This window comes from Megascapheus bottae, chromosome 20, assembly GCF_031878675.1.
Source record: "Megascapheus bottae isolate mThoBot1 chromosome 20, mThoBot2.hap1, whole genome shotgun sequence".
In the NCBI taxonomy this organism is placed as follows: Eukaryota; Metazoa; Chordata; class Mammalia; order Rodentia; family Geomyidae; genus Megascapheus; species Megascapheus bottae.
The window spans coordinates 28894952-28967040 of record NC_143528.1 but is presented as its reverse complement, the minus strand read 5'-3'; positions in this window follow the sequence as shown (position 1 = coordinate 28967040).

Below are 72089 nucleotides of genomic sequence, written 5' to 3'. Positions count from 1 at the left end.
CTATCCATTGGGTTTACTTATAGATTGATCGACCCAGTCTAATCATTACAAATAATAGAAACCATGCAGCCTATATTTCTTTGGATCTGGCTTACTTTGCTTAGTATAACTTTTTCCAAGTCTTTCTATTAGTGGGGTAATGTTTGTTCTGATGGAAGCATAGAATTCCATCGTGTTTACTATATTTTATTGACCCATTTGTTCACTGAGGCACATCTAGATTGGTTCCATATCTTAGCTATGGTAGATAATGCTTCAATGAATGTGGTTGTGCTGGTAGGTTTAGTATAGCCTTATTTCTGGACATTTGGGTAAATGCCCAGGAGTGAGATTGCTGGGTCATGGGGGAACTCTGTTTAGTCTCTTGAGGAACTGCTATACCTCTTTCCAGAGTAGTTGAAGAAGTTAACACTCCCACCAACAGTGTAATGTTAGGGTTTAAACTCAGCATCATACTTGCTAGTCAGGTACTCTGCTACATGAGCCATACCTCCAATCCTCTTTGCTCTGGTTATATTTGAGATAGATTCATGTGTTTTGGTTGATTGTCCTGGACTATAATCTTCCAGTTTATACTTCTTGCCACAACTGATGTTCCAGGTGTGAACCAGCATTCAATGCTATGGTGAAAATGGGACTTCACGAATGTTTTCTCCAGCTAACCTTAACTCTTGATTCTCCCCTGTTTGACTCCCATGTAGCTAAGGTTACATGCATAGATCCCTGTGCCCAGTTGCTTTCATTTTACTGTATTTCAGAATACACATGGTAAGAAAAACAAGAGTTGTGGGTATTACTTTGGGGGGGGGTGTCCATGAAGTTTGAACTCAGCCTGGGCACTGTCCCTGAGCTCTTTAGCTCAAGACTACCATCCTACCCTTGAGCCAAGCCCCACCTCCAGTTTTCTAGAGGTTAATTGGAGATATCAGTCTTGGGTCCTTTTGTGCCTGGGCTGGCTTTGAACCTTGATCGTCAGATCTCAGCCTCCTACGTAGCTAGGATTACAAGCGAGAGCCACTGCTCCAGGCTAAATTGTAGCATTACTTTCTAATGATTTAATCTATATTCCTGGCTGTTTCAGCAAGTGCTTTCTTATCTCCTTTAGTCTAGCTGTTCTCTTAAAATATTACATGTCAGGGCTAGAAGTTTGACCTAGTGGTACAGTGCTTGCATAGCATGCACGAAGACCTGGTTAGATTCCTCCATACCACATACATAGAAAAAGGTAGAAGTGGTGCTGTAGCTCAAGTGGTAGAGATCTAGCCTTGAGAAAGCCGAAAGACAGGGCTGAGGCCCTGAGTTCAAGGTCCCGGACTGGCAAAAAAAATAACATATTAATCACTTACTATGTGCTCAGCACTATTGGAAACATCAAAAGAACCCTATTCTTCCTTCACTCTGATATCTACTTAGACAAATTCTTACTCAGTATAGTTTTAAGAAAGAGGCCAGGTTTTTGTTTTTCTTTTTTTTTCACTTCACTTTCACAGTTTACATTTTTAGTTGAAAATTTTGGTTCCCTTAAAAATACAGTGAGGCAGGCCATGAGTTTGGCCTAGTGGTAGAGTGCTTGCCCAGCATGGGTGAAGATTCGGGTTCGATTCCTCTGTACCACATACATAGAAACAAGCTGAAAGTTGTGCTGAGGCTCAAGTAGTAGAGCTCTAGCCTTGAGAAAGTCCAAGGACAGTGCTCAGGCCCTGAGCTCAAGCCCAGGACTGGCAAAAAAAAAAAATACTGTGGGGCTAGTAGGGTGGCAGCTCATGTCTGTAATTCTAGCTAAGATCTGAGGATTATGATTCAAAGCCAGCAGGGGAACGAAAGTGTGTGAGATACTTTTTTTTTCTTCTTCAGGATGTTAACATTTTATTGAACAGGGAAGGAGCTGACAGGCCAGGTCTACCCCCTAAGGCCCGGATCTCAGAGTGCAGCCCCGAAGTGTAAAAGCAGGCAGGTTTTAAAGCCTTAAACTGCAAGCCCTTTGGTCTTAGACATTATTGTGTAACCTAGCAAACCGGCTTGGGGGTTTTACACTGATAAATTTCGTATTTTTTTATCTGTGGGTTACAGGGTTAGTATAATCAGTCTATTTAACATATAACAGGATGTAGCTGATTGTGGTCCACAGATTGTTCTGAGTGACAGTTGTCTCAAGATACAGACTTAAGTGTGGGGAAACAGAGGTGGGGAAGAGTATTAAGTCTGGGTAAGCAGAGTTGGGGGAAGGGTAGCTCTGGGTAAACAAGGGGGGTCAGTTTCTTATTTCTACAATTCCATTACAACAGTACATTCCCCACATTACAACAATGAGTTTTCCACTTTCCACATTACAATTTCTCCAGTCAATAAAACTCTAGTGGAGGCCTTACCTAGGCACTGACAAAATTGTTCAGGCTGAATCACTGGAAGATCACACAAGATGCTGAATATGAAGACATAGAAGCTGCACCTGCAAATCTTTGTGAGATACTTTTTTTGCCATTTAACCACCAGAAAACCAGAAGTGGCTCTGTGGCTTAAAGTGGTAGAACACTAGCTTTGAGCCAAAACGCTCAGGGGCAGCGCTTAGGTCCTGAGATCAAACCTTAGCATGAACCCTCATTCCTTCCCCCCCAAATACAATGGGACCATCAAAATTACGCAGATTTATATGGAATAATAAACAAAGGAAATGTAAGGAACATAGAATTTCAGAGAAGATCAACTGTGGAATCGATAGCCTGCAGCTCAATCAAGTAAGCAGTGGAAGTTCCCAGTTGGACAATGAAACTCTTAGTGTGTTGAGGTGTATGGCTAATTAATGCAAAGGCCATATCTTCCATATTCCTCTTCCATCTGTAGTCATGGATTTATTCTAACCTTAAGCACTACATATATTTAGCAACTGAGATCATATTGTTAATGTTAGGGTCATAACTTTGATAAAGTTACTGTACTTTTAAATAATTGAATATTGGAAGCTCCTTTTAGAACACAATTACTAAGCAAGTGAGACTTTCTTCATCCTAAAACTCTTTTCTATTATTTTTCATCATATATCTTTAGGAATGGAGAAGTGTGAAATAGCCCCCTATGAGAATGAACATTAATACTTTGTGTAAATGAGATACACTGTCAATGACCTTTATAAAGAGTCCCATATAATGTACCCAAATTATAAATTCAAATCATACACAAATCTTGCTTTGTGGTCCAGTAAAGCCACATTATTTATTCATTACAAGATTTATTTAATCTTTGGAGAGAAAAGTTGAAACAAAAAACATGTAAGGGACAATCAGGTTTTAAAAAAATTGTTATATCTTGTTTAGTGCTATTTAGGTGCTTGTACTCAGTAGATAATTCTTAGATGACATGTAAATGCATGCCTAGAAAACCCTAAGAAAGTTTCTGAAATTTTAACATAGTTAAGAAGTATGTGAACAGTCTGGTTGAAAATTATTAAAATACAATAACTTTGATGTCTGAGCAATAATTGCTTAGGAAATGTAATAAAATCTAGTAATATAAACATAGGGCAAAATTTTAAAATCTCTGAATATGCTTAACAAGAAACTGTGTAAAATTCATATCAAGAAAATTATAAAGTATCACTGAAAGACATAGAAACAATTTAGCAAGAAGCAAAAAGTCTTCCTAAAAAGCAAACTAAATATTTTATTCTCTTTACAATTAAGTACAAATACAAATATAATATGATTGTAACAAAAATTCTACCTTCACTATCCCAAAATTATACTGGAAAATGAAAATAAATGCATTTTTTAAGGAGAGACATGCATTTTTTAATAGGAGAAGCATCATATGAGATTTGTATTGGTAGATAACAAATATCTTTTTTTCATATTTTTTGTAATTATTAGAAGGGTTACATTATATTCACCAGATAGAAGGTGCATTACTTCACAAATATTGATACTCTTTCTCATGTCTTGGTCCCCATTTCCCTCCCCTCACCCCACCCCTCATCTTGTTTTCCCCCCTTCCCTATCCTATTTCAAATAACCAAATAAGCATATATACAACATATCAGATAACAAGGTAAAATACTGTAGCAATATGAGATAACCAAGGGACAGCAAAAGAGATGAGAGATGACATAGTACATTAAGGACAACAATCATTCATTATATGGCTTTTGTAGATAGCAAATATCTTAATAGCATTATTCAATTAAGCCATATAGAGAAAAATAGGAAGTATGGATAAAAGTCAATGTTCTAGTAATAACATATGGTTTAATGTACATTAACTGATTATATATAAGGAAAAAGGATATTGAATGAGAATGTATAAATGATGCAAGTTAATTCCTGATGTTACCATGATGCATTGTATTTAGAAAATAAAAACAGTCTAGTCATCAAAAAGTATGAGGAGCACTTTCAGAATCTTTTCTGATAGGAATCACCTCAGTTTTGTTATCAACAGAAGTACTACATGCATGTATGAAAATACCCCAGTGGAACTCCCTCACAGTACAAATGTATGCTAACTAAGAAATAAAGTAAATTTAGAGTGGAGGGGAGATAAGGAAGAGTTATGGGGTTGAATAGGGGTACATTGTATATATGTGTGGAAATTTTGCAGTGAAACTCTCCTTGTATACCTAGATGTTAATTAAAATAAGAAAAACAGCCAAGTCTTAAATTATTGTTACTTTTGTTATTGTTGTTTTATCGTTTTGTAGGTGTGCCAGTCCTGTGTCTTGAACTCAAGGCCTTGAATTTGTCTCCGAGCTTTTTGCTCAAGGATATTGCTCTACCACATGAGCCATAGCTTGCTTTTTGGTGTTTAATTGGAGATAAGTCTCATGAACGTTTCTGCCTGGGCTGGCTTCAAACTGCTATCCTCAAATCTTCAAATTCTCATATTTAAATAAGTTAGTCAATCCATTGGATGAGAATTATATACACATATAAAATGAATAGTAAAGCACATTGGCACATTATTGGACTTATCATCTTTTTCTTCTGTTGCAAGTAATTGTGGAGTTATCTCTCAATGTTTATTGGCAATTAGTACCTTTGATTTTCTTATTTGTATCCCTGAAACACTTTTTATTTGTCAGTCACAGGGTTTGAATTCTGGGCCTGGGTGTTGTCCCTGAGTTCTTCAGATCAAGGCTACCGCCCTACCCCTTGAGCCACAGCAGCACTTATGGTTTTCCAGTGGTTAGTTGGAAATAAGTAATCCACTGCACCCAGCTGAACTCTCCCTTTTTTTGGCTTTTCTGTATACATATTTACAATGTTTATAGTGAGGAGAGGTTATATTCAGAATAAAAGAACATATCTTTATGTTAGCATTCTTGTTAAGTCTACAAAATATCAAGAGCAGTTGGTTGGTTGTGGAAATGTTCTCCATTATTAAATAATGGGACTCAAGTTTACAAATATAATTGGAGACAAATTTATAGTGTGCCTTGAATCCCAGGCACAGCAAGCAGAGTTTTATTCTAGGAACAACAGTAGGAGCAATTTAGAGTTTAAATATTGTTAGACTAGGCTCGTTTCTGTTTCCTATTCTCTGTTACCATATGGTGACTCAGTTTTCTCCAAAAGAAAAAGGGAAATAGCTAAAGATGTATAAATAAGAACAATGGCCTGACACCAGGCAAAAGAAAATATAAGATCTAGATTAGCAATGTTTCTGGAGGTGAAGCTCTTAAAATGAGAAGAATTTCTTAAAAACATAAGGTAATGTGCCTGAATATTATAAAATGAGACTGGTCAAATCTTGCTAATAATGAAGTTTGAAGAGTAATTACTTTAGGCAGCTGTAATTATATTTTGGGGGTTTTTCAAATTTCGGTGATTAATCTGCCATTAGAAAAAGAAACATGTCATTTCTTTTGAAATGGTACCAACTTGAAATAGCCAGAAAAAAAACTTTACTCTCTGATCTCATCTTTTTTTATTTTTGGACGCAAGAATAAACAGAGCCAAGGACAAAGACTTTGTAGAATGTTATGCATTTTGTACTCGGAGGTGTGAAACATTTCAACCCGTGGATCCAATAACCTTTTATTTATTAAATCCCTTAAGCGAGAATATTGTGTGCAACGCCCCAGTTCCTCCTCTCTGCTTCCAGATCGTGGCACTTTTGCTGTTCCTGATAGAGCAGCCACCTTTAAGCAAGTTTTTGCACACCATCCTAAACACATTAAGGGGCGTGGTGTTGTACTGACCTGGGACAGGAGAATACCCAGAACAATGGTGAAATAAATTGGTCCCCAGTATTGTTAAGAAAAGATGTGCAGGAAGTATTGTTTTCATTTGCTTCTCCTAAAATAGAAAATATCTCCAAATTTAGAGAAGATAATCATTCAGAATTAACTAGAAGCATACCAGGTCAAACATGAAGAATATTAAAGGGCCGGTGGCAGTGAGCAGTAGCTGAGTAGCTGAGTGGTTCTAGCTATTCAGGAGGCTGAGATCTGAGCATCAGGCCTCAAAAGCATCCTGAGAAGTAGAGTCCTTGAAATTCTTGTCTTTAATTAATCATCAAAAGACTGAAAGTAGAGCTGTGTGGCTCAAGTGGCAGAGACTCACTCTTGAACATAAAAGCTAGGGAGCAAGTACCCAGGCCATGAGTTTGAGACTCAGTGCTGACACACACATGAATAAATATTAAAGGGGCCATGGCCACAGTTGGAAGGAGTTGGAGTTTTGCATGTTTGGAGTAGTGGTGGAGAATTTTCTTTGCTTTAATACTGGTGAAGGAATATATGGCTTCCATCTTTTAGGAAGAAAAGAACAGGTATTTAATACCTTGCTGTAACTTCTGTGGCTTGGAAAACACAGACAGTGATCTGAGTTTAAGATTAGATCATGTGTATTGCTCAGATGAGGTCTAGGGTTGGGTTTTTGGTATTTCTAGATAGCAGGTTGCAGGAAAGGGAGGCAGGGGTGGGCTGTGAGTGAGGTAAGAAGCTCCAGCCTCTTCCTCCATTCATTTCTTCATGACATGGAATGGCTTGATTAATAAGGTGATATTGATTGCTAAAACCAATCAGAAAATATGGGGCATAGCATTTAAGCCTTCAAGATGGTTAAATACTAGAGTTCAAAGCTCTAAATGTTATACTTTTAATATTTTAGAAAAACGTCTCCAGAAATGATGTTGCACTCACTGAATTCTCAGGCGTGTAAAACTAGAGTGCTCAATCAAAACAGTGTGTCTTCAGCAGAGTGATTAGAAAACATCAGCTGGGCCTTGGTTGCCACTGTTTTCTGCTGGACACCAATATATCTCCTCTTGCTGTAACCCCTATCCTTGAAAGGGTAATAATTTAATTTTATAGAAAAGGACCTGAAAGGAAGCTCATTGAGTTCAAGTACCATTTAAGATGCACTGGATGTGTAATTCCAAACACAGCTGACAATTACCCAGTGTGTTTCTACTGCACCGGAAAAGTCAGGCTGAATTATTAGAATTATATAGGAGTCCAGTGAGTGATGTTCAACTTCACGTTGAATTCTGGTGGGGTCAGAAAAGTCAAAGTATCCTTTCACGTTAGACCATACCCTAGGGGTCAAATTTATTTTTACCTATTTTACTTCAGGTATGTAACATTTTATAAAAATGTTCAAATTCTTATATCAAAAAGGAGGAGTTTTAAAGATGATGAATAACTGAATAGCATTAATCCTGTGTTACAGTTAAGCATTGAGTGAGAATTTTGATATGTTTACTTGGGGACATTGCACATTTGGATATGAATTACATTTTACTCAATAACCATATAATGTGATAACTTCCAGTATGGCCAGTCATAGTGGAAGATCTGATTATTATCATTTCACATAAATAAAAGGAATGAAACATACAACAGTGAAGTGACTCGACTCTCTGGGTAGTAGCAGTTCAAGCTGATTTGTCATAAATCATCCACGATTGTCCTCAAGCTTCCCAATTGTGACTCTATACCGTGCTTTAATAACAAAGCAAAGTGGCTTAAATTCTTCTCCCATGCTTTATGGGAGTCTTTATTCTCTTTCAACAATCCAGGAGTTCTTTGGGCATTTATGTTTCCATGGTTACAACTTGCTTTGAATTTCTGCTAACTGCAATTTCTTATTCCAATCACCAGCCCGAATCTCTCAGAACAGTGCTCCAAAGTATGAAATATCTCTGTCTAAATATTCCCTACCTTCCCTAGGATTGTCAGGTAGCAGAGCAGATGGCAGTGTGTATTGGTAGGCAGCCTGGAGCCTTAGACAGTCTATCTGGATGGTAGTACAAGATCGAGGCCTCAGGGTTGAGCCTAACAGCCAGGAAGCAACACCCTTTCGCTGTTCTAAAGTCAGCTGCAGCTGGAGGGAGTCTCTCCATCATCAGGACACTAAGTACTACTGCTTCTAGATTGTGAGGTGTCTTTCTGCTAGTCCACCCTGACCAGCCAGCCATCATGTTGTTTCCTCCATCCAATATTCTCTGTGGTCAGCCTGTCCTGACCCTGACACTGTGCTCAGTTTTTACCTCAGCCACTCAGCTTGCTGGCTCCCTGACGCTGTGGATGCGACGGTGGAGAAGACCTTTGGAGAGGACATGTTTATTGAGGTGCAACGTTACCACATTAGGGAGGTAGAGAATATCATCTCAGGTCCCCACAAAATGAGTTGAGTAATTTCCTCAAAGAGGAGCAATTAATTGCCTTACATGATGCAGAGTGCTGGTTCCTTCACCAAAGTACCCTCATGTTTGCACTCATCACCATACACAGTCTGTTTTGCAAATGAGGATCATGTTCATACCGCCAAGATACTGTCTTTTATGCAAGTGAAGCATGGTGTTTGTACCAGTGGAACTCAATTTTGTAATAGTATTGACCTTCTTTTTGTGATGCCATTAGAGATTTCAGAAGCCATGATTTCATTAAGGATTAACAAACATTTCATGGTTAAGTTAGATGTTAAACAATGAAGACTACATTTATATTTGAATATTTGTGTGATAGATTTATATTGCAATGGCTTTTAATATTAGCAACACAGTAAGAATTGTAAATAGTGTTATTATTTAAATATACTGCATCTCGTTTCTTTTTTCCTTTTTTTTTGTCGGTTGTGAGACTTGAACCCTGGGCCTGGGTATTGTCCCTGAGCTCTTCAGTTCAAGGCTACCACCCTACCCCTTGAGCAACAGTGCCACTTCTGGTTTTTTTTTTACTTCTTTTTTTATTATAATTAATGGAAGTGTTACATTATATTTGCCAGAGAGAAGGTGCATTACTTCATAAACCTTGATATCCCTTCTTAATTTTTTTCATATATTTATTATTGTAATTAATAGAAGGGTTATATGATATTTGCCAGATAGATGGTGCATTAATTCCCATACATTGATACCCTTTCTCATGTCTTGGTCCCCATTTCCCTCTCCCCCCACGCCCACCCCTCATCTTGTTTCCCCCCCTTCCCTATCCAATTTCAAATAACCAAATACAAATATATCCGATATATCAGGTAACAAAGTGAGATACTGTAACAATATGAGATAACCAAGGGACAGCAAAAGAGATGAGAGATAACATAGTACCTTAAGAACAACAATCATTCATTATATGGCTTATGTTTCTATATCCTAGAGATCCTTTCATTTAGCGTCCTACTATATGGCCTTTTGTATCAAGGTTTTGCTCTACTGCAAATCTCTGCTAGGAGAGCCCAAGGTTTCTACTGATTATGTTTTCTGGTGGTTAATTGGACATAAGAGTCTCACAGAATTTAGTGCCCCGTTTGGCTTTGAAGCACGATCCTCCGATCTCAGCCTCTTGAGTAGCTCCCAGCTCATTTCATTTTTGAAAAAAATTTTTATTTTCAAATTTTTGTTTTCAAATGGATTCACAGAACGTTATATAGTCACGGAGGCTCTCAATAGAGCCAAACAGATGTCAGGCAGCACAGCGTTCTGGAATCTCCAAATCTGCAAGCTGTGAAAATCTCTATTCTTCATATATTACCCAGCCTTAGGTATTTCATTACAGTGACAAAGGGCAAATTAATGTAGCATAGGCTTGAAAGGCCTTGAAAGAACTTTTAGTCACTTGCCGACCGTAATACTCCACCCACACTTTCCCTGTCATCTCTACTTACTGCTCTGGCCTTTTTTTTTCTATTCCTTAAAGCATATCAAAACATTTCCTGCATAAGTAGTCTTGCACTTCCTATTTATTTATTTATTTATTTATTTATTTATTTATTTTGCCTAGAGAACTTTCCTTTCCTTTATCCTCAGGCCACTGCCTACATATCACCAAGTAATATGGTCTCTGACCAAAATCTAGAAACATGCCGTTTAAGCCCAGCAATCTCTTTTCACAGTGGTCCATAACATTTAAGACAATTGCATTTACTAGCCATTGTTTAACTGCCAAAATAGGACAGTGTTAGCATATAAAACTTGTGAGACAAAGATAAGCAAATAAGTAATTAGAAATGTGATCATACAATTAATTTTGATGAGAGTTATCTCACACAGGTCTAACTTCTTTTCTGTGAATCCAGACTTCTGATTTACTTTTTTGTACTTATGGTGGTTCTGATTACAAGTCAGGAATCAAATCTCAGCAGTTATAAATAATACAACATAAATACGGTTCTTGCATATTTCAAGTCCATTTATTTTTTATTCCCTCTATAAATAGAGAAACTTGAGATTTGGTTACTGATCTTAAATGCCAGGTTGTCTTGCAAAGATTGTAAGAAACTGCTAGCAATTCTAATGGATTTAATACCTAATGACAAGCTTTGATCACAAAGTGTAGTGAAGAGGCCAACGAGGCCCTAACTTAGTATGTGTATGCTTACACAAATAACCACACTCATTTTAGTAGAAAATAAGTTTTTGTTTCTAAAAATGTGAAAAAAAGAAGTTTGGGGCCAAATTAAAATTAGTTTAAAAAAGAAACCATGAATTGAATTCAACCTTGTTATTTTGAATTCTATGACCATCATTTACATCAAGTTTTAGGCATATGGACAAGGTAAAATAATAGGTCATTGATTTTTATCAGGAAAATACTTATTACTTCCAAGTTACAATTAGCTTATGCTAATAATAGCTTTCCCTGCCAAACAAAGGAATCTTCCCAAATCATCACATCACATGATTTGTCACTGATGAGATAGAAAGATTAACCATTGGCTAAAACATTACCTTAGAAACAGCATTTTATTTATATTTATTGTATTTTTACCACACGTTTATTTGGCTTTTGAGAAGAAAGAAAAAGAAACTTCTTATGCTCAAGGCTTTGATAAAAGCAAGAAGTTTATTATATAGCTAATTATTGTTGATAAGTTGACAGCCTTTGAACATTCTAAGAAAATCTGTTGCTTCCCTTTAAAAAGTTCAGTTTAACAAGTGCCTACAGCTCAGGTTAAACTATTCGATTATTCTTAAAGTGTTTGACCTCTTTCCTTGTAGCCTGCAGGGGAGAGGCTTAACATTTACCCAACAGTGAGGAATTGTTGCTGAGGGTGAAAATATTCTTTTTTTCCCCCTAGCTAGCTGTCTGCTCAACTGGCTCATAGATGAGGTATTTTGGTTTAAATAGCTATGGAGAAGCTATGATTTCCACTCCTCCCCTTGTGTCTGTGCTTGACTGCACATCATAAATTTCCCTGTACATACTATTAAACATACTTTTATATTTTCTCTCAAAAATAAAAGGATCACTAGTGCCACTGGATATGAAAATACCCTTGTTTCTTATTACTTCAGTGGTTTACTATCTTTCCAATATGTGAAAGAAAGGAAAAATTCACGGGACTGTACGAAAGCATATTTTAAAGTAGAAGAAAAATAGTAAAATGAGTTCTCATGTACTTGCCACTTAGACCATAAAATAAAACTTACCCAAGCAGCCTGACTGCTTCTTTCTCACTCTTGGCCAGATGTAATTTTTTATCCAACTTTATAGTATATATTTCTATTTTTATACTACAGTCTTTGCCATTTTGATGAATCCTTATTCAATGAATATATTGCTTAGTTCTTTAAATTTAAGCATTGCAAAGAAGAAATATCCATGCGTCTATCATTTTACAATTTACTTTTGAAATTAGGAATCATTTATGTTACAGTTACCTTTCAAATTTACTCACAGATATTTAATATTTCACTGGATATATAGCTATATGCTATGGAGATAGTTGTTCTTATCTTTGTCTGAATAATATTATTATACATTCTTATAACGGTTCCTAGGGAATATGTGCAAATTTTTTTCAAGATTATAAAGTTTATGTATGTCTAATTATGCTACATAGAAAATTCAAAGTAGCTTGACTTATCTTTATAGTCAGTGATGAATACATAAATATCTGAAAAATTGGTAGTATAAATTTAGTTCATTTTTGTTTTAGTTTGTGTTTTATTTTTCAAGAAAAAACATCATATGCATGCAAGTTATTTATCTTTCTGTGCAATTCCTAGTAAATTTTGTTTGGTCCTTTAGAAAACAGCATCATCCATTATATAATCTTCAGTAGCCTTAATGAGATCTCAAACTCTTCTAATTATATAGTATACTTCTTTATCCATGAAAACTATTCTTATGAATTCTCATTGTTCCACATCAACGTAACTACATTTTGCCTTCTGATTTACATGTACATACACACTCAAATATGCATAGGCGTCCACATACTTATGCACATGTATGTATACACTTTCAAACATGGACAAATAACATCTTCATTTCAACTCTTACCTGTGTGTGATTTGACATGTCTCTAAAGAGAGTACTACTGGATTTTATTCATACTTTTTAAACTTGGAAATACCTTTAAAAAATCTTTTAAGCCCATCTATTGCTATTTTTTTCCAGTCCTAGAGCTTGAACTCAGGGCTTGGGCACTATCCTTGAGCTTTCTCAAGGCTAGCACTCTACCACATGAGCCTCAGCACCACTTCCAGCCTTTTCTGCATATGTGGCACCAAAAAATGGAACCCAGGGCTTTGTACATGCTAGGCAAACACTATACCACTAGGCCACACTCCAGGCCCTTGTTAATATTCAAAGTTATATGCTTTGATTTATTCCTGTGTCCTAAGTTTATATTTTGTTACCTCCCATCTTAGTTTTCATCCACATTTCATAGACTGCTTGAAATAAGTATGTATTGTTTTCATTCCACTTTTGAATATTGTCTGAATTTTGTTTACATTCTGTAATTTGTTTCTATTGTTTCTCTTGGATATTAAAATTTGGCGGGGGGGGGAGGGCTTTCTCAAGGCTAGAGCTCTACCATTTAAGCCACAGCACCACTCTTTTTTCTATGTATGTGGTACCCAGGAATCGAATCTGAGTCTTCATGCATACAGGGCCAAACTCCTCACCTAAACTCTTAATTGATAGCTTTTTTCCCCCCTCAGTACAGCCAAGTAATGTTTGTTCTAAAAGTTTTGTTCATAGTTTCCACATAATTTCCTTGTGAAAACGCTGCTGTGGATTTTATTTATTGTGGTTTTGATTAAATATGTGAACTAGAGTGCTATGTCATAGTGAAATATTCCCAACAGTCCCTTTTGTAGAAAATTGCTGGGACCACTTTTACTTTTTCCTTACCTTTCTCCATATTCTGAAGAGACTATTATTTTGTAAATAGTACTGGTGTTTGAACCCAGGACTTTGTGAATGCTTGGAAGGTACTCTGTCATTTGAACCATGGTTTGAATTAAGGTGGAAATACTTTGTGTACTTTTGAAATGCCCATCTTTTCTAGACATACTAACATAGGCATTCTCAAGAAAAAAAAACCCAGAAACAAACATTTCATCAGCTGGTAAGACATTTCTTAAACTAGTCATGTTGACACAAAGAATTGACTTTAATAAGTCATCATCTTATTAAGAAATTAGACTGCCCATGAGGAAGAAGTTATTTATTTTTTTGTCCTGAACCTTGGAAGAAAAAAATCTTATCCTCTTAAGTGTTGGAATATGTTTACAAACTCAAGGATAAATTCAGATATCCTACTTTTTTCTTTGTAGCTTGTGATAGTTAAACTGATTACAAGCTTGCTTTGATTGAGAACTGGATAAGTATAGCATATATTTTGTGTAGATTAGAAAAAAAGAAATTATGTTCTGCACACTTTTCTTTAGCATCCAGGTGAAGATTCAAAATTACTTGATAGAATCTTAGTTTAGTCAATGTTATTTAGTAGAAAATTTTAATTATTTTTTATTTGTCCACTCCTCATGTGGGACTCTCATGTGGAAGGAATCCACATTTTCAAAGGATATAGTCTTTCAAAAAATAACAGATAGTCCAAGATAATATATTTCACGTGGAGAGTCATGATATTTTTGAACTATAACTTCTAAAAATCCATGAAAGAAATGAAAAAAACTTTCTGAATCAATATCAATAATACTGTTTTGAATATTATAGCATGTAACTAAAGAAGAGGGTGGAATGAGCCATATTGTTTGACTAGAGATTTTTTTTTACCCATTCATATTTGAAGCAATTATTGAAATAGAAATGTTGAACACTATTATTGTATCAGTTGTCTACTGGTTGTTTCACAGATATTCCATCTATTTATCCAGCTTTAGCTACCTTTGTGATTAGATAATTTTCTCCGATGAAGCAATTTGATTCTTTACTTTGGCAATTGATGTAGCTATTATAAGTTTTAGTCTTGAGTTTACTCTGTGATTAAATGGCTACTCTGAACTAATAGCAATCTAACTTTAGTCCCAGAATTTTTCTTATAATTTCACTCAGTCTCCTATTCTATGTGTTATGTCACCATTAATACCTTTAAATGTTATATATTCCATAATTGTGACCTCATTGCATTCATTTTATATTCTATATTATGTGTATGTCTTAATGTTTTCAATATTGTTTTAAACCTTCCTACTAAAGACTTATGATTCATATACCTCATTACAGCCTCACTATGTTCTGTATTTGATGATGTGCTTAATTTGTCTATGAGTTTTCGACTTCTATATAATTTCATGTTAATAGTATCATCTCTGCAGAACTCTCATTGGCACCACTTGTAGGATTGTTCTGCTGTAATTCACTCCCTCAGATTTTGCCTGGGGAAATCTTTACCACTGCTTCATTTTTGATGGGTGGCTTTTAAGGGGTCCTAATGGTACTTCTTTGTATTTTTAAGCCCTCCTATTGTATCATTCCATCTGAGCATGACCTGAAAGATTTCCATTGTAACCTGTATGTGTCTAACTTCATTCGCATTCCTATACATGCAGTTGGCTTTTTTTCCTAGCCATTTTGAGTATCTTTGGCTTAATTTTGGGACAGTTTAAGTATAATATGCTTTAATGTAATCTTATTTGAATTTAATGATTAAAGACCCTTTTGTAACTGAATAATGACATGCTTCTCAGAACTGGAAACTTTTCTGTTTTGTTTCTTTAAGTAAGCTCTCTAACTCTCTTTGTCTTAAAATCCTGCTTTTTTTGGGTGCTTTTCCAAATCCCATGTGTCAGGGACATCTTAACTGGATTAATTCCTTATATAGCTGATATCTAGTAGATACTCAGTATTGCATATCAGTCCCTGAGAGGGTGCACATATTTTGCACCTGTTCCATTTATGAGAATATATTCTCTTAGGTAGTTCACACAGGATGCTTAAGTACTTGAAATATGGCTTGTATCACTGAAGGAGTGATTATTTTTAGACTTAAATTATTATGATAAAGGTGATGTACAGAGGGGTTACAGTTAGGTGTGTCAGGTAGAAAGCAAATGTCTTTTTGGACAATGCCATCCTTTCCCTCACTCTCTCCCAGTTTTTCCCTTTCATCCCACACACAAGTTATATAATTCATTTTCAGCATGGCATCCAGTGAGTGCCACTGCTACATTTGCTCACCCTGTTGTCCCTCCATTTCTGTACCCTTCTTACCTTCCTAAAGACAGACAAATGAACAAGACAAAAAGAATACTAAAACAGCAAAAAAGAAAAACCCTGGGGCTTGAAGTGTGGCCTGGTGGGTAGAGTGCACGAAACCCTGGGTTCCATTCCTTGGTACCACATACACAGAAAAAGCTGGAAGGTACAAGTTGTGATATTTGTACACAATGGAATTCTATGCTGCTGTCAGAAAAAACGACATAGCCCCATTTGTTAGGAAATGGAAAGTCTTAGAAAAAATCATATTAAGTGAAGTAAGCCAGACTCAAAGGAACTTAGGCTCAATGGTTTCCCTCATTTGTCATAATCAGTAGAAACCTTGGGCTCTCCTAGCAGAGATTTGCAATAGAGCAAAACCTTGATACATAAGGCTATATAGTATGAAGCTAATTGAAAAGACCTCCAGGATATTGAAACAAAAGCCATAAAATGAATGATTGTTGTCCTTAATGTACTATGTTATCTCTCATCTTTTTTGCTGTCCCTTGGTTATCTCATATTGTTACAATATCTCATTTTGTTATCTGATATATTGGATTTATTTGTATTTGGTTATTTGAAATTGGATAGGGAAGGGGGGAAAACCAAGACGGGGGGGGGGGGGTAGAGGGGAGAGTAATGGGGACCAAGACATGTGAAAGGGTATCAATATATGTGAATTAATGCACCTTCTATCTGGCAAATATCATGTAACCCTTTTATTAATTACAATAAAAAATATATATATAAAAAAAGAAAAAGCTGGAAGTTGTGCTGTGGCTCTAGTGGTAGAGTGCTAGCCTTGAAGCAGCCCAAGAACAGTACCCAGGCCCTGAGTTCAAGCCCCAGGCCTAGCAAAAACAAATAAAGGAGGAAAAAAACCCTTTTTTCATAAATATTACTTAATTTTGATAAATATTATTTTGTATGATCAGATGCACATAGACATTGTGCCTTTCTGTGTCTCTCCAAAGAGTATTTTCCATTGGTCTCACTGGGTGTAAATGCCTAGAGTTCTGTATAATTTATTATGTTCTGGTATTTTAGATCTAGCTTCTGCAAATGAAAGAAAACATGTGCCATTTGTTTTTCTGAGCATTGCTTACCTGCCTTAGCACAATTTGTTCTGGGTCCATCTATATTCTGGAAAACAATACAGCCTTACTTTTTCTAATGGCTGTGTAAAATTCTGTTTTGTATAGGTACTACATTTTGAGGAACTGGATTTTAAGGTTGGTTTAATTTAAGTAAAATAGTACAATCAATTAATAAAAATTGTTAAGTTTAACGTTTACCTGTGATGACTGACCACAATAATGTAGCATGATGTTTTTCAATGACTGGAAACAAATTGATCCAATCCTTATTACATGAGGTCAACTGTGGCACTAAAAAAATGAACACTACTATAACTTAAGTTCAAACTTCCAGATCACTCTATCTCTGGGAAGAGCTTAGGAATTTGTATATGTTAGCAGCATTACAGAGGAAGTTCGTCAAAGGTAGCTCAGAATTCTCTTCTCCAGTGTCGCTTTTGCAGGAGAAGTCAACCTAAATTACAATAGCATTTCAAATTAATACCAAGTCAATTAGACATTTCCTTAATTTTTCTTTATATCACCACTGTACTTGACATTGTATTTATATGTATATTTTTCATATATTTTTATTGTAATTAATAGAAGGGTTATATTATATTTGCCAGATGGAAGGTGCATTACTTCACATACGTTGATATCCTTTCTCATTTTTATATTCACATTTTCAAACTCTTTTTTCTTTACCACCATGAACCTTGTGTGAGTGATAACTTCACCATTTTCTCCTTCTTCTATTTGAAATGAGCATGGTAGATTGAATTGGGTAGGAATTCATCTTGTGGGGAAACTTCTATAATCTTTTACTGTCTCAAGACTGACATAAAAGCATTTTTTATTTTATATATTTTTATTGTAATGTATAAAGGGGTTACAGTTATATTTGCCAGATATAAGGTATATTACTTCTTACACATTTATACCCCTTCTCATGTTTTTGTCCCCATTTTCCTCCCCCTCCTCTTGACACAAAAACATTTTAAATATTAATATTTGTTGCTTTGTTTGGATACACAATTTGGTTTATTGATTGTTTTGACTTTTATAAATTTGATATATTGAATATATATTACAGTAGTTTTAAACCAGAAAAAAATCCTTAAAATATACTTAAAATCTTCTTCATTTAAAATCCATCTCCTTTTAACATTCCATGAAGATTTCAGCCCACTCACTAACTTTTACAAGTATACTAGCATTGGTTGAATAAGACAATACACTTCAGAGATGGTTTTATATTCTGTAAAATTATATGAGGAAAAAATTAAGAAATAGTTGTTTTTAACAATTATCACAAGGTAACTAACATCTGGAGTGGCTGATAACAGGGGCTTAGGAAGAAGATAGTATATGGTAAGGGAAGCATGAAGATAAAGCAATTATCTTAAAAATCCAACTTTGGTTTTCTTTATAAAGTCTAAATTCCAAGTATGGATAGACTTCTGGGAAGAAATTATTTTGATGATTTATTTTAGAGTCAATTTAAATAATCTCACATTTCTATCTCCAGGGCTTAGGATGGAACTCCATATTTAACTAATTACACCCATACATAATTTCTAGACGCGTACTGTGTGTAATGGCACTGCTCTCACTCTCAAGGCCTGATTTCACAGGGAGATAAGAGGGCTGTTTGCTGCATTTGGAGACCCAGGCGTTTTGTCCAGCTGTGCAGAATGCATGATCTGCTTCTGAGGGGAGAAGTAAAGTGGATGCCATATTGGCTGCTGCGCTGAAATCCTTCCATCATTTAAATTGTTTGTGTGTACATACAGACAGACCATCCATCTCTTTACAATGTCCCATCTTATGTCATTTTAATAATGAGCTCACATGAAGTCTAATGATGGTGCTTTTGATTTTTGAAGTCATTTCATTCTCAGACATAATTTAAATGACAAGCTAACACCAAGTTAGTCAAGTGGTTTGCTTTGTTAAAAGGTTAGTAGATCAGTTAACATATTGAGAAGGAAATAGATATGACATGAAGTCCTTATTGTTCAAAAGACTGCCTCTGGGTCCCTAGACGGGGCAAACAAGGGCTTGATTCTCCGTACATTGTTTGGGCCCAGAAAAGAAAAATGTAAAAACGCATACATGTGACTATGTCCAGTTTTGATGCCTAGAATACTGATGTGTCAAAACAAAAACACTTACCAGGGTGTTATGCTGCTAAAGTTCTTCCTTGAATCTGAGACTTGAGAAAAAAGAAGTATATATCCCTATTTAGGCTCAGTTTACAGCATTAAGCAACAAGTGAGTAGAATATAGGCACTCAAAAGTTGGTCACTCAACTATACCATTTCTCCAAAATGTTGTGTGGTTATAGGTCAAGCGTTCTGGTTATTTGTCCAGCTGAGGCACAGTATCCATGCATGTGGGTTAAGCTGGGAGTTGAGATTTCAGTGTCGACCAACCGATTTTCTATATGCAGAAAAAAAGCTCATAAATTTATCCTCTTAGATATAGATGTCCACTTTAGAAAGAAAAAGGATAACATTTTTTCCATTAAGGAGCCAAATAGGATAAGTAGTTTTTTTTTTACTTTAAATTCTAGAAATCTAGCATGGTATCTATATAGTTAACAATTCTATACCATATACTTTTGTTACGAGGGTAGATCATATGTTGAATAAGCTCACCACACACAAAATATAATTAATGATGAGATTGTGGGAAACTGTTGTAAGAAAGTTTATTGTATAAACTGTGGTGGCAGGTGTAGAATCATTAAGCTCTGTTTATTTAAGTATATCCAATGTTTAACATGTCAACCATACCCTGATAAAGTGGTTGAACAGGAAAATGTTCAGCTCCTATTGAGCTTTGTTCTTGCTTTTTTAAGTATCAGTTTGTGAGATGCAGAATACATTTCCCTGCATCTAATACCATGAAACAGAATGACTCACAGATGCTATCTGTATAGAAAATGAAATAAGGCAGTACTTTATCAGCTAGTTGGTCTAGAGACAGAGACTTCCTCTTACAAGATGAAAGTGACAAGCCATCCAGGACAGCGCAATGTCGAGTCTCACTGAGGAGCCAGTTATGACAAGTTACACAGGACAAGGGATCAGAGCTGAGCTAGAGTGAGTGGAAAGAAACACAAGTAATTCAGAGTGTGATGTTCTCCTACGTGAACTTCTGTAACATGTAAAAGAAGGGAAAAAGAGAAAAGCAGGATGACTGTAGATAATAATAATTAGGTACTGTATGTTTCAAAAGCCATGGGTGGGGAGTGGGGGAGAACAACAACAAAAAGCCATGGAAAGAGTTTTGAATGTGTTCATCATAAATAAATTCAAAATTATGTACATGTGTGAGGATGAAACAAGGAAGCCGATTGATTATTTTTGGAAGCGAGGAGCATGTATGCATAAGTATCTATGAATGTATATTTAAGAATATATATTCCTTAACATTTAATTGGTTAAATTAAATGGATATATACACATATGTATGTACCTATGAGTGTATATATTTATCTTGACTTAAACCTCACACACACACACACACACACACACACACATACAAAATATATATGCACCAAACTCACTAATAGTAAGCATTTTATGTATCAGGTAATAATAAATTTTAAACTTTAATTTACAAGTTAAAATGAAAGACTTCTGAGAAACTACCTCTTATCCTAATTTTTTTTTTTTTGGCCAGTGCTAGGCCTGAGTTCAGGGCCTGAGTGCTGTTCTTGTTTTTTTTTTTTTTTCTCAAGGCTAGAGCTCTACCACTAGAGCTATGGCACCACTTCAGGCTTTTTCTATGTGTGTGGTACTGAGGAACTGAATGCAGGTATTTGTGCATGGTAGGCAGGTACTCTACCACTAGGCCAAACTCCTGGCCCAGACCTAGAATTTTAAAAAGTAATTTCTTTTGTACTCTAAGAATCTAGATGAAATGTAGGATATGGAAACAAGAAGTTTATCTTTGAGATTGTTGTTCTTAATATGTTATTTCTTTTCTCTTTTTTCCCCTTATGGTTAACCCCATGGTTATTGTTTCTGACTTTGTTATCTGGTACATTTTATATATGTTTATTTGTTTATTTGAAATAGGGAAAGGAAGGAGGGAAGGGGGAAAACAAGATGATTGGGAGGGACTGGGGGGTACGAAATGGGGACAAAAATGTAAGAAGGGGTATCAATGTAGGAGAAGTAATGCACCTACTACCTGACAAATGTAGCTGTAATCCCCTATACATTATCCTGACAATAAAATAACAATTTTAATAGATCTTGTAGCTATATTTTCAATCAAAAAAGTTTTGATCATAAAAAAAGATCTAGAGAGTGAACTTTAAAGAGAATGATTAGGAAGGTGTTGGTGATCATTTTTTACTGATGTTTTTGAATTTTATTTCCTTCTTCTTTCCGTTGCCTGACCATCCTATAAGTTCATATATGTACATTCATGTGCTCAGGTTTTTGTGTCTGCAGGTTTTTGATCAATTTATCACTTACCTGGTTAGAGCAATCCTATTGGAAGTGACTCGAAGAAAAAGTAGCTTTTACTCTGTCCTGATAATGTTCCACACAAGCTCCCTTTGTTGGGTAATTATTAAGGAGTTTTAGGAGCCTTAGTAGCTCTCATTCTCTAAATGCCTCGCCTCCACCCTCACAGAAAGAGAAATTCTCCACACTTGTACTTTTTCTGTCTGGCGGTTTTGAAAGCTTGATATCAGGTTTGATGTTTTCCAGCCTCAACACTTCAGGTGGGTGGGAAATATCTTGATACTTTTTCAGTTAATATTTTGTGGCTCTCAGGCACACATCTTAATTTTTTTAACTCTTCCTAGCAGTATCCTCTTCCGTGCTCTCAAGCTAGACTTTGGATATCTTCAAAGCAATTGTACAATCCTGGATATGTGTTCAGAAATAATTAGTGTCCAGTTGTATTGCCTCTATGCCTCCAAATAAATACGTATTGACATATGTCTAATGAATTTGCTGATAGAGATTTTATAGTAGCTGGGCTTACAGGCATGAGTTACCGGTGCCTGCCTGGTAGTAGTTGATATTTTTGTGTTTGACAATGAACAAGGTGAAAATGAACTGACTCAAATTCCGACATCTGTTGGAAATTCATTTATCAGTTTCTGGCATGAATCTCTTTTTTAAGGTACATACAGATTTTAAATACATCAGGAGGATATTTACTCATATTTTTATGCATTTTGACAGTGTAGTGGCTGTAGGCACAACCAATATTTTAATGAAACCTATGTTATGAAGATACTTTTCCTTACATTATGTCTTGATATCAATACAGCAACGAAAACAACCACAAAATTAAGCCCTGATTTGTAACATTGATGATATGAATTGTGTAAACGCTGTCCCAGACCTCTCAAGAGGAACAATGGAGAGAAATACAGAACAGCCCACAAATAAACTGTCTATCCAAAAATCTGATCTAATAATCATCAATAGCCTCAAGTCTAGGAATCATGGTGGGATGTGGTGAAATTATTAGGAGATGAGCACTTCTATTTTTTTTAAAGTAGTTTAATTTAATTATAGACACACACAATTTTATCATAATAATGTCTACTTAATGACTAGCTTTCAAAATGTCTTGAGAGTTAAGTTGGCTGTTACATGCTGGTATGGACTGTCTAATACCAAATGCCTCTGTGTCTTTTCTTGTCAGCACCAAGGAAATAGAGAATATTTTGAGTGAAGGAAAATAACTTAATGTAACACATCAGTATTACTTTTTATACATTTTATACAGCAGTGACTATTCCAGTATACTTTTTATATACCAATGACTATTAAAAGTGTCATTATCTTCCTCACTTAAAAGACTTCAGAAATATGTGACTTTATTATTTCTGACATGTGTTAAACTCAGTGATATTTATAGTAGACTGTTCTATCTATAGCATTACAGTTTTATAAGAATAATTAATCACAAAAGATTTCCCCACCATTTCCATGTTGAATATTTTTTCTGATTAATGGGCTCATGCTGTGTTTAGGTCACCTTTATTTTTGTGTGTGTTAATAAAACTATCAGTGGATGAAATTTGTTTATTATATTTTAATGTTTGTTTAGTTTCCTTCCATTAAGGATGCTTTCTCTCTCAGAACTTATAATCCTTATCTCTGCAATCTAGAATATTCATTTAAGGCATTTTTTCCTATTCTTATTACTAAGATTCTTCTCTTCCAACTGCCCTTCAAAATTTCCATGTTTGTCATTATGTCAGCATACACATCTTATTTTCACATTAATGTTAACCAATCTGGTTACTATTAATGGTATTAGTAATCATAATTAGTTTTGTTAAAATTTAAAGCAGAAGATTTATGAAAATCATGCCATAATTGATGTGGAGAAATCTGCTCTTAGAGATATCCGAAGCCACATCTACCTGTTAGGAGAGGAGGCCTAGAGGTATTGTAAGGCTTTCCCATGATGACTCCACTTTTTATTCTTTATAGAATCATTGCTGTGGAAGACATAATAATTGTGAGGGCCCAATGCATGATAGGAACTACCAAGAAAAAGATACGGTAAAATAAAAATTCAGGAAGTTTTTTTTCTCCTTCCCTCCCTCTCTCCCTCCCTCCCTCCCTCCTTCCCTCCCTCCTTCCCTCCTTCCCTCCCTCCCTCCCTCCTTCCTTCCTTCCTTTTGAAGAGATTAAAGTCAAGGTCTCATGCTTGCTAACAAAAGCTCCACCACTGAGAGCTATTCCTTAGTTCTTTTGCTTTGTGTTTCTTCTGGAGTTTGATAGGGTCAGATCTGTTTTACCTTGGCTTGGTTCAAGTAACAGTCTTTCTTCCTCTGCTTCCCTATGGAGTAGGGTTACAAGTGGGAGTCACGATGACCATCTTCTTAAAAAAATGAAAATCTTTAAAATATTGATGATTTTCTTAAAGAAGGAGGCTGATAGTATTACGTGCTTCAATGGCTTCTGCAGCACATTACTTTCTCCTCTTGACCCCTGTTTTCTCTCCATAAGACCTAAAGCTCATGTGTGTACTTCATTGATAGATGGATGTGCTTTGAAGTACTATTTTCCCATGGTATTGTTTACTGCATAATAAAAGAAAATTCTGGGCCTCTTCATGATTGTTTTGCATATAGAGGTAAATGGCTGGACCTGGCAGGAGAAACTGCTGACATTTGGACCTGGGTCTAAACCTTTAGTTTCACGATTACTTGAACCACTAAATACTTAAACAATTATTTGTGGGTTTTTCTTTTTTGTTGTTTTGTTTTCAGTCTGTTATGTTATGAATTATATGATGAAAAAAATATAACAGTGTTTACAAATATTCTTTCTAATATTATAAGTTACAGAGATAGGAATCTAGTCAAATAAGCATTCCTTCTTTCTAATTTTTATATATTTCAGTTAAAACTGTAGAGGTTGACAATGGAAGTCAATTTGGGAGTCGAGCACTATTATGCTATTGCATCTAATGTAAGTTGGTACACTATTTGCTTTACCTAATAAATACTTATGTATTCTCTGTCTTTTAAATATAACCTTCCTTTGATTATCCTAGGATCAATATATCCAGTCAAAATAATACAAGGAAATTAAACTGTACATACAAAGATGTACTATGATTAAAATCTTATTATAACAAAAATCTGTCCATTCATTAGCTCAGAATAAAGAGGCAAACATATTGAAATATAATTAGTGGGCTTCAAGTGATGTCGAATAAATGGCTTTCTTTTAAAAAGTTCAGTCTACAGAAGCGAATTCAGTTGTTAATTAAAATCAGTGAGCATAGAAATATGGGCTTGATAGTTAAACAACTAAGACAAGAAGGGAACAAAAGGTCTAACTTTGGGGCTGGGAGTTTGGCCTAGTGGTAGAGTGCTTGCCTAGCATGCACGAATACCCGGGTTCGGGTTCGATTCCTCGGTACCACATACATATAAAAAAGCCGGAAGTGGTGCTGAGGCTCAAGTGGTAGAGCTCTAGCCTTGAGAAAGTCCAAGGACAGTGCTCAGAGCCCAAGACCAAGACTGGCAAAAAAAAAAAAAAGGTCTAACTTGCACTGAAGTATTGAGGAAAGGATGAGTTGAGATTTGAGTGTATTTTGATGATCAGAGTGGAGTGTACCTCACAACTACTATTGCCTTGGAAATTTTATTGCTGTCAGTTTTGCTTCCTTCCTTTGAAAGGGATGGAAGCAAATCATTAATTAGTACAACACATCCTTACCACTAGCCAAGGTAATGACAGGTGTGGTTTCCTGGAGATGTAGTGAAACCTAATTAATTGGATTTGATTTTGTTATAGAGTGACAAATCAGACAAATGAGGAAACATAGTTGAGAGCATTTTGACTTTCAGCTAGTCAGTAGACAAACGATAGCACTTTCTTGGAGTTGGTGTTCTTCATCAGTGGCAAGACAATTATTATGTAAGTTAAATGTATTAATAGACTACAATGTCAACTTTATCTAGACTAGACATACATGTTATTAATATTAAGAGGAAATATAAAAAGTGGTTGCTGCCTACAATTGAAATTGGGGGACACTTATTGTACAGAAAATATGTATTTGGATTTCACATTATAAAATTTGGACTTTAATACTCTGACTTCATGATATACCAACAAGTGTGTTCTTAGCTGTTCAAAAAAAAAAAAAGCTTCTGTTTTTACTTCCTCTTTAAATTCCTCAAACAACCCCTCCCTGCCCAGAACGTCAGGTTGTCTTCTGGTACTTTGTGATTATAAATTCTTCTAATGTAATAAAAAAACCACCCTGGATTCTGTGGAATATGTTTTGTGAGTCATGGGGCTTGAACTCAGTCTGGATGAGGTCCTTGAGTTCTTCTGCTCAAGGCTACTGTCCTACCCTTTAGCCAAGCCCCACTTCCTGTTTTCTAGTGGTTAATTGGAGATAGGAATCTCAGGTCCTTTTGTGCCCGGGCTGCCTTTGAACCTTGATCCTCAGATCGCAGCTTCCTGAGTAGCTAGGATAACAGGCGTGGCAACTGCGCCTGGCTGTCTGGAGAAATTTTTTTTAACTAGACCTTTCAAATCCATGGAAACAAACTAGTTACTTGATTAATTGAATATCTGTATATACTGTTATTGGGCACATATGTGCATTATTTGTCACTGTGTTAGGCTCTGAGTCCACAGCCATTGTCAAGACACAGGGCCTGCCTACATGGAAAGGTGGTACAACAAGTCACACTAAAAGAACCTAAAATATTATTGACTAGTAGAGAAGACATGAGAAGGTATAGAGATAGCTTTCTGGTGGAAATAACAAACTCAAGGCAAAAATGACCCTGAAGAAAAAATGGGAGTTATACGTTGCTGTGGAGGATAATTAGGCTATTGGGAACAGCTTTCCCAGGTCAACTGCGATTTGATGGAAGAACCAAGAGCAGTCAGTACCTGAACGAAAAGGAGCCCTGGAGTGAGGATAGCAGAGGCAAACTGGAGACTGGAGACTTAGGTGATGCAAAGCTTGGTGTATTTCTCTTAGAAATGAGACTTCACATCAAAGCCAATAGGAAGCTATTAAAAGATACGAGGCAGGGGGCTAACATAATCATAATTGCATTATATAAATGGGAATATTAAAATGGTAATTTTCTGTTTATGTTTTCTGTTGAAGTTTCAAGGATATAAATATTAAATTCTCCATGGAGTAGACCATCCAAGTAAGGTCTACAGCGGGCATGTCTGAGCAGGGAAATTGTGAATTTGGGATAATCACTTACTTTCAGAATACAACAGTTGGTGGAGACAAAGGCACACAAAAATAAGAGATTGGAGAGATGATGATGTTTGTTTCAAGGTGTTAGTTTTTGCACCTCAAATTCTCTCTGCTTGCTTTAGCTGGAACTCTGCCACTTGAGCCAGTCCTCTAGCTAACCTTTTGTTATTATTTGGTGTTAGGATTATTGTTAGGATACAGAGTTGCTTGGCAGAGAGATGATTTATGAGGAAATAAATTTTCCACCATCCCATATGAGAGAGTTTAAGTTCCCAGTGGAATCATTCAAATAATCTTTGCATTAGCTTGAGGTATGAAGACATGACAGAGAGTATCAGGCTACAGTAGCCTGAAGCAATGGAATCTGGATGTCTCATGTCCAAGTGTACATTTCCTATTTTTTGATATGTGTGTGTGTTTTCATGTGTGTGTTAGAGACAGGTATGTGTATATGTAAGAAAGAGAGGATGACAGAGAGAGAGGAGAGAGATCAATCATATAAATTTGAAACTGTTTTCTTGGCATAGATTTCATTTAGTTTAGCTTATCAGAGTGATGCCTAGATAAGGACCAGTGAAAAACAGAAGTAAAGAATTTGCTAGAAGAAGATAAAAGTCCCTCTGGAGAGTTTTCTTGTCCCCTTACTTCCTGTACTTTCCTCCACTCCAATCACAGAGATGCTGGTACCACAGAGGTATTAGGGAGAAAATTGTCACAGGAGTTCTGGAATGGGCTTGCAAAGCTGTATTTTAATATCATCTCTATAGTAGTATTTTGACACTGGCAAACTACCTTATATGTGAAACTTAAAAGAAAAGGAGTTCCTTTATATCATGCTTGCAGAGGTATCAGTCCATTGTAGTGGGGAGGGTGTGATTGGGCACAGAAGCTCACATGACACATGCCAGAAAGCACAGAATGGTTTTCCAGTCACCTGGCTCTCTTCCTTTTCTCCTAATGTTCTATCTGAATCTGCAGCTTGTGGAGGAGTGGTGCCTTCCCTTCTCCCTTAGGTATTTCTGTGTGGAACTATACTCACAGAACTATCTATCCAGAGCTACATGTTACTAATCTCCTAAGCAGCTCTTGGTGAAATCACACTGACAATTAAGATTAGCCATTGCAATTGAGCAGTTTAATTGGGAGGACTTGTTAAGGTCTTACCAATGAGAAAACACCAGAGGTGATTTTCTCTGGGTTGGAATTCTGATCTGTGCATTCCTTTGGTATAGTTGTTCACAGATCTGCCTCTTGTAACAGGTCTATTCAGAGAGCATTTTATAGAATGAAGTGTGCTTATTTTTTTTTGTTGTTGTTTTGAACCGTTGAGGGGAGCTGCATGTTGAGGGGACACATCACATATGAAATATATCTTGCCTTTAAATCAAAATCATTGAATTGCAGTGTTGCAGTGAAGGATCTAAATTTTCATTTTAGAAAACTAGTAGAGTTGATGAAACTAATAGATATTAAATATATTCATTTTTTCTTATCATATTTTCTTTTCTAATGGCCATTTATATTTCTTTTTGATATTCTTCCTTGGGAAGCTCTATCTATTGCTTAAGAGTGTAAATGCTACATTAAGACTCCCCCATCTAGTGAGCATTTCAGTGTAGCAATTCATTTCCAATTTTTAGAATTCTACTGACATTTATTTTGCCTATGGCAATTTATATATGTCTTTTTGAATCTGTATTTGCAAAACAGCAATTAACAATACATACCTCTTAAAGTGATTATAGGTATTTCTTAATGGAACATAATATGTACTATATAATATACTATCATGCTGGTCATGATAATGAGGATGAGGAAAACAAGGAGGAAGAGAAGGAAGAGGAGGAGAACTATGGATTAGGAACATGCTAAACATGGATTTAGCATAACCATTCATGTTTCTTTGTTCTGGGGTTGGTTTGTAGAGGAATAATCCTAACATTTTAATTCTTCAACTTCTACAGAATAAATAGTCAATTTTGAGTATAGGTAACTATTTGATTAGAATGAGAATACTTAATTTCATCTCCTTCTTGAAATTTTTTCCATTTTACTACAGAATTTAAATTTATTGCACCAGATTTTTATGAGAAGTCAGACTAATCTGCCCATGTTTTTTCAAAATGAAATATTGGAGAAGAATAATAGTCCCTTTAAAATCTCTCAGCCATTTCCCAAGGATCAAGTCAATGCTTTACTTTATAATCCCCTTGTAAAATTGACCTCAACCTCACTTTACAATTTAACTTCTTCATATGTTGACCTCTGAAATTCATGCTGTTCTCAGGGTGCACTTTGGGTTTCATATCTATATTGAAAGTTTAACCCAAACTTCTCTGCTGATAGCTCACACTTGTAATCCTGGGTATTTAGGAGCCCTGAATTCTAAGGATTAATCACCAAAAAGCTGGAAGTGAAGCTATAGCTCAAGTGGCAGAAGATTGGCCTTGAGGAATACAGTTTAGCAACAGTAGTGCCCAGATCCTGAGGTTAGGCCCCATGACAGAAAACTAAACAAAAAGATTGTTCTGTCACTTTTTCTGTTCTGAATTTATTTCTTGCTTCTAGTTCCAAATTTGTTCACTTGAAATTATTCTTCAAAGTACGATCAAAATGAGTTTTATAAATGTAAACTGTAAAATTCAAAAAATTAAATTTATATGTCAGTCTTCTATCAAAATCTCCTAAATAGTTGTAAGCTTCTTATAGGAACAAATTCAGAGTCCTTAATATAGCTTAAAATATTCTTCATATTTCTGGTGTCAACTCTCTTTAGTTGCCCTGTTGAATCATTCTTGCTGTTTCAGATGCTGCTTTCTCTATTTCTGTGATCTCCTATATTCCTATTTTGGCTTCTGTTCATAGGACAACTTCTATTTAACTCATTCCTCAGGGCTGCCAAATAAAAGAACACCTACTTAGAATTTCAGTTAAATTTCACAATTGTCTTATGAAGTAGGCATTACCATCTCCATATCTATGTTATGGTTGTATTGACGATAAGACAATTACCCTCAGATATAAACCATAGCTCTGGTATCAATAAATTACAGAAATCCTAACTTTCTTGCTGTGTATAATAATTCTAAGCTTATATGTTAAATAGTTTAAGGAAAGAGTTTTATTGAACAAGAGGGAAAAATATCAAATTCTGTCAACTAGCTGCAAGGTTAGACATTTTTGGTAAGTTTCCAGAGAGCATAATTAAGGTCAGTAGGGAAATATTTGGCTAGGTAAGTATGGGAACTTTTTTAATACCTAAGGTTATTAAGCATAAATAATTTATTAGAATTGGAGTAATTGTGTTGGGCTGTAATCAGTTTGAGACTCCTTTTTAAAATACATTCCACCTTTTTAGATGATTTAGGAAGTGATGGTATAAAGAGAATTTGCACAAGTGATATAACAGATAGCTTACATTAATACAATCTAGCATGTGAATTTACAGATATAAAGCAGATACTACTTTTGGTACTTGAAAGATAATAGACTTAGTGATTATATTTTTTTAATGAATCCTCTGGCTGAAACTGCAAACACTTTTGCTTCTTCCTATAGAACCAGAGTTATCTAGAAAAAGATGATAGTTTGAAGCTTATGAACATTTTAAATCTCTGATGTAAGGAGTTAAATACCCCCATTGGACATTCTATTTCACTGTTTATACTAATCATCTAAAAGGTTCCTTTATCAATGTGAAGTCAGCCTCTGATTATTCTTGAGGGAAACGCTGATGTGGCTATTAGCTTTAATAAGGATGTTTTAGGCTGAGAACAAAAGTGGTACATCTAGAATTCTGCATAGTTGTTTCTGTACCTTCAGGCTTTTCTTGCCTATGAGAAAAAAAGCATGTTTCTTTTCTTTATGCAGATTCCAATTATATTTTGCCCTCTTGTTTTTACTTGAAAATTTTCCGATATATATATGAAATAGCTTTTCTAGAAGGCCGTTAGAAGAAAATGTGCCAGGCTGACATAGCTGAACTTTCCCGTGTGCTCATCTAGGAATGACTGGCCTAGGAAGATGAAGTTCAGTATCCAGGACTTGATCAAGTGTCCAAATGTGGGAATATTTAATTATGAACTGATGGCCCTATTAGTGTTTCTTGGTGAGAATATGCATATATGTTTTTAATTCCCTGTACAGGGATTCTTAATTCTTTCTCTAATATCATTTGATGATGAAAATTTAGGTTGTAACTTCTCTTTGGTTCCAATTTTTGAGACTATTTTTTTAGAATATACCCATTATGGGGGTAGAATTGATACAGGAAGGAAAGGTAATATTTTTAGTACTAAAATAAGAGTCCACAGTCTCAAGGTGGATTGAGCATGTAAGTTTTGAAAGTAGCCACGTATAGTTTTCCTTAAGTTGCTCTACTGAGGCAAGCATGTAAATTACTGTAAATTGTGGAAAAGAATCATACAAAAGCTGCAAAGGGTTTTCTTCTATATCAATAGTACCATGTCTAGGATGTAAGTTTTTCTCATATTCATATATATGCATAGTCTATATCCTTCATTGGTATATTTATACCTAATATGTACCAGTAGTAGATTATTTGGGGATGGTTGTTAATCACAGAAACATCAAGGTCATTTTGTAGGGCAGGAACAGAAAGAGTAGCAGAGGGATTCAAAAGTAGGTAAAAATGATGGCACATATAAGCTCATGAAGTGCAATCAAACCTAGAAACTTGAAACATACCAGGAGGCTGTAGTGGTCTAAGATGCTGTGACAGAGGCAGTAGTGTTCTGATAGCCTAGTGGCTGTCCATCTAGATCTACTGAGGGTTATCACTAAATTCATGATTTCACTGGGCTATTCCCAGTCATTGTGTGAATATAGCAGAAGGACTAGTGCTGGCCTGCTTCTGGGATGCATAAATCTTCCTAAGAAATGAATTCAACCTAAGAACTTCCCATTAATGTAGCCTAAGTTTTCTAAAATGTATTTTTAGTATTAGACCCTGCTCATATGATCTTTCTTCCCTTCCCTTCTTCTTTCTCAGTTATCAGAATAGCACCATGATCTGATAACTTTACTTACTTCTGTTATTTCCTTTTGCCATTTAGAGGTGTTAATTTCTTATGGCAATCTTAGAGAATCAGAACTAATGCTAGGGCATTAGTTTGGAGTAAATGGCAGTGATGGGTAGAAAGCAATTGTTATTTGGGAGTTCATACAAATGTGAAGTCTCAGAGCAGGGAAAGTTCAGTTATATACGTAAGCATATGTTTATTGTTTTAAATGAGAAAAGTCACTAGAAACATGGAATCTGATTTACTTTTTAGCTGGGAAAAATGGGAAGGAGTTACAATTGATATGATCAGTCTCCATTGAGAAGAGGGTCATATTTACAGAACACTTATCAAAGACTTGGCGTAAGAGAAGAGGTAGATGGGAGTGTGAGAACAAGTGATAGTAAAACATATTCCAGATGCGTTGCAATCAAAAGTAAAGAAATCAAAAGAAAAATAGAAATATAGGAGAAATTGTAGCTGAGGTACATAATGGCATAAGTAAATATGAAAAGTTTGTTCAGTCTGCTCATTTAGGAATATAGGGATAGAAACTGCAAGAGTTAGTAATACCACTCAGAGAAATATTTCCAAGAATACCAGGATTAAAACCAGTGTGAAGAGAAGAATTTGAGTGAAGCATCTGGGATCCCTTAGGCATCCTATTCTTACCTGATGGATTCAGACTTATCTTTTCTACTTAGAGGAACATGAGAAAATTTTCAGGACTTGCCATTGACTTTGGGTGCCTTTACATGAATTGACTCATTAAACAATTACTGCAATATTTAGATACTTTTCAGTATCAAGTACCAGTAAAAATAATCAAAATAATTCAAAGTATATAATTTCTTAGCTATAGAAGCATCATTTTTAAGTGTAAAGGGCCTTCATTGGACAAAGTAAGATATTAGGGATCAGGAGTATGGCCTAGTGGCAGAGTGCCTCCCTAGCATGCACAAAGCCCTGGGTTCCATTCCTTGGTACCATATACATAGAAAAAGCCAGAAGTAGTTCTGTGGTTCAAGTGGTCAAGCTCTGGCCTTGAGAAAGCCCAAGGACAGTGCCCATGCCGTGAGTTTAAGCCCCAGGATTGGCAAAAAAGAGTCATGATGTTTAAGTAGATCTTGCTTTAAAAATAATTTCCTTCTGTATTTGCCTTATATGTGGACATTGACATGAATAGTGTATGAACAATTTTTCCCTAGGCTCAATTTTCTGCCACAAGACATACGTTTGAATATATTATGGAGTCAGTATTGAATGGTCAGTGTTTGATTTTTAACATGTTTTCTCATGGATACCCTGTAAAAACCAGTCAATGGGAGAACTAGGGAAAAATAGTTGTGCATAAAATGGAAAGAAATAAAGTTTTCAGCTGACTCGATTTTCAAATGGATAAGCGGCAATGCAGAAATTCTAACGAGACATGAATTGACAGGAATTGATATGACTAGAATTAACTGTGAAAACTAACCAGCTTACTAGTAAAAAATACACTTATTTTCTTACCTCCACTTTCCATGCAATTTAACGGGAAGCACTTTAATTAAAACAACAGTGGATGCAAATGCTTCATAGGCTGACTGTGATTGCTTGTCTGCTGTCAAATGTAATCTCATCTTAGATGAATTTATAGAGTGGTAGTGAAGAGATTGTCCTGGCTTGCAGTGGGCACTTAGTACAGAATTGCTACTATCAGGGATTTCAGGAATGTGGTTATCATTAATAAACATAAGAACATTAATAAACATATGAACAATATCCATATCTAAGGAAAACCATAAAGATTGGGCAAAATAAAAAAGACCAGAAAGATAAGAAATATAAATCAACATGATGAATGTAGGATAAAACACATACCATCAAATAAATTATGGGAAGGCCTTCAAGAAGAATGTATGCTTTGTGAAGAAAAATGGACAGTTTCATAAATATATGAGAAGTGAGAAGACAGGAAAGGAAGATTATAAGCCCCTTGAGAGAGATAGAAATGAACTCAATGACAGAAGAGGCAAATGCAGCAAGAAAAATGAATGACTTATTTGTTTTAGTGCTCATTGGGGAGAACTTGAAGTTGTACTAGAAAGTGGAAATTTTCCCAGAGGGGCTGGCAAACTCCTAAAACCTAAGAACTGAAGAAATCAGTTCCATAGATAACACCTCATTATAACAGAGTCTACAAAACCCTGATGTTGGCGGTAGTATTTGTTTTTTTCTTTTGTTTTTGTTTCTGGTGCCAACACTGGGGCTTGAATTCAGGACCTGGGCTCTGTCTTTGAGTTTCATTTGCTCAAGGCTTGTACCATGTCACTACATGTCCCTGAATTCTTTTTTCTTTTGGAGGATACTGAGGATCTAACTCAGGGCTTTGATGTTACTCTACCTCTTGAGCCATGCCTCTAGTCTGCTTTTCCCTTATTTTTGCGGTAGACTCTCATGTTATGCCTGAGCTGGTCTTTTCCTTGTTATTGGGTATGATGAGTATGTACCAATATCCTCAGCCAATGAGAGTGATAGAATCTTTGTGTTTTTATGCCCAGATTGATTTTGAACCACAATTTCTAGACCTGCACCTACTTAAAAGCTATGAATATAGCTTTGAGTTACCTTTATCATTTAGTCACTGATACTTTAAATGGAATATATTGTAATGCTTTGGATTTTCACCTACATTGACATAAATTATAAACCAATTGGTAACTGTGTTTTAACTATATCCATAGCATCCTAACATTATCTTTGTTAAGCAAAATAGAATGAAAATAATGTTATTTCCTTTAGCAAATAATAAATTTTTGATGGAAAAATAATTGTCATGTACAACCTTGGGTTGTTTGTGACCCTGATGGAAATCCTAATTAACAAAATATTTAGTAAATAAAATACTAAAGAGTAGCTTCCTTTGTGTGTGGGTCCAGGAAGAGATTTTGGAATCCATAGTGTCATGGTAGAGTCAACCATTCTCAGATTATTGGATTTTATAACATGCAAGTTGAGGTTATACTTCTTACTCTCTCCTCTCCTTATAAAAGTAACTTTCCATCTTTTTGTTGTCAGAATAAAAATTTCAAGACTATCTTCACTATAATGTATGCCCATACTGAAAAGGAATCTCTGCCTCTCTGGAGAGTAACTCAGCCAAGAAAATTCCATTTTTATCAGAGCATAGTTTCCCTTGTGAGTTGACTGGGTTGGAATTGAAAAGCAGCCCAGATTGTGTATTAATAAGAGCATGTCACTGTGATCTTCCACTATTTGAAATGAACACCCTTTATTATTAATTATTACTAATTTGGAGGCAGAATAACACTTATTATTAAGTTGTTATAAGGCATAATGAAAATATTGATTTATAAGACAATCTACATTATCCACAATATTTTCCCATCAATTGCTAACCTTACCTTCTTCAGTACTGAGAAGTATGACATTTGACATTTTTCATACCCAGAAGATAAAATCCCTTGAATGAACAAACAAATGGACCACAGTTCTGTAAGCAACAATCCAGAGTCCAGAACTTAACAGAGGCTGTGTTCTTTTGGCTAGAGTTCTCATTCTTTAATGTGCCCTGCACCCACAGACATCACATGTACTTTGTTCTAAAATTGCCTTCTGATGAAAATGTGTATACTTCAATTACACTGTAATTACTTTAAAAATCCTTTTGAGGTAAAACAAAATCATTCTGTCAGAATTCAGTGTCATTCCCTTGTCATTATTTTGTCCTACCAACACACGGATCCACACATTTCTCCAATGAGTAATAGCATCTAAATTATTTCCTCATGTTTCTATGGCATTGGTTTTCGTGGCATTTTTTCAGATTTATGCATTATCTATATGTCATAACCATTTACAGTTTTATGTTCTTTGTCCTTCTAATATGTTAATCATTTTTGTAGCATAACAGTTGGCCTTTTCCAGGTATTTCTGGTTGAAGAAGTTCAAGAAAAGCCTTTCCTTTCTTTATCTAAAAAAATGTGCAGCTTTATAATGTGAGATGTGCTTTCTTAGTGGATCAATCATTTCCATTGTTAACACAGTCTATGACCATTGCTAGACATCATCATACCTTATAACGACATAAGTACATATATATTTCCAAGTGGTTCATACAATTTCTTTCAGAATAAAGAAACTGGCATTCCTGGTAAACAGACAGGAGATAATAGAATTAGAATAGAATTGTAGAGAGTGCTGTATTTTTCACTTAGCATTGGAAGGAATTGAAGTACCACTAGGTATTAATGCTACCTCCCACTGGAGGGATAGAAGGGTTCAGGTGCTTGTTTGAGGCAAGAACTTATCTTTACCTTCTCTGAATCCCTGACATATAATCCATCCAAGGTCTATAAGCCCTAGTTGAGTAAAAAGAAGAATTCAGTAAGGAGTAGTACCTGTCCTGTCCTACAGTAATCAACTGCCTCAGGATCAACAAAAAGAAGATTGCTGACTGACAACAATCCCAGGATATTTAATACTGAGAAGTGACTACTCCAAATAGTAAGAATAGTAAGATACTCTTGGGTGAGACTAAAATGAATCCTGGAAGCATGTGGTTCACAGTACCCAAATGGGGAATTCCTCTACAACTGCTGAGCAATTCCAATGAACCTATTCATTTTTTTGTTTAAAAATTACATAGCACAGTACATATCTATAGTGATATTTCCTGGTTAAATTGGGCTCAGTCTGGGCCATGATTTCTTAATTTTTATCTAGGGGTATATTTTTCTTCTATCTTAGCCACTACAACAGAATATCATAACCATATATTGAATGGCTTATAAACAATAGCAGTTTATATTGTCATTGTTTTAAAAGTTTGGAAGACAGGTTTAGGGACCTGAGAATGAACTTGGTGTTGAACTTCACAGATAACTGACTTAGCCGTATTGTTGTCGCATTTTTTGGGGGGAGGCAATGTGTTGAGATTACTTAATAGGATCTCTTGTAGATGACAGATCCTGTTCACAAGGGCTCAACACTAATCATCTGCTCGTGTCATCAAGTTTTAGAAGAGAAGGAGGGGTTTTAGTTGGGAGTTTAACATATGAATATTAAGATAATGCAATCACCTGTACTGCATGAGATGACAATCATAAAATCAAGTCCTAAAGATGAAATTGGAATGAATTTGTATTTATATTGTTTGTATTATTGCTATTCAAGGACAACCTTCCTGTGTGTGTATATATAAGTATACTCATCCTGGGGTTTGACATTAGAGAGCTTGGGTGCAGTTTTCGAGCCGTTTTCTCCCCTTCCTTCTTCCCTCCCTCCCTCCCTCCCTCCCTCCCTCCCTCCCTCCCTCCCTCCCTCCCTCCCTCCCTCCCTCCCTCCCTCCCTCCCTCCCTTCCTTCCTTCCTTCCTTCCTTCCTTCCTTCCTTCCTTCCTTCCTTCCTTCCTTCCTTCCTCCTTCCCTCCCTCCCTCCCGTCCTCTTTCCTTCCCTCCTTTCCTTTCTCTTTTGTACTCAAGGCTAGTGCTCTACCACTTGAGCCATATGTCCACTTCCTGCTTTTTGGTGGTTAATTGGAGAAATCACAATTCTCAACTCTTAGCCTCGTGGCTAAGATGGTAGCCGTGAACCATCAGCCATGTGTGTGTGTGTGTGTGTGTGTGTGTGTGTGTGTGTGTGTGTGTGTGGTGGTACTGGGTTTTGAACTCTGGGCTGTGAATTTCCAGAGTTGGTACTCTTATGGAGGAGTTACACCATCCATCCTGGATATTGATTAGCTATTTTTTCATATAGCGTCTTGCTTCCTGGATCCTTGAGGATGATTCACTTATTGGGCTTCTTGATAACTAGGAAGACAAGCAAGTGGCACCACTTTCAGTTATTTATTTGGAAGGAGTTTTCTAGACTTTTCTGTTCCAGGGTTGGCCTTGAACCACGATCTCAACAATCTAAGCCTCTCCAGTAGCTAAGATTATGAGGTATGAGCCAGCCACATGCTAAATTCATGTTTTACTATAAACCAAAAGGAACTGTCAACCCTTTAAAATAGTTTTACTTTTTAAAACTCCCTGTTTCCCTTGTGAGAAGTAAAACAGATGTTTGATAAATATTAACTTTTATTAGAGAATTAAGACAATATTTCCTCGTGGGTTCATCGTTTTAATGAGCTGATCCTGAAAGGGAAGATGTGTAACATTCACTGTTTCTTTGCTTTACTGATTTATTTCTGTGCATTGGTCATTTAAAATTAGCCTCGGCATAATTGTGAGCATTGCTTCATTAGTTTCTGTAACTCTAGGGCATCGTAGAGGGGGGAATCCGTACTGTAAGGTCGAATTTACTATCTCCATGCTTAGTTTCCTCAGGGGTAAAGGAGAAGGTTATATGACATGACAGCAAAGACATTTTCTGATCTATTTTCTATTCAATGTACATTGAGTTCTTGCTACTTTTATTTCAGATGCAACACATTCTGGTAAATATTCACTGTCTATTGAACCATGATTCCCTTACGTTGCTTCTCTGTGTACATTAGTTATCAGTGAGCCTGATGGTTCCGTGATGTGCCCTTGTTAGCAAAATAATAATCTTTTGTTCTCAGAAGCATTAATTCCAAAGTAGCTAGCTTCTTCTTTGCTTCTTTTCTACTTAGTATGTGGTTCTGTTGTGATTGGGGGAAGGTGAATTTCTTGATCTGTCAGTGGATTGTTAGGTGTCAGAACACACATTACTTGGGTTTTTTTTGTTGTTTGTTTGTTTTTGTGGGTTTTAGGGCTTGAACTTGGTTTGGGCAGTGTCCCTGAGCTCTTCAGCTCAAGGCTACCACCCTACTCTTAAGCCAAGCCCCCACTTCTTGTTTTCTAGAGGTTAATTAGAGATAAGAGTCGCAGGTCCTTTTGTGCCTGGGCTGACTCTGAATCTGGATCCTCAGATCTCAGCTTCCTGGATAGCTAGGATTACAGGCGTGAGCCACCTACCCAGCACACATTCCATTTTGACCCTTTCCCTTTATTTCATTTGTAAAATTTACTTCCTCAGTGCAAGGACTAAAATGATGTTCTTTGCATTTTGTGTTGACTTTTTTTTTGTATGCCAGTTCTGGGGCCCGACCACTGTCTTTGGGTTTTCCTTAAGGTTAGCACTCTACCACTGGAACCACAGCACCATTTCTGGCTTTTCTATATATGTAGTATAGAGGAATCAAACCTGGGCCTTCCTGTATGCAAGGTAAGCCTCTACCACTAGACCAAACTCCTGGCCCTTGTGTTGATTTTTAAAGCGAGACTTGCACAATTATTTTATTTCTTACCAACTCTTACAGAATTATGTGTCTAGTTTTTATTCTGTTTTTGTTTTTAATTTAAAAACTTACTTTTCCCACATGATATAATATTTTTGTTTCCTTTGTCTTCTTGTTTTTTCCCTTCCCAATACACAAAGCAACTTGTCATAGCCAAAATAATTCTACCTCTCATTTTTTATTGTCTCCTAACTTCTTGAGAAATGAGTCTCAGTGGGAATGAGAAGCTAGTGGTTCTGTTTATTTGTTTCTTGACATTCCTTTATCTTATATATTTATCATCACAGACCCTTGCTAGGATGAAGTTTTACATAAGTTTTTTTTCTGTAAATAGTGTTTAACAGAGTCAATGTAAGAGTAAAAAAACTGACTTGGGAAACCAACAATAATTGTGCACTAGTGGACTTACATGTGGAAGATGCATATTTTTTAATTAATTTAGATTTTCTTATAATACCCAGAGTTTTCAGAAGGAAGAGTTGAACCAATTAGGAAAGTTGGTAAATTTATAAACATTTACTCTGAGTATTTATTCTCTTTTGATAGACTATGTCATTTTTTTGGGGTGTGGGGGCAGTCCTGGGGTTTGAACTCAGGGCCTGAGCACTGTCCGTGGGCTTTCCTCAAGGTTAGAGCTCTACTCTTGAACCACAGCACCACTTCAGGCTTTTTCCATGTATGTGGTACCGAGGAATTGAATCCGGGTTTTCGTGCATGCTAGACAAGCACTCTACCACTAGGACAAACTCCTGGCCCCTTGATAGACTATGTCTTATAAGTAATATGTGTTTAGTCAAATTGGTGTAGTAATTTAATTTTTTTTTTACCAAAAAGTGTTTCATTCTGTCTTCCCTTCTTTGGAATTTCTCATAATCATAATGCTTATATATAGACATATATATACACATATGGACACATATATGTATATATGTTGTTAGCTGTGAGGCTTGAACTCAGGGTCTGGGTGCTGTCCTTGAGCTCTATTGCTCAAGGCAAGTGATCTACCACGTTGAGCCACAGTACCACTTCCAATGATATATTTGAACGAAAGGTAGAAGCAAAGTCCAATTATTTGAAAAAATGTAAAAGCAGAGGAGTACTTCATGGAAATCAAGTGTGAACATCTTAGCTAGGCTTCTCAAGAACTTCTAAGTTGTTTCTTCCTTTTATTTCTCTCACATTTTTTGTCCACTTCATTTCAAACTCTGATCATATATAATTTATGTTTCTTTCTTCCTACTTCTCTGTAGCCTATCCTTTTACCGTTTAAAGATTGATTTTATTTTTTGGTTCACCTTACAGTTTCTCTTGTAAATTTTTTCTAGAGAAAAAGAAATGTGTAATGTAAAGTCTGGAATAAAGTTTTGCTTTGAATTAAGGCAGATTTTTTTTAAAAAGATGACATATTATTACCTAAGATACTCGTACATAAGCTGAATGAGTTCAAATAGTTTATCGCTGACATGGGTTGATATAACAACTTTTCTTCAGATGTCTAAAGCCTGCAAACTATGACTTTCATTTTAAATATCTAAAGGTGAATTCTGTCTTGAGGAAGTGTATAGCACTATGGGAATAAAAGAACCAGCTGCTGAATTATTCTCTGGTCATTCAGAATGGTTGGGAATTCCACAGGGACTGGGCATCCACCTTATGCCTGTTTTTCAGAAACCCAGATACACTGAGCCAAATGGTAGGAATGATTATTGGAATGATTATTGACATATCTAAGATCTGATATTCTCGTGTGAAGAATTAAAGTTTATCCATATCGTTTCAAAAACAACAGCACAATTATTTGCATGTTGATCATTTATATCCACAGTTAGCTGTGTCACATTTTTTGTTTTCTACCAGATCCATGAACTCAAGGCATGAGCACTGTCCTTGGGCTTTTCTGAAGGCTAGAGCTCTACTTGAGCCACAGCACTATTCCTGGCTTTTTTTTTCTATGTATGTGGTACAGAGGAATCGAACCCAGGTCTTCGAGCATGCGAGGCAAGCACTTTGCCACTAGGCCAAACTCTCAGCCCTGTGTCACATTTTTATACGAATTTTCATTTCCTTTCAGCTTCAAATTCTTTTTGTTTAAAAAATATTTTGAATATTGGGATACTTCAAAATCTTATTAGGTTTTCAGATACTGTGATATTTTCTAGATATGTTTTGGTTGATATCTTCTAATTTAATTCTATTGGTATAAGAAATTATATTGTCTTTGATTTGAATCATAATAAAATTGAAATGTATTTACTTTGTTGTTAAACTGTTTTTATTTTTATGTATTTATATTTTAAATTTATATTTTTTATTATCAATTTATAAGTAGAATGCATCTTGATCAATGTCACAGACTATTTAACCAACACAGAAAACATTAGGTATTAGGAATGTAAAAAATACAAGGAAAGCACTAGCAATTCATATACATTTGTCCTAGTATATATGGTTCCAAACTTTGATAGAATGTTGTAAGTATAAAATACATTTTCTTATGTGGAAGTCTGTATATACATCTTGAGGTACAAACCAATTCACAGTAGCAGATGCCTGTATGCCTGAGAGCTCCAGGAGTATTTAGACAACATCATGTAGTCTCTGGATAATATATTATTATTACTATTTTGCTTGTATTGAGCATTTATCTCTCAGGAACTAAAATGATTTACAGAAATTATCTTATTAGTTTATACAGTGTTCTTTTAAAACAAAGAGATGGCAAGTGATATTGTCATTTTAAATAGAATTCTCTTGGTGATACCCAGGAAATTTTATTAGGTTGTTGGCTGGGTTCATAACATCCTAATCTAAGGAAAGCTTTCTTCTAAATTCAGAAAGTATCGTTAGCATTCAAAACACTTTCTTTTGTAAGTACAAGATTTTTAGAGTATGTAAGTGGAAAAAGCTGACCATGCTTACAGATGTATTTTGACAAGATATTGTCTTATAAACTCAAGATTTTAAAAATAAATTCTCTGTGAGGTAAAACAAACATAACTGAAAATCTGCCATATGAGTAGAAAAAATTTAGCATGATCTCTTTTGTAGAGATGATTTTGATCTTATTGATACGCTAACATTTATTAAGAGAAAATCTTATTCAGATATCACACTCATATATAGATAACCATACATATATATACATATATGTATAGATATGAAGGTGACTCTTTTGTCTGCATTACCTGTGTGCTAATTCCTCACCCCTCTCTTCTACTCAAGGACATAGTTCAGAGATGTTTCTCTCTTCTGAGTTACCCAATTTTCCTTCTCTCTAAAATTAATAGGCAAACATGATGTTATTAGCTCAATCAAGTATTATTGATACTACAGGAAAACAAAATGTCATCCACAGAGTTAACTTGACCATATTGAATAATTTTTTTTCCTATGCCAAATTCTCCCTTTAGTAAGCTCTAACCATAAATGTCACTTTATTATTCTAGTAGATTCCTATTCCTAAGATTTGTCTTTAGACTAGACTGTACAAATAGATTCCCCATACTCACTGGTATAAAATAATAACTACTATAAAACCTGCTTGAATTTCTCCCCTAATATTTCATAACCAAATTAGAATAAGCTTAGTCTTTTTCTATCTAAAAGTTCTGTTAGATTCAATGATTTCACACATGCCACTGGATTAGTTTCTTTGCCTCTCCTTCATGTTTCCTGTGATGTGAAGATTGAATGCTCCAACTTTGGTTGACAGTAGAGATTTAGAATTGACTGATTACTTTTCTGAAGCAAAGAAGAGGCAAATCATCTACTGAAGGTTCAAACGTAAAATACAGATTTTATAATTATTTTAGGACTGTAAGCATATTGTAAAAAAGTATAGATGTATATTCAAAGGCATTAAGGTAGTAGGCTGATAAAGTATTTTATATTGTCAATGTTCACAAGGTAGCCACAGGGACTTTTCTTTTTTTAAATTAGAGTTCTCCATATTTATTATTAATTGATAATACCAGAAGACAGTAATTTAACTAAATTATAGCGAAGTGTGAGATGTTTACAATTATGTTAAGCAAAAATATAACAGTAGGGAATATATAATAATAATAGTATGTATGAAAAAATTGTAGGGCACACTGTAAAATAGATAGGTTATGCAATTAGGACTTTTTGGTTATTAGAATACAATCTGATAAGTTGAATGATCTGTGTATTCCATTTATTTTTAAAGCAAAGATTTCCCACAAATCATTTGTAAGCGAAAGATTTATGGCTAATTGTCACTACATTTCCCCCTATGCTTATAGCTTCAAGATAATCTCACTGCCAAGAAACTACTAGACCAGAGGGGCTTTTCTATTTAATTTCTTTATTGGTGACCTAATCACATCCTGATTCAATGTGATCACCACGGACATATAGAAAAAATATGTGAAATAAGCATGCCATATATTTCCTATATGCCTACAAAAAAGAATGACTTATTCTTTTCTTTACAATCTTAGTAAAACATACCTGGTATCCTCTTAGGACAAACATCCACAAAACAATAAATTGTGTTTTGTTTTTATTTTCCTTTTGCTTGTTCTGGCACTGTTTGATTCCCATACAAATCGTCATTCACCATTTCCTCAAGGAGATGCTTTGGTTCCTTGGCTTGGTTCCACTTATTCTAGTTTGTCAAGTCTCCTTAAAATTTGGCTGGAAGTCCAATGCAGAATATTCTATTGAAGGTTTAGAGGCTGGGCCATGGGCTTTATTGTTGCTGTGGTTGTTGGACAAGTACTTATATCAATGCATTTTTTCTCAAACAACCACAGCTTTTACAAGTTACATGACCCTGGTGCCAGGCTGAGCTCTGAAGGGGAAAAAAAAAGGAGAGGTGGTTTTCTTTTGTGGTCTGCTATTAAGGAATCGTTCTCTCTCCTAATTTTTTTCAGTGTAAATTATTTTTTTCCTTTTGTCATATTAAGTTCATCCTTTTACTTGCCAAGATTTATCTAGTATATGCATTTTATTGGTTACTTACCTGTGAAAGTTGGGAAAGGGTAAAAAAGCCAACTCTTTAAACTAGACTGTATAAATTGTGTTTCTCAATATCCGTTGATTTAATGATACAGATTAATTGTACCTTTGAAGTGGTAACCTTTTTTTCTTACTTAGAAGAGTAATATAAATGTATCTCTTCATAAGCATTCTAACGTCATGAAGAGAATTTACAGTGGTAACATGCAAACTAGAGTGGATGTCAGATCACAAAGGGAGCAAAGGGTCTTCCCTTTACCAAATAAAACTCTTCTTGGATGGGTGTAGTGACTTACACTAGTAATCCTAGATACTTGGGAGGCAAACATAAGGAGGATCCCAACTCAAGGCCAGCCTGGGCCAAAAAGTTCACAAGATTCTATTTCTCAGCCAATAAAAAGCTAGCTATATTCTTGTGCATTTGTCATCTCAGCCACATAGGAAAGTATAAAGAAGAACCGGGCAAAAGAGTAAGAACACCCCCCGACCCTGTCCCCCCAGAGCAAAAATGGGCTCAAATGGTAGAGCATTTGCCTTGCCAGTTGACAGCTCTGAAGTAAAACTCCAGGACCACCATTATTATTTTTTTAATCTTCTAAGTAAGAGAAATCCTTATGGAATTTCAAAGAGTCACAGGATTTCACTGGAAAGGCAAAATGGTCTGAAAACCAAAGAGAAACACTAACATCTTGGTTCATTCTGTGTTGATATCACTTTAGAAGCAGCATCTCATTTGAAGCTCTCCTGAAGAAGGACTTGATTCCAAGCTCCTGTGCTTGTTGGTAGCTGTCAGCCAGCTCTTACTTAAGGACTGAGGTATTCATTTAAATATCTTGGCTTTCAACTCACTGCATTGCTCTGTGGTGGACTTAACTCCTTTTCTGTGACTCCCTTTGGCTTTGATAAACCTGGCTTTCACCAGGTCCCAGGTCGTGTATTCAGTTCTTTCTCCTTTTGTGACTCTCCTTTCTTCCTCTATCTTTTAGGCCAAAAAAACCTCTATCCTGTATATGAATGTTGGAGTTTTGAGTAGTGATCTGTTTTTGTAATGATCTTAATATTTTATTTATATTCTAACTTGGGCTAATGGTCTTGAAATCTAGCCTTTGTAATTATATCAGGATCAAGAAATGTCTTAATCTTTTTCTCATGCGTTAACACTTTTCCTAAGTAAATAGCACATGAAAAACTCTAGAGATTGTCCAAACACAAAAGCTAAAACACACTAATTAAACTAGGAAAACATCCTTTAGATACAGATATTTTGTGCAAATATATATACATATAATGTTTATATATGAATACATGCAAAATAATCCTAAAAAATCCAGATGTAGCCTACTAATTCTATGAAAATGATGAAATTTTTTTCAATATGATGTTGTTAATAAGCTCTTAATGTTGTTGCTCATGATTTCCTTGCCTAGAGAGAAGACAAGGGCAAGGTTTTTGTTGCTGCTCACAAAGGCAGCCACTTAATAATGTAACCAGTACATCTCACTTCTCATTTCACTTTGCTTTACTAAAGGAGATAACACATTTCTGAAATAGTAAATCAAGTGGTTTTGAGATAAAACCTTCTATGTCTGTGTTATATATTGCCCAAGTTAGACTGACTTACTGGAAAATGGTATATGTATATGTGTGAGGAGTGGGGTGGCAGGGGGAAGGATTTCAAAGAAAGAAACATTGATGGCATTAAAAATAGATTGGTCTTTAAAAATTAAGCAAAATTAGTTCACCTTCCTCCTATTTTTAATTTTTTTTAACACAGTGCCATTATTTTCAAGGCAGGCATGTAGTCATGGACAGCTATGGTTTCTAACACCAGAAAAATACTTACTCTTCTAGAGACTTTGAGAACCTCTGATGACAGGAATTCTTATTTGTCATTCCTGCTTTCCACTCCCAAACATTCAGACTGTAAAATTTGATTCCAGCCAGTCAACCATTAAGTGATAATAATTAATTCTTAAATACTGAAGGTGAAGAGTGAGAGTCCTACTACACCAACTACTTTCTCCAGAAAATTTCCACAAGTTTTCTTTTTCTTTTTCCATGTATGTGCCAATGAAAGGAGAAAGGAAACTAAAGAAACAAAACAGTGCATTTCTCTCATCAGACCATACTTTCAAAATGAAATTTTGCAAATGGTAAACCTATAACAAAATTTATAGTGTTCCAGCCTCTTTAAACATAATTGTGATATTTTATTCCCCTCAATAAGACAACTCATCTTGAGTTCTTTAAAACAATTTCAATCACAACCAGAAAACCCTAGTACTTAAGTCCCGGAATACTTACTAGAAAGAAATTTTTTATATTAGACAAAGCATTAAATTAAAATTTTCAATGTGGCCTTGTTTTCTGCTGTTTTATTTGTTAAACGTGGAAGGCAAGCTTATTTACCTTAGTAGCTATGCAACTAAAATGCTAAAATCATGTCTGGTTTTCAAAATTTGAATTAAAGGATGGGTCACACTGGTAATCTTACATATCTAGGGGGTAGAGAATGAGAATAACATGGTTTAAATCCTGTTCAGGCAAATAAGTTCTCAAGATCTCATCCCAATCAATAATCTGAGTTTGGTGACTTATACTTATCATCCTAGTAAGGCAGAATTGATTAAGCCTCCATGTCATTCCCAATCAAGAATTGACCTAGCGTTTTACTCATTTCTTTAAACACTTTAAAGAATATATTCTATATTTATACATATATATAAGGATATGAACATTTGAGTTTTCAGTTGTATAGAAGTGCCTTCAACCAAAAGTAGATTTCTTATGGTGAGAATAAAATTCTGTCAAGACAAGGAGAGAGGTTGTTTCCTAAAGAAATCTTTGGAATTCCCTGAAGTTGTATGTACAGTGTCTGGCTTATTTCATCCAAAGAGGAGCTGTTTCTGGACAGACCACTATTTCAGAATGTCTGATGGGATGTTGGGCTGATGGGATGTCCCTGAGGTTATATGTGGGATTATGTGTGATGGGTAAGAGGAAGGCTTATTTTTACTATCTTGGGACATGCTAAGCACAAAGGAGAAATTCAGTTCCTCATTTTTATTGAATTTTTCGGTTCATCTCTCTGTAGCTCCTACCTAAGCTGAAGGAACTGAGCTTATTTGCTTTTAGGAAAAAGTGTAGTTAGTGTTTTCACATTACACTCAAAAAATCACCTCCCATTGCTTCAAATTAAACAAGATTGATAACTGGGAGCACACATACACACATACACACAACTCAAATTGAACTGAAAACTGAACTCAAATTGTTTTATACCCATGTAGCAATATTCAGCACTCAAGGGTTCAAATTCTATCCTGCGATGTTTTATTTTTTTCTGAATTGCTTATAATATTATTTTTAGATGCTGGTTTTACATATACAGCATATCTTTATATATGTTCTCCTGAAAAAGGTTAAAACACATTCAGTGAGAACAGAAATTTTCTTTAAAACTTGTTATATTTAGTGGATTTTTTTTTGCCTCCCTTTCTATTAAAAGGAGACATGTGGGAGGAGAAAGGATCAAATTCCTGGCAGGAGATAATACCTGCTGAGCTCTGGCAGTGGTAAGAATGCTCTAAAACCTCTTAAGTGTGAGAGATCCCAGCTTCATAAAAATGAGTCAAGACTTGCTTGGTGACAGGTACAATCTTCTATTTCCTGAGCTATTTTTAACTTTAGAACATGATTTCTGTGCATTTTATTCTATTGAACCCATTTCCTACTACTTGAATATAGAAGAAGTTTTGGAGACGTTCTAATGTGCCATTTGCTTTTTGCTCATGGGAGGGAAGGTATCCTTCAGTAAGAGAGGAAACATATACCCATATGCTCACTGATTTTTGAATTTCTCTTTCTTGTATTATATGAAATTGGATAATAGTAAATATATGTGTGCATGTATTTATGGTCAAAAACTTGAAATTCATGGCAAAAACCTCTCTAAATCTCAATTATTTAAGGTACAGGCATATATTGTTATCATAGATATATGATACATATATAGCACATAAATATCATATACATATATAATATGGTTCATTCATTTATTATGTTCATTGGGCATATCATCTTTAATTTGCCTTTCAGAAAGCCTCTGTATAGCCCTAAATATTTCCTACTTAGCAGACAAATTAATATTTCCATCTTTTGTTCTTTTGCTCAATGATTGGTTAGCCTTTAATCTTGATACAGGAAAAATGTGGTTCACATTTTACAGTTGCAAATCCCACCAGTATCATCGGATAATTAGGCTGGCTTATGTGTCAGAGAAGTCAGGAATTTCATTAGCTCACTAGAATGCCACATAAAGTTTCAGTAAATTTTAGCTTCTGTTTATACAGGTGATTGGATTGTTAATTTTACAGGTCACTTACTAGAGAAGGAACAGTATGTAATTGGTCTGTTTCTCGGGGGTAGATTGTTATGTGAGTTGAAGTAAAATCCCACAAATCAACTCTAATAAATTCATATGATCACCTTTAATGGAAACCTTCATTTTTCATGTTTCAAAAGCATTCTGGAGACTTCTGATCAATTATTTGCATGACCTGGATTGGAAATTTTCAAAATACAACAAGAATCCCAGCTGAGCATTCATTTTCAAATTTCCCTGGATTTATCTATTTATTACCACATGGAAAGATTTTTGCAAGGCAAGATGGGACATGGTACAATCTCTTATAATCAAATTGCTCAGATAGTTCAAGCTGAGCTTCCTGCTGGGGAAAGGGCTACAATTCCTGTTCATTTAGATTTAGTTAGTATATTTCTTTGTCGTCTCGTGATTTATACTGCTGTCCAGCAACTTCCTCAAGAAAATTATACGTTTTGTTTTCTGGTTCAATTTAGACATAACAATGTTTACAGATGGTAGAGGGGGTCATGGTGGTCAAAACCCAAGAAATCTCAAAATATAGGTGCTGTCTACAGCAATACGAGAAAGGAAGTACAATAGGCAAGATCCAGCAGTCGAATAATCCTTCAAAGAGAAAGGAAGATTTACCCTCATCAGCATTGTGGCTCCAAGGTACTCAGTAGTACTCTAGAAAATATGGACTTCCGTGGCTGAGGTATTAGTTTGGAATAAGTTTGAGATACAAACAATGAATTCCATTATGCCTTAGGGTCAGGGAAACTTCCTGTGGTATTTCTCCACAACTGTAAAACACAGGAGGAAGATGTTATTTTTCCCCTCATATTTCTGAACTCTGTCTTTGCAGAGTAAGCCTTGGTGGTCAGGTAATGAGTAGGAACGGACCCCAGGAACCCCAGAATTTGAATTCACATTGCAACACCGACCCTAGGGATCTAGTAAGAACAATTAAGACACTATTTGAAATCACCAGGAATAATTGGAGATAAGGAAGCTTTCAGGTCATTCTTGAGCAGTTAGAAGCACAGAATTAATAAGCAGTTCGTGTATTTGGTTCGTTATAACAATTAAAACTTGTGTGTTTTTGCTTATTGGCAAACTCAAGCCTTCAAGAAGCAGTGATCAGTTTACTGAGTGTTAGCCATACAAACTCTGTCATAAATTTTGTTGTAGTACCTAGAGAAGAACTACTATCTTTTCAAAAATAATGCATATGTGAACAGGTTTGATGTTTAAAATTTAGTTTGTAATCTTATAACCCTCAGACTATTAGAAAAGCTTTCTTTTTAATTACTGAGTTCAAAAGGCAACACTATGTTCATATAGTTTGTAAGAATCACTCATAATATCTCAGGATGTTTTGTTTGGCAGTTGTGGACCTTGACTTCAGGGTTTTGTGTTTACTTGTGTACCTTGGACTCCAGACAATATTTATTGCTGGTTATTTTAAAGTCTCTAGAACTATTCTACCCATGTTGTTTTTGAACACACTTATCTAGATCTCAGCCTCCAGAGCTGTTAAAATTATAGGCATGAATTACCAGGGCCAAGTTGTATAATATCTGATTTTTTAAAAAATGGAACATATATCATAAATATTACCACATATTTGAGAATGCGAGTCAAATAGGGTAGGTGTTTTGACAGACTTATTAAATGGTTTAAAGATAATATGTAATATGTGATGATGTAAATGCTAGAATCCTTGGAAAATTTTATTAGGGAAAATTATTTGCTGACTCAGTTATGCTATCACGCTAACATTTTTCTAGTATTTATTAAATTACCAGACAGTTTTGTTGAGCTTCCTGAGTTATTCCAAAACTTAATGTCAGATTTTTCTTTAATAGAAGCCAAACTAGTTAGGCATGTTTTTCTTTTTTCTGAAATGTGAAATGAAGCCTGACTTCCTTCCTTCCTTCCTTCCTTCCTTCCTTCCTTCCTTCCTTCCTTCCTTCCTTCCTTCCTTCTTTCTTTCTTTCCTTTGTCTATCTTTCTTGGCAGTACTGGGGTATGTAGTCAGTTGATAGCAGACACGACCACATTAGCCATACTCCATTTTTGGTTTAGCTTATTGTCCAGCTAGAGTCTCTATGTTCATTCAGTGGGTCTGGCTTTGTCTCTGTTTCTGCCTTTCACATGGCTGACCTATTTCACCACTTAGCTTACTTGTTAATATGAGATCTCCCTGTTTGTATAGATTGGCTTCATGCCATCCTTCTAATTTCTGCCTCCCTTGTAGTTGGGATTGCAGACATAAGCTACCACATCTATCTCAAAATGCCTAATTTCTGACTTTGGTATTGTCATTTTTGTTATGATTTGGATTCCATAATCCCCATATACTAAATTCTTAGTTGTCAGTTGATGACACTATTGAGAGGTGATGGAAACTCTGAGGTTGAGGCCTAACCGAAGAATATGAATGCTATGACTGTTTCTTATCACCTGTTCCTCTTCTGTGTGTGTGTGTGTGTGTGTGTGTGTGTGTGTGTGTGTGTATGTGTGTATGTATCTGTCTGTCTGTCTGTTTTTGCCTCTCTGCTTTGTTTCACAAATATGAGAGGCATTGTGCAGCATCACATGCTACCGATTATGATGTTCTGGGTAACCATTGGCCTAGAAGAAATAAAGTTGTGACTATGGACTAAAACTTCTGAAACAGTCAAAAGAAACTTTCCCTCTCTCTGTGTCTGTCTGTCTGTCTGTCTGTCTGTCTGTCTGTCTCTCTCTCTCTCTCTCTCTCTCTCTCTCTCTCTCTCTCTCTCTCTCTCTCTCTCCCTCTCTCATCAGTCCCCAGGCTTGAACTCAGGGCCTGGGTGCTGTCCCTGAGTCTCTTTGTGCTTAAAACTAGCATTGTTACACTTGAGCCATAGTGCCATATATGACCTTTTCTGAGTAATTTATTAGGGATAAAAGTCTCATGGACTTTTCTTCCTGGGCTGGCCTTTGAACCTGGATCCTCAGATCTCAGTCTCCTAAGTAATTAGGATTATAGGTATGAGCCACTGGCACCTGGATAAACTTTTCCCACTTTTATAGTACTTTTCTCAAGTACTTTGTGACATTAAGTTATCTAGTACACTAAGTTAAGTAACTAGTATTCCCCGCCCTCTGCATATGGAGGATATTATAGTGGGTATCAATTAATTCTTTCTGAAATGTATTGAAAAGTGTCTAGGTTAAAAAATTACAGGTTGTAATCTACCAAAAAAAGAAGAAAAAGAACATTATTGCTTTGTCTGTATAGATTTAATAAGACAATAACATCCATATTAAAAAGTATCTTAGGATTCAAACTCTAAGACTAACATGTTAAACTCTAAGAATGTCAAAGTAAAACAATGAAAAACTACCAGTATTTTGAAAACTAAAATGCAAAATGTACTAAGAAAACAATCAACAGAGTCGAAGCAATAATATCTCTTCTTTATTGAACAGGAAAGGAAATTTAGATAAACGGTGACATATTTAAGGCATTAAAATAAAATTTACTTGTAACATATATTTCTAAAAAGAGACTGTTTAGTCATTACAAACAAGGGAGTAAAAGTTTTAGTGGACAAGCTAGGAGAAGATTTAAGGTTTCTCATGGAAAATTCAAACTATACGCATATCAGGCTAACCTTCAATTAATTGTGTTCCAATGCTTTGTTCAGATATAAATTATTCAGAATGAAGTTGAATGAATCTCAGCAATGTCATTCCCAAATTTGACCTGTGGTGAATATATTTAGTAGATTAAAAACTCCAATAGTGGAATCTGATGACTCAAATCAGCCAGTCTCTCCATCATATGTAGTTTCCTTTGGGCACAGTTTTACTTCCTGCAAACAAACATTTGACACTGTTAGCAAGCGGTCTGCTTTTGTGAAGTATCATCACTGAAACCAAAAAGTCCTTGTGATTTAACTTACTAAAGAGGTGGCTTTCCTGGCCCTCAAATTATGCTACAGTAGCTTCAACAGAATCAGAGCTTAGAGAACATTTACTAGAGATGTGTCTGACCTGGCAGAAACCTGATGAGCTATGTATTTAATTCTTAAGAAACTTAGGGTTAGAAGAATTAGGGAACATTCCCAATGTGATATGGTGGTTAAGGTGTGTGGCCAGCTCTTATATCAAATGTGTGCTTTTGTATTTAATATCCCCCTCAATATCTCCATGTGACCTCTAGCCATATGATTTACACATAAAAACATCCATTCTCCCCTAAGTGAATATTCTGTTAATTATTATTAATTAAATTATGGAAAGCACACATATCATAACCAGGTACATTTATTCTGTACACGTCTTACAGAATTTCAATAAAAATAATGTTTCAATCTTTCTTTTTTAAGCCAATTTTAGAGAAGATATCATGTCTGATATTTACTATAGTCCTCCTTGCTATAGTCCAGTTTTACAAACACCTTGAAGCTCTATAAATACCATCGTATTGATATCTTGGTGTCTGTGACCTGAATCTTCATAGAGACTGCCTTTCCTGTGTAATTGCAGGTGCTCAATTCATAATTGACCAACTTCTGACAGTCTTGCTTTCCAGGTGCCCTGGGTCTCACACTCATATTTTTTGGCAATTTTACCTTCTTTTGTATTTCTTGGTATGTCTCTTTCCTCCCAGGTTACTTTTATTGCTTCTTCATGACTCTCATACTCACTGTCAGGTCTGCTTTTAGAAGCAAGCCACTGTTCCCACTAAAATCAGGCGTTTTATAGGCAATGAAAGCAAACAAATGAGGAAATAACTAGGTGAACAATCAAGGTGAAGGTCTGCAGTTTCTAAGATTTCAACATTGTCTTACAACCTCCAAAATAGAATACCAGAAGAAACAGAATTCTGTTTCCTGATTGTTGCTCATATTTTAGAGCATGGTTGTTTCTACTAATTGGTTAAAAGAATCTCTTCTTATCTGTTGCTTCTGCACTACCTTTATCTTCTCCTAACTGGCCATACCTGAGATGACTGGAGATACTTAGCTCTGACTGCTCCTGGGATTCTTGTTATTTCCTTGTCTGGGATGTTCTTAGTATTTTGTATTTCTTGATGAAGTTGGTTCTTTGAGCACATCTCTCCCTCAGGCTGCTGGATTTCAGATTCACTTTCATGCCTTCTAAATCTAAGACTTTTCTTTTCAAGTCTCTCCTTGGGAGTGTGTGTGTGTGTGTGTGTGTGTGTGTATGAGACACACACACACACACACACACACAGAGAGAGAGAGAGAGAGAGACAGAGAGAGAGAGAGAGAGAGAGAGAGAGAGAGAGAGAGAGAGAGAGACCAACCGACAGACAGACAGACAGACAAAGACAGAGAGAGCATGTGTTCTTCAATCACTTTTATCTCTTAAAAGATCAGATTTCCTCCTTCACTGCTGACCTTCCCACACAGACTTTTGTAAACAAAATGAAAATCATAATAAAAATATATTGGTTTGGGGCCGGGAGTTTGGCCTAGTGGTTAAAGTGCTTGCCTAGCATGCATGAAGACCCAGGTTCCATTCCTTGGTACCACATGTAGAAAAAAGCCGGAAGTGGTGCTGAGGCTCAAGTGGTAGAGCTCTAGCCTTGAGAAAGTCCAAGGACAGTGCTCAGGCCCTAAGCTCAAGCCCAGGACTGGCAAAAAAAAATAAATTAAATTAAATATATATATATATATATTGGTTTCTTTGTTTTAAAATAAAAATCATAACTAGAACATTTTCAGATGTCCGTTCTATGAAGTTAATAAGTAGAACAAGCCAATTGAGTGAAGTATAAAGAACTCTTGAAGTAACTAAGCTTACTAACCCAGGAAAACTGCAAAATTTCCTAATTTGTTTTTGATATGTAGTAACAAAATTTACTTCCAAAATTCTATATGATGAAATGTGATCTAGTGTATTTAGAACAATACATGAAAATTCCGAAAAATATTTATAGCTTTAAAGTTATCTAAATATGACTATTTCTTAGTGTCTCTGAGAGAATGATCTTAAAAAGCTTTCAATAAACTCTGTAAATTAAATTGAGAAAAGAAAAGAACACTTGCCTCAAAGTATAAAAAGAGTCTAAAATTTTTAGTGTTTTAGATGAGGATTACTTTAAAGAAGGTTAAAGTTATATCTACTAGGCTCAAATGGCTAACAACATGAAACAATTATAAACAACTTTTCCATATTTCAGACTCTCTGTATCACTGGCCTTTATGAGCACAAATTATAATGATCATTTGCTCTGATCAGGGCTGAAGCCCAAGAAAAAAGACTGAAGTAGTCTTGAAAGTGTGCTCTGGGAGTTAACAGATTTCAAACAAGTGTTTGAACTAGAAATTACACATGAAGGATTGCTTCAGTTCTTTGCCAAGAATTTAGATTGAGGTAGTCTAGGTAGCAACCTGTCTTAGAAGAAAGAGATTGAGTAATAAAAAAAAAACAACTATACATGAAGTCCTTTTGAACGTGGGAAGAAAGGATAAGTACAAAGAAGTTCTTGGGAAAGGAAGCATTAGGGAGGAGTTGGCTCTGGTGACCATAGGATTAGAAGGTTCCCATTTAATGAAAACCATAGATCTGCTATGTCAACAACAAGATGTAACAAGTTTTAGACTGTTGGCTTTTTAATGAATTGTTCTTCAGAAATACACATTCTCTTAGACTTAATGGAAGCCTTTGCATATAATATTTTGGAGGTGCTTCAAAATGTTTTGTCCTGTATAAGTATGTGTGCATGGATTAGAGTGGTATTTACATTTATATTAACTCTTCTGTGATAGGAAAATGCCATGGCTTAAATAGGGAATAAAAATATCAAAACTTTTAAGAAGAGCTTTGGTAGTCATTTTCAAAACAGTTTCTAGGGAGAAAAGGATATCAATGGAATCTGGTTCTCGTCTCCAAACAATTATGGTTATGATATCTGGTCCTAGGCTCAGCAAAATTTCAGTTTAGACACGAGAGCAAGTGTATAGGGATGTGGGTATTTTAAAACATGTTCACAATTCTAGAACTTCTTATATCTCTCGATGTAGTATAAAATTGGTCATTTGGGAGAGGGCTTAAGTGAAATAAAATTCATTCTTTTATTGCTATTGGAGATCTACTTCTTTAATTTCCATTGACATCTTCTCTTATATGCTAAAGCATATTTCTTGAATTATCCAAAAGGGTCCTGTTATTTTTCTCATTTTAGCTATTAGTCTGGAAATTGCTACCATTTTGGGATCTCTATGACATTTCTGTTTTATAGCCAAACCCAAGGGCCAAGTTACTTATTAGTGGCAAGTGAGTGAAGAGTGAAGACACCATAAAGCTTGAAATTTTTACATTAGATTTGGGATCGGTGCCCAGAACGATCACTTACTTTCAACAACTGTATTCTATGTTTTGCAGATAATCTTTCCTCTGAAAGTTAAGTAAAATCACTACTTTCCCTCAAATTACCTGGATAAATTTTCTTTGAAAAAGACTACATTGAATACATTAATTTCTTTGATAACAATTTGCGATTCTTTGCTTTATTAGGTTCGTTAAGAGCCTTTCCCTACTTACCAGAGTGTTACTGAGTGCAGTCGATGTAGTTTTGAAAATAGGTCAAATTAAAAAAAAGAAATCCTGTTCAAGGATACCAAAGAACAAGAAGGGGGTCTTTCAAAAGCCTACATGGCACATAAATTCAGGAAGAGAATGAGTCCACATCAGTGGAGCTCATTGAGATGGTGAAGGATAGTTCCAGTTGTATTTTCTAAAACACTGCCTCACGGCAGTAATTCGATAGTCTCAGGATATTTCTATGATCAATTTCTATAAAATAGTGTTCTTTGCAGCCCTCAAATAGTCAAGACTTCTAGAGAGATAGTACATTTTCATTGCTTTTTTTTGCACACTTCTATTTTGTAAAACTGGCCCAAATATGACTGAAAAATGGTGATCTAGGCCAGGCATGGCTAGGCTGGACAAGATGGCTCAAATTTACAACACTATCTTCTCAGAACTCAAAAGCAGTACATATGATGAGTGCCATGGTAATATCTAAATCTCAGCCCTTTCCTTAGCCCTTTAAGAAACCTATAAGCAAAGAATCTAGAAGAGCCCCCAAGTAGTCATTGCAAGAGCTTATATCATATTTTAAGTTATTTATATGCCAAAATAATCCATGGAAAGATGTATATTTCCAATTTTCATCAATCCTTCTTTCCTTTCTTTTTGTAATAAAGGGAAGGGGTGGCAGTGGGGCTTGAACTTAAGGTCTGGGTGCTGTCCCTGAGCTCCTTTGCTCAAGGCTACTGGTGTACCACTTTGAGCCACGGCACCACTTCCAGTTTTATGGTGGTTGATTGGAGATAAGAATCTCATAGACTTTCCTGCCAAGGAAGGCTTTGAACTACCATCTCAGATCTCAGCCTCCTGAGTAACTAGAATTACAGGGGTGAGCCATCAAGACCAGGCTTCCATCAACTCTTTCTACAGAAATCAAGCATTGTCCACACTCCAGTGACAACATGTGTCTTCCCATTCTAATCCAACCTCCAGGTCTTCCTGAATAGAAACTAGGAGAGAAAAATGGATCCCTGAGTAATTACAACTTGGTGAAGGTCATAAAAATAATTTTACTTATACTTTTTCTAAACTTAACTTTTTTTCCTGTTATTTGGTCAGTTTTCTTTTCTTCTGAACATACAGAACTCTTTGAAAGTGTGATATACTCCCAACTGTTTGTCTGTTAGTCTATCACTTTCATGTGTAATGAAAGATATTCATGGCTAGCCCCACGTAACAGAGAACAGGTAGTGAATTACCATCTATGTGCAGAAGATTGTAGCTTTTCCTGTTCTAGGAGTTAGTACTTTTTTTTGTTCTTAAGGATCTTCGTGTATTCTATGTGTCTCATCCTTAGATAATATCTGTTAAATTTAATTAAGGACAAGAATTGCCAGATTAATCCTCTGAAAACTCAAGTTAAAATTGTATTTATAAAAATATAAATATTATCCATGATTCTGATTAAAAGGTATGATTCTATGGAAATGTATATTTTGATACCTTTTGCTTGATATAACATGTATTAGAATTATGTCAATGTCATGCCATTTATTAATCTGAATGAGTCTTGAAAATATATGTGAAAAATATAGATGGTAGTAGTTTGGGCCAACTCCTGGGTCTTAATGAGTTGAGTTTTTATAAGTCTGTAATAAAAGTGGTTTAAGATAGATTTTTGTGATTGTCTGCTTTTATTTACTATAAATTGTCACTCATGTCTGTCCATTTATTCCATTTGCAGGACTGACAGTGCTTCCTTTCTGAAATTTGCTCTGCTATCTTCTTTTCCCTGGTAATTCTCCCTTATCTTTACCAAACAGAAATGTAGTCATCCATCAAAGTTTCATGTTCCGTTACTACTTAATTTAATCCTAGTATATCTAATAAGGATTAACCTTTCTTTGTTGACATGTCTTTATTATATAAAATGCTAATTCTTTATAAAACCATGCCTTGGTATAATTTAATTTCAATGACAACTTACTTTCTTTGTGCATGTGTGCTATTGTTGATGTGCTGAGCTGGATTGGAAAGCAGAAAATAATTGTATTATCTTGTGGAAAATTAAATGGGTGGATATTATAAGTAATCTTCAAAAAAAGTCAGGCAGTTCTAATGTGTCATTCCAGATCAAAGAAAGGAAAAATACTTCCTTACATATCCACCCTAATCAAGACAGTGTGGGGTTGCCATAGAAATATGCAAATACCCCCATTGTTGAGAATCCCACAAACAGAATATTTGTGCACATTACAACAAACTTATGTCTTTGCTCTAGTATCCCAGATCTTTGTGTGTGACTCTCAATTTGTACAACAATTGGAGACTGGGATTTTGTGGCAGACATAGAAATAAATCAGCCTGACTACGCTACCATGTAACATGCAAATGGTAGTATTTTCTTCATTTCCTGATGGCAAAAGTAAAGTCGAAGGAATTTCAACAACTGTGTAAAACTAAGCTAAGTAAGATTCAGAGTTAAGTCCAATGTGCCAAGCTCTAAAATCAGTCACATTCTCCATATTTTTCCCCCATCTACTTTTTGTTCACTTTCTTTTATCATTCAAAGTAGATTAATGCCAAGGGTCTGAAGATATAGTTGTGATAGAGCATATGAAAAACCCTTGGGTTTTGTTCCCCATTATTCCTAAAAAAATAAATAAAAGTAGATTAAACTCAAGTCTTTTCTTCTACCACCTTGAAAAATCACGTCCTAATTAATACTTAAGTTGTTTTATACAATAACTTGATTTTACCTTAGTTAGGATGATTATTTGTCTTTTTATATATAACAATCTACCCCCAAATTAGTGTTGGAAAGGACAAACAAAATACTTATTCCTGTAATTTCTCTTATATACGAAGACAGATTGGAATCAGCTGATTAGTTCTTGTTTGAAGTCTCTTCTTGGATGTGTCTAATACCAGACTGGAACCATGGAAATGTCTCAACTGAGCTGGAAATCAAAATCTCTGTCATAAATGGCAGTGTATGGTTTCTCTAAGCTGGGAGCTCATCCAACACTTTTAACCAGAAAGTCAAAACAGAACATTTCCATGTGTCATGTGTATCTTACAGATGGATGTTTGTAGTTTACCAAATAGGGTCCTGAGACTGAAAGTCCAAGAGACTTAGCAAGAAAATGCAAGGTCTTATAAGTTGGATTTGAAAACCACAGAATTCTACCCTGTAAGATTGTTGATCTTAACCTGTTGATCAAGTATCAATGGATACTTGCACTGTGTGTGTGTGTGTGTGTGTGTGTGTGTAAATTCCTTTTGAATACTGAGAATCATCTTTCAAAATTAGATAACAGAATTACCAACATGCTTATGAGTAGTATTTGAATTGTTTCCTTTTTTTTTTTTGCCAGTCCTGGGCTTGAGCTCAGGGCCTGAGCACTGTCCTTGGACTTTCTCAAGGCTAGAGCTCTACCACTTGAGCCTCAGCACCACTTCCGGCTTTTTTCTAGGTATGTGGTACCCAGGAATCGAACCCGGGTCTTCATGCATGCTAGGCAAGCACTTTAACTACTAGGCCAAACTCCTGGCCCCTGAATTGTTTCCTTTTATTCTCCTCTCCTTACTTCTATATGAACCTCCTTTACCTAAATAACTCATCTCATCTGTATCCTTTCATGTTTTACATACCTTATTGTTATAAAATTATATACATATTATGCTTAGGCATACACAGCCCATAATTTATTTTATATTTTAAATGCTCTGTTTATATGCTTAGCCTTTATGTTCATAAATAGGTATATTCACGTTGTTTCCATTTTGGTTATTATTTTTAATATTCCAAAAAATACTATGATTAATATCATTTAGTATTTTTTTCTGCTTTGGGAACCTCTTGGCTTATAACTCAGGGCTTTATGATTGCTGTTCCACTGGCACTCTACAACTTGAGCCATTGCTCTAGCCTTCGGTCTTCATTTTGCTAGGTATCTTATAAACAGATTCTCATATACAGTTTTTGCCTAGGTTGTCCTCAAGGTCCATTCCTATTAATTTCAGCTGTCTAACTAGGACTAACGGCATGAGCCAGTAGCACTTGACTAATAACAACTCTTTGAAAAAATATACATTTCCAGGAGCATGCAAAGACTCATCTATCTATCTATCTATCTATCTATCTATCTATCTATCTAGCATCTATCTTTCACCAAATAAGTACCTATTTAAAATCTTAAATATGTTTCCAAAATGATTTTTACAAAGGATATGACATTTTACATTTTGACCCATTGAATAGGAGTATATATTTTTTCCTCACAAATATTTATTTTTTGTTTTAAATTTTGCATTTTGAGTGATATAGAAGAGTATTTCACTGTTGTTTTAATTTGTCAATTGCCACACATTGTCTGCCCCTCCCCCCAGAGGTGGACACAAAGGCAAAGCAAAAATCTTTCTGGGGAGATGAATGACATCACTGGCCAATGGGAAGCTTTCTTTGTCCCAAATGGGTGATGCTATTATGGTGGAGATGAACACAGGTAATTCTCCAGGATTGGTGTGGAGCTTCTCTTGATAAGCAGAAGGAATTAGAAAGTTTGGGGGTATTGTTTCAAGATTGGGAGAAGCAATGTACAAGGTAAACTTACTACATTGTCTTGAACAAAAAACCAAACAAACAATTAAAGCAGTGCTGGAAGAATAATTGAAAAGTGTATGTAGCGTCTAATTGAAAGGAATATTGATAGCCAAATATACAAAAACTGTCATTCTAATGAATAATGTTTAACATTATCTTCTCAAATAAATCTAAAAGTTCATTTTGACATCATCAGTGATTTAATGGATTCTACTGTTAAATCTGCTTGTGTCAATAACTTCTCCTTATGGATGCTTTCCAAACATTACTTTAACATCCATTGTACAATCATTATCTAGGAGAAATGGTAACCTCAGACTTTATTTCATAATTCCTTGTTTGGATATTAGAATACAAAAAAACAGTAAGAATTAATGACTCAAACCCTTAAGGTTGATGTTATTGTCAAACTATCATAATTTCCCTATGCCTCTTCGGACATTTTTTTTTCCAGTCCTGGGGCTTGAACTCAGGGCCTGGGAACTGTCCTTGAGCTTGCTCAGCTAGCACACTACCCACTTGAGCCACAGCACCACTTCCAGTTTTTGTGTATGTGGCTCCAAAGAATTGAATCCAGGGCTTAGGTGCATGATATGTGAGCACTCTACTACTAAGCCACACTCCAGGCCCCTCTTTAGACATTTTCTATGTCTAATATATTTAGACATTTCCCAATAATTGCAGAGTTATTTAACAACTATTGATAACTGTTGGGGGCCGAGTAACGCCATATCTAATAACTTTCTGCTGAGACAAGGCAAGGCGCAAGAGGCAGTGTGCAAGACTCAATTACCATTGGTTACAAATGTGTTATTGTTTATCACTCTCTGCTGGGACCTAGAGTGAGAGTATATTAGCTGGAGGGACTTCCTCAGGAGGGGGATTTTTGGACAGAGATTTTCCTGCCTTGATGAAGCTACATGGCGTCTCTGTTTGTGCTCTGGGGAAGGAAGGCTGCGTGTGGGAGGACAGTGGATCTCTCCTCTCCCGGCTTGGACTGGTCAGGGTGTGTTTTTCCCCATCCCTCCTACTAGTCAAGAGGGAACAGGGACAAAGGATCCCGACAGATAACATATGAGCCTCAATCGTATATTTGATTTATATAAAAAGATACACTTCTTAAAAACAACAAATAGTAACCTTAAAAAAATGTCCACATCTATGCTTAAAATAAATTACTCAATTTGATATTTGTTATATTATTCTTTAATAGGATACTGGCATTTGTTCTGATTACTACTTATATAAAACTTAATACATGAATATATAAAACACTATAAATATTATTTCCATTATAAAGTAATAAGCTACAAGGTTATATTTTTCTTTCTTATGATGCTTTTAATATAGTTTTAATTCATTTTCTTATTTTTAAAGGTTATAGTAATTTCTTTCTAACTTCTGTCTTTTTGTGGCCTATTTTCTTCTCAGCACTTACAGCATTATATCTAGTGTTTCCATTTGCATGAAAATGACATTATAATAATTTTTGCACAGAAAAAGTTACAAATTAAATTGAGAATGATTTGAAGTCCTCAAAAAGTAGGCAGCATGTCGTTTTGTAGAAAATAGGAAGCATTTTTCAAAAATCTCAAGTTTTAAAAAAAGAAGTACTTTCTGGCATGAAAGAGTCAACAAATATAGTTTTCTCTACAATTGTGAACAGTACCTTAAATATAATCTGTTCACTGATGAGGGAAGCAAATATGCATACCACTGCCATATTTTTATAAAGCTTTTTTATTTTCTGCTATACCTTACGGAGAAAGTTTCTAAAAGTCTATCTTCTATTAATTGTTTAGATTAATGGAATAATGTTCTATTAAGCTAATAACTCCCTTAACTCAATCTTATCTAATTATCTTCAACTCTTTTGTTTTCTATAATCTACTTAAGCTCTTTCAAAGATGTATTAAGTATGAAATACAATTCTTAGTTCTCTAAATTTGCCTTCATGGAGATAGATCTGTGGCTTATTCAAAATTAGTATGCATAGCCAGATTATGGAACTACTTATGTATCTTTTTAATTTATTTTTCATGATGAAGGAAGTGGTAAGATGTAAGCATGTTATTGCTTTGGCCTGAGACTGCATGATATTAACAAACACGGGATTTCAGAAACTACTTTTGGAAGCTTGGGTTGGAGGTGATGGATAACTAAATTAGTTTAATGGAGATACATGTGGCAAAGCCAGGCACTGTGGCTAATTAGGAGGCCGAGAGCTGAGGATCCAGGTTCAAAGCCAGCTCAGGCACTAAACTTTGTGAGACTCTTATCTCCAGTTATCCACTAAAAATCCAGAAGGAGTGCTGGCTGAAGGGTAGGGCAGTGATGTTGAGCTGAAGAGCTCAGGGACAATGCGCAGGCCCACCGTTCAAACCCTACAATTGACCAACAAAACAAAAAAGTGGCAAAAAGTAAAATTACAAATGTCTGTTTAAAGTCACATATGTCAGATTTAGATTTATTTGTGCAGAAAGTAGTTTCCTTATTTAGGGGAATTTCATGAGTTGCAGGACACTTTAACTTCTGTAGCTTTACTTTCCTTTTTGAAAAAATACTAAGAGAGCTAAAATACATAACAAAAGAGCTAAAGTAGCTATTTAAACATATAAAATGAATTCTTCTTCAGTAAATATTTATTGGCTGTCAATTCCAATATGTTAATATAGTCTGGCCAAAGTAGCTTAATTCTTAGAAGTAATGAAGATTAAATAAAATATAATTAAAGGTGAATGTCTTTCTATACATTAGAATTTTAAAGAAATATGAGCAACTGAAATCTCTAGCTTATAAAGTGTTATATATATAAGCTTATATATATAACTGCTTTTGTAACGATCTAGTTCTAATCAGAAACTCTATCTCATCTGTATTCCTGCAAAATACACAATTTCTTTCTTCTTTATGGATGAATAGTACTCTGTTGTGTACATAAAGCACAGCTATTGATCCACTCATCAGTTCTAGTTATCTGTGCTGTTTACCCAGTGTGGATTTGTTAATAGTAGTGGCCAAGTTTCTCATCTGTAACTTGAATTCCTCACAGTAATTTTGTATATATACTAAAATATCCATGCATATATATTAATGTGACAAATTAATATAAGGAATGAAATATAAAACTTTTTCAAAAACATGTAGAAGAATAATAGTCTGATTATGACTCTCTTGGTGGCATAGAATCTTTGTCAATCTTTAACTTTGAGAAATCAATATGAAAGATAAAAGTAGAGCAGTGATGAAACAAGATAGACATAAATCAATAGAAATAATGAACAACAACATAACAAAACAATGACAGAGGAAAAATGACAAAGGGAATTTACATGGAGTATGAATTGGGTCTCTGTACAATTTATGTGTTACTCAGAACCTCTCTGTGTGACCTTATTTGGAAATGCAATATCTATACATGTAAATACTTAAGCATCTGAAGTTGAAATCATCTGGGATATATTCTACCCCCTAATTCAAATTCAACTATGTTTCTAAAAGGAAGAAAGAGATTTTTGTATGGAAACACAGGGGAAAAAGGTGGAGATAGGAGCATAGGTTTAGAATGATGTCACAAGCAAAGGAATATTGGGAGCCAGCAAATCCTAGAGCTTGACACAGTAAGTATCCTTGCTGACAGCTTGATTTCCGAATTCTGCCCTGCAAAGCTGTAAGAAAATAAATCTCTATTGTTTCAAAACACAATCCATGATAATTTATTATGACAGCTGTGGGAAACTAATACATCATATAAATTATTTTGCTCCATGCAATTTTGGGATTGTTTCTAGTAAAAGTAAATAGAATAATTGCTTTCTGTCTACAAAATAAGAAAAATATGCTATCTTTTTATGAAACAATAAGAATGAATTTTGTTTGAATAATGTTCACACACATGCACACGTATGACTGACAGAAAAATCACAAAATAACTTTTGAAAGGTTAATACTGATTTGACAAGCACAAAATCAACACTAATGGCATACAATCATTTTGTGACATACAATCATTTTGCTTACATAGACTCAAACTTGAATTTGGGCAGTTGTGCGGATAGGTAAAATAAGGCATCACAATTGCAATAAAATAACAAAATGCTTATTCTTATTTAGGAGAAAGTATTTCAAAAGAGGCAAAAAATAAAGGAGTGCTCACTTTGAAAAGACAAAGAAGAAAGCTGTATGTAAAAATCAGTTCAGCAAAACTCCCATCAGGACTGTGCATAAAAGCACTATGAGAGTTAGTGGCTCACTCCTGTAATTCTAGCTACTCAGGAGGCTGAAATCTGAGGGTTGTGGTTTGAAGCCAGCCAGGGCAAATGAGTCCTTGAGATTCTTGTAAGTCCTTAAGACTCTTATCTCCAATGAACTACTCAGAAAAAGCCAGAAGTGGAGCTGGCCTTGAGCACGAACAGGATCGGAGACAGCACCCAGACTTTGAGGCTCTGAGTTCAAGGACCCCCCCCCTTACCCCCACAAAAAAAGGAGTTTCAGAAAAATAGTGGCAGCAGAAAAGTACATAGTAGGTATGTTTAAGAGTTTAAAAAATTATCAACTGGAAATGCAGAAAAACGCACAGTGGAAAAACTTACATGAGCGTTTGTATATACCAGAGAACCAGCTTTTACGCTTCCATTTTTACGTTAGAGAGTCAGACAGAAGAACATTTTGCTATAATGTAGAATCCCTGCTGTTAAATGACCCTGTGTCCACAACACAAACTGGAAGGCGCGAGGTAAAGGTAGATTCACCTATCTGTGATAATTCTCATTGCAATTTGATTACAATTCATTTTAGAAGAAGATAAATGCAGTCACACAATTGGTGATACAACAACAACAAAACCAAACAAGGATGTGGAAAAGTCTGCATTGTTTAAGAAAGGCAAAGACCAAAGATAAAAGTGATGAATAAGAAAATTGAGAATCATAAAAAACAGTCATTATGGAGGGATTATGTACCATGATTTTTTAAAAAACATATTTAAAACACATATTTAAGTAGATGTACAAAGGAGCTGCCATTCACCAGAGGAGTTCATGAGTACAGTGCATCTAGTTCCAAGCCACCCCTTTCAGCATAAAACAAAGCAATTAGACTAAGTGCATACCAGACTCTGTTCTTAGGGGTTTGGTGATTAGGAGGCTCTGGTAAGGTTGTGGACAAGGACTGCTTGGGACAGAGGACTAAAAGGTGTCCCAGTGCTAGCTCTTCCTTCCCTTTGTTCCTATAATTCTTTCTTATTTTTCTAGTTCTCCTTGTTCTTAGCTGACTTGCTTTCTTTCTCCCTTCTAGTTTTATTTTTTTTCCTTTTTATTTCAATTCTTTTCTGATCTTTCAATAGAGGCATATTTATGGCAATACCTTAGTTGTTGGATGCCAGTTATTAGTAAAATTCCACACTTTTTCTTAAAAGAACATTATAAATAATTATTAGACTTCAGCTAGTCACTGTCACATTTAAAATGGTTTATGTTTAGATATTTAGTAGCATTTCATAGTCTGAATTAGCACAGACCAACCCTCAACCCTCCTCAATTATTTCACCTCATCCTAGCAAGACCTTTCAAAGTAATTATCCTAGTTTTGATCAGTGTGATTTACTTTGCATGTGATAGAAACTTGGAATTGGAGAAGCAATCCTTAGATAAATTTAAGATAATACTTGGACATAATTTGTGAATGACTGAAGATGGAATGTAGTTACCCTTCATGAAAAAGAATTGTTCTGAAATTATTTAGAGAAACAGAGAAAAAGCCCATCATTTACTAAAAAAAAACCCCATGAAATAGCTGATTGAGCATATAATTTTGAATTGCTATTGAAAATTTTCCAAAAACACCTTTCAGTCAGCAGAGTATATTGTAACTAGAACGGAAATTCTGTCCTCTACTATGGCATCTTTATCTTTGACTCTTGCTTTCTTTTCTTGGGGGCTAATTTCACAGAGATTGAAGCTAATTTTGGAAGAAATATTCTGGTTTTCTTGTTACTCTTCCAACCCCACTAGGGAATATTTGACAAGCCTTTTTAAAAATTTGATCTCTGAGAGCTAAATACATCTCACATATAAATGAAGTTATATAATGCTAATGTAGCACTGGAAACTGATTATTAGAAATAACAATGTCTCTGGGGAGTTAAGAAGCCTATGGCTAGCTTTTGAAAAGTAGAATATTTCAGGACTGTAATGTTGCCTGGCTACTGAACGAATAATGCACTTTCATTTGCTTAAAACCCTCTTTCTTAAAGTAACATAGAGCTATGATTAAATTGCAGCTCAAATTCTGTTTTAAAAAGATTAACATCAGCAGGTTACTAGATGAACAGATGCCAATAATTTATAAAATGTGTAATTTCAAATGAGACATTTTTTGGATAAATTGTATACATTTTTTATTTGTTAAATGATGGGTTTCAATAAGTTAAACTTTAACAACTATACTAGGATCATTTCATAAGTAATGATTATATATATATTCTTGGGCTTGCAATTTGATTTTGAATAACAGGAATATAATCTTCTGAGTATTTTTTAGGATTGTCTACAACCTCAAAAAATAAATTTATAAGTTAATACAGAATGCTAGTTTGAGAACTTATACAAAGATCCGATTTCTGAAGTCAATAAAACTGAGAAGTCTTTACCAGACCAAGAAAAACTGAAAGCAAATATAACTGTATTTAGAATGAGGAATGGATGAGAAATAGTAAGCATGATTTTTAAGTACATTAAATGGTTAAGAATGCATATCAGATAACTGTGTGCCCATAAGTTTGACTGAAGAAATATCTTGAAAGAGACAAAGTACAACACTCACTCAAGAAGAGACACCCTGGAAAATTATACATCTATTAAGTGTTAAAATGTGAAGTTCAAACATTATCCCAAAGAAAAAAATCAAGCCCCAATAATTTGGTTGGTAAAATTCGCTTTTATTTTTAAAGAAAAATATTAATAATTTTTCAGACTCCCAAAACAAAAGAAGAAAGAATACCTTTAAGATGAATTTTGAAGTTAGAATTCTCCTACATTAAGACCAAACTCTTACAACACCAGGAAAACTGTTATAGCCTGTATTTTGAGTTTGAACACAAAAATCCCAAGCAGAATGTCAGCATATAAGGCAGCATATTATCTAAATACATACATTCAGACAGAAAAGAAAGTAGTAAAATTCTGTTTGAGGTGCTCAGTTAGGTGGAGTTTGTGTTGACAGCTGAAACTGAATCACTTGTTTCCTAAAAATGGCACCAGATTGAGTGAACATTCATGCTTTGTATTCAAGCTAGTTTCTCATTGTACCATTCTCCAATAGACTACATCTTCCATTGTATTATATTCTCCTTATAAATGTAAAGTCGTACCTCTCTATGGAGGCTGTTAGGCAGTATATGGCTGTCATAAATCAGATAATATAGTTTATATAAAATGGATTTTAATAAACCTTTTAAAGCAAAATTCAAAGCACTACATGGGGCATTCAGTGAAAGCAATTTTAATATACTTTCTAGTATGGAACTATTTCTTAAATAAGGAAACAGGCTATCCTAAAATGCTGATGTAAAATTAAAAAATTTATAGTAGGTTCATTTAGAACCTATGCTATATAAAGACTATCCATGCTGCATAAAATATTTAAAAAGTCATGTTAACATTTAATGAATGTGTTCAAATAACAGTTGAAAAGTCCTAAATCAATAATCACTTGAACAGATGTTTGGTAAGAGAAAAAGCATAATTTATGTTGTTTTTTTATTGACTACATGGCAAGTGGATCAACAAGATGTGGTGTTTGTACACAATGGAATTCTATGCTGCCATCAGAAAGAACATTTCCCCATTTGTTAGGGAGTGGAAAGACTTAGAAAAAAATCATTAAGTGAAGTAAGCCAGATTCAAAGGAACATAGGCTCAATGGTTTCCCTCATTTGTCATAATCAGTAGAAACCTTTGACTCTCCTAGCAGAGGTTTACAGTAGGCCAAAACCTAGATACATAAAGCCATATAGGATGAGGCTAAATGAAAGGACCTCCCAGATATAGAAATAAGAGCCATATAAGGTGTGACTGTTGTGCCTAATGTACTATGTTATTTCACATCTTAGCTTGTTATCTGATATATTGTATATATGCTTATTTGTTTATTTGGAATAGGATAAGGAAGGGGGAAAAACAAGATGAGGGGGGGTGGGGGTGGGAAATGGGGACAAAATCATGAGAAGGGGTAGCAATGATTGTTAAGAAATGTACCTTCTATCTGGTGATATAATGTAATCCTCCTATTAATGACAATAAAAAATTTTATTTTTCAAAAAAATAAATAAATGAAGAAAAAAATTGAAAAATGATTTTTTATAGTCCCTAAGGTTCACACATCACATGGCAGGTATCCTTGGGATTATGATTATTTTGGAAGCAAATGAACAAAGAAATAACTTTTATTCTTCTAAACCATAATTCTATTCATATTAAAACTGTTCTAGATAATTATGATATGGTTAAAAAATCATGTCAAGGTGAAAGAGAAAAACACATGAACTTTAAGTTGCTACTAGATGACTAGACATATGTACCTTGAGTTATTAGAATGAATTAACTCATAAATTTAATTGTAAAAAGCAAATAATGAATAAATCACAAAATAATATTTGAAAAAATAAAGTACTAGGAACACCTAGACAGTGCTAGTCAAAACCATTCAAAACCCAGAGTTAACTCCTAAAGCAGGTAAAAACCATTCTAGTGACTAAAATCTGACAGCCAAAAAAATGATAAAATGACAGTAAGATGGTATCTCTAAGCTCAGTAGTATTTAGCTCTTATCTTTAATCCAACCTATCAAGGAGGCAGAGTTTTGGAAGGATCATAGTTCAGTGCCAGCCCGAGCAGACAAGTCTGAAAGTCATCTCCAAAATAAAAAGTAAAAGTCCAAACTGCATGAGAGGCTTCAGGGGAAAAAAACTTCAGTCTTATGTACAAACCCAGATACTGGAAAAAATTATCCAGTGAAGGAAAGAAAACATGACCTACTTAGATATCTTTAACAAGCAGTAGCATCTGTCAAATTTAGAAGAAAAATTAAACCCACATAAAGAAAAACTAATAAGATTGTTTATCGTCAGGAGACTCATATGGAGTGAAATTATCAAGATTGTATTGCAGATTAAAGGACATTATCTCAATGAAAAAAGTGAAAAAAGAAAGATAACAAGCCAAGCTAGATAAGGACAAATAAAAAATCACCCTGTTTACATGTGTGGAGTAAAATAACAGTGATTTTGATAATATTTATTTATTCTTGCTTCATAATGATTAGGAAATAACACTGTTATATCAGAGCTAATGACTAAATTATTTTGTAGAAAAATTTTCAGAAGCATTCTCTTTTCTTTTTAACTTTTTTGTCCACTTTTTTCTTTGAAAAACATGCAAACTTTGCATATAAAATTTGTATATAAAACTGATTCAGGACTCAGGTTATTATCACCATTAAGAGGAATTAATTGAGTGCAGTCCTAGAATTTTATGAGTCACTCTGCTAAAGTGTTGTTTATAGTCATTTTTACAGCTTCAGATTAGTTTAGTATAGAGGCACAGCAAAATATGCAGTAATGAACGAGGGAAAGTAATTGGTAGCCTTGACGAGATTCTACATTGACATTCTAGTAAACTGGAACATGGATGAGCTTTAGCAAAGAGCCTCAACTGAGAGAGTTTTTATGACAAATGTGGTTCATAAGAAAGAAAATAGATACGCAAACATATATTTCAGTGTTAGATATACCATCTATTTATATCTCAGTATAATTTGTGTAACAAAGAAAGCTTCTGCTAGCAAACTTAGGCATTTTCTTACAAATATGTATGCAATAAAAGAATAGAATAAATGCACAGATCCAAATAGATGAACTTCTTTGATACTTTAGTAGCTATGTTCCCTTTCCGCAAGAGTGAAAACTGTTTTCTCTGTTCTCAGGCTCAGTACTTACAGTCTTCACAGATAGCTCATGGTTAAATCACATAGGAATTTCAGTTACATATTTCATATATCCAATGGTGATACATTTAATGATATTACTTCATTCCTATTTATGAACCTGCCTCACTGAATACTGAGCACTTGCTTGCACATGCAATTTTGATCTTAGTTTTCATGGTGATTAAATTATCTAGCACCTTTTGGAAGGATTTAGAAATTTTGGTTTGTGTTTTAAAATACATTGTAACATTTGGTAAATACCAAGGTAATGGGGAAAATGTTTATTGCTGAGCTGGAATGATTTTGAGCTGATAGGAAAATATAAATCAAAGTAAATGGTGAAGATGGGGGTATAAAATATTAAAGAAATAGCATGCATGGTGAGTTAACAGGAAATAAAATAATCTATATCCCTTACATACTATATGTAATTTATACGTGCTGGTATTTGTGCATGGTTTCATAAGAAAAATAGTGTTGAATTGAGAGAAGATATAAAACAGAACAAGTCTGGCAGATTTAAGTAAGGGAAGCAAAAGAACAGAGAGAAGGCCTAATACAAAATCTAGTATATTAATCAAAGGTTGTGAAGCCATTCCCTGAAATAAAATAAGGAAGTACTTGAACAATATGACTAATAATGATACTGGAAACAAAGCTAAACAAGAAATGAGAACCAAGAGTTCTTACAGGCATTTGTGCAAAACAAAAATAATCAATGACAATTTCCAGCTGAGTGGGGGGGCAGGTAACTGTGTTCTTCAAATGTGGATAATGGGAAATTTGAGCAAATAAAAGTGAAAAATTTAATTTTAAAAATTATTGTTCAACATATGTTGCTGTCCTTCTTTCTTTCCTTCCTTATTTCCTTCCTTCCTTCCTTCTTTCTGTCCTTCCTACTTTCCTTTCTCTTTCCTTCTTTTTCTTTTTGAGCACTACAACTTGAGCCACAATCCCCAATTTTTCCCCTTGATTATTTTTGAGATAAAGTCTCCCTTTAGGCCAGAGCTATGATCCTCTTTTTTGCTTTTCATCTTGTCACTAGGGATGAAATGTATATGTCACCATGCAAGATGGAGTCTTGTGAACGTCTATGCCTGGACTGACTTCAAATTGCAATCCTGTAATCAACTTGCTTTTATTAATTGCCATAAATATAACCAATTAGAGAGCATTTATATGAAAAATGAACCATACTTTTTCCTTCCAGTCTTGTTTTATTAAAGCAATTCTCATATATGCATTTTACATTTCCTAACATCATATTACAGGCTACCTGAATGAAATAAATATTAATATTATTTTATCATTTCTATTGAAACATTATGTACTGTCCCTGCCGAGCTTTATATATAAATTATTGCAATCCTAACGTTAAATGTTATTCTAATGCTTACGTTTGGACTCCAGCATAGAATTATATTACTCACTTTATTGGCTCATTTACCACCTACTATGCAATATTACTAGATAATTCTTTGAACAGAGATGTCTGGGGTTACTTTTGGTGGCAAATTAAGCACTCCTTTGATTTCTATTTACTCTCTCTTTCCATTGCTGTTGCATAGCTGTGGTCTCCATAAAAATGAAGCTAATTTAATCAGTTCTGATTAAG